Here is a 72,089-nt window from a genome sequence, read left to right on the forward strand (position 1 = left end):
CACCCTCCTTCAGCCCATCCCCTTGCCACTGATATATATTGCCTGAACCATTACTGGTACAGGTTTCTTTAAACAATAAAAATTTGAATAAAATATGATTTATATTTTGTTATTTTGGGTTGATTGTTATTAATTTAGGTATTTGGGCTACTGGTTTTGATTAAGGTTGAATGATGAAGAAAGAAAGAGCACTATCAAAGACATTTGAAATCCATTTAGCTTAGGGTTGACAGCCATTAAAGGTATTGCCAAGAAACAAGTAATTTTCTTTTGCTTAAACATTGTTTGATTGTCATCCTATGTGATGTTGTTCTTTTCTCCTTCTTATTTCAATTTCATTCTTTGAATTGTAGTTGGTTTTTTTTAGGCGTAAATGCACTTTTAGTCCCTACATTTTTGGCGTTTTTCTATTTTAGTCCCTACAATTTATTTTTACCATTTTTAGTCCCTAAACCAATTAGTGCGTCTCATTTTTGTCCTTTCCGTCAGCCAACTAACGGAAAAGGCTGACGTGGTTGATGGAGCGAATAAAAAATAATATAAAATGCCACGTCAGCATCTAATTTTCTTTTTAAAATAATTTATCAATTTTAACTAAATAAAAAAAGAAAAAACAGAATTAAAAACAATAAATTCATCCATTTAGATCTAATTCATCCTGACAAGAACACATTAAACATCAACGTAAGAACATAAGCCCAGAACCAAACACAAACTCAAAACACTGAAAATGAGAAAAAATAGAGAAGTCAAATCCAGAAAATCATATACAAACCCATCAAGAACGCACAAGAGCACAAACCCAAAAATATCATACAAACCCAAAAATCAAACACAGAAAAATCAAATCCACATTGTATTAAACATGAACACATTAAACATTTGAACAAAAAGACAAACCCAGAAAATTTAAAACCCAAAAAATTAGCATTGGATCCACATCAACACAAAATTAAACAAGAAAAAATCCAAAAAATCAAACCTCCACATCACCAAAGCATCAAACACAAAACTCAAACCCAGAATTGTTGACCCCCAAACACAAAAACACTAAACTCTAAACCCAAAATTTCAGGCATCGATCTGAAACTCAACTCAAACCACCAATTCAAAACCTCCAAACCCATCGATCCGAAACCTCCAAACCCACCGATTCGAAACCTCCAAACCCATCGATTTGAAACCTCCAAACCCTCCAAACTCACCGATTCGAAAAGCTTGCACCGATCCAGAAAATCAGAATCTCCTCCTTAGAAAAGCTTGCACCGATCTAGCCATTGGTGAAGTGAAGAATGTGCCACAGGCAACGAATCGAGCGAGAGCGACGAATCGAGCTTGGGAGTCACCGATGACGACGACCCACGAGCTGTTGAGCAAATAGGAGGTTTCCGACGGAGAGAGTCGTCAAAAGTCGCAAGACACAACATTTCTCGACGAGGACCATTGCCAAGACCCATTTGAAGAAGAAGAAGAGTTGATGGGGTCGGGAGCCAGACAACTTCGTGGAGGAGAGAGAGGCAGGAGTGTTTTGAGGAAGAGTTTAGACTGGAAGCAAGAAAGGAAGTTCAAGAGCAAACTCTTGTGGGCCAAAAAGTAATTATGTTGTTGGCTTTGTAAGTGTTTTGAGAGTAAATAGTTAATGTTTGTTGATGTGTTCTTTGTGTTTTTAAATTTGAGTTTGTGTTTGGTTCTGGGATTGTGTTCTTAAGTTCTTATGTTGATGTTTATGTGTTGATGTTCAGATGAATTAGATCTAAATTAATGAATTTATTGTTTTTAATTCTGTTTTTTTTTATTTAGTTAAAATTGATAAATTATTTAAAAAAGAAAATTTGATGCTGACGTGGCATTTTATATTATTTTTTTATTCGCTCCGTCAGCCACGTCAACTTTTTCCGCTAGTTGGCTGACGGAAGGACTAAAATGAGACGCGCTAATTGGTTTAGGGACTAAAAGTGGTAAAAATATAATGTAGGGACTAAAATGTAAAAATGCCAAAATGTAGGAACTAAAAGTGTATTTACGTCTTTTTTTATCATTTTTTTTTATAATTCCTTTTGATTTTGGTATCATTTTTTTTTTCAAAATTTCGTATCTACTGGTTTGGGTGTCAATGTTAACTTTATAGGTTGATGAATATTCCAAATTGGGTTGAGTGTTGCATGCCAATTGTTTGATTTGTATTGCCTTTTTCTATTTTGATTGTTGTTTGGGATGTACAATTGTATTCTTTTGTTTTTCTATTTGTCTCCAGTGGACAAGAACGAGGCACCCCATAACTCAATCAAAAGTCTATTTCTACCTTCCTTTATATTTGTCTTTCTACATGCAAAAATCGTGACGTGTTCTAGGTTATTGTTTAACTATTCGGAAATCTATGTCCCATTCAATGTTCATATAAACAAAAGCGAAAGCATGAATGCCCAATGAGTATTACCAAAAATAAGATGGAATCCAAAATTTCTCTCTGATGTTTTCTTTTGGAATTTATGGAATTATTATGCTGTACATTGAGGTTATTTTTATTGAATTATGAAGTAACCATTTAATTTATTTTTTTTTATTTTCTGCAAAAAAAATTGTCTTAAAGTATATGGAGTTATGGTATTTTTTGTGGTGTTAAAGGAATAGAATGACTTCGTATATATGAGAGTAGAGACTTCGTCCTGGCATAGTCTAAAATTTTTCCAATAGGTGCATTCCTTGCAATATTCTTTTGTTTTTAATTAATTTTTTAAAGTTTATTTTCAATACCCATATCTCCATGTCTTCCATATTTTGCCCTGCTGTTACAACTCCCCATACACTTTCAATAATGCAATGAATCTATGTAAAAAAAAATCAATTGGTGTACTGTTTACTGTTGATTAACATTGTGTCTTATGTATTTGTTAAGAAATATTAGATTGAAGATCAAGTTATTCTCTTATTTGTAGATAGTTATAATTAAAAAAAGAAGACGAAGTTGTATGCAGTTTTGCACACAACTTTCATTTCCTTGACTTTGGTCTATGGTACTATAAACCTTAGTAACTTTTCCACTATATTTTTGTTTCTTTTGTTTAAGTTTGTATGAGAAGGTTCTTTTTTGAAATTAAATTTAAATTATATATATATATGTATATATATATGTATCTCATATATCATATCTAATCTAATACTATATATAAAAGCAGAAGCTTTGCGTTGCAATTAAGGTTGTACTGCCACATAGGAAAAAAAACTTATCTAACTTTCGGCCACATTTATGACTAAAAAGTGAAACATTGTATTGTTTCTTCAGTTGTACCATTTGAAGGATAAAGTTTCGTCAAATGTTAAATAAAAACTCAGATGGAGAGATGAATCAATTGGGCAGAAAGAATTTGAAAGACATCTGAGGGTAATTTTTTTTAATTTTTTTTAAAATTTAGTTGTCAAACATGATTTAGGTTTTAGTACTGTTTCAAACATGATTTACATATGTTGAGGACATTTTATGTAATTGGCTAATCCTTTGACAAAACGCACTTTACTTGTAATTGGGTAGATCTAGGATGGGTTTAGTACTTCAAGAAACATGTTGTTCAAGCAAAGTATTAAAGCCATGAAGATTGAACCAAGAAACAAGTGAAGAAAAACTGTTCATTAAAGCTGGACAGATTCTCAACAGCTGCCGACAGATAATATCTATCGTGGATTAATGAATCTCGATAGATAGCTCGACAGATATATCTATCGAGGTCTCGACAAATATCTCAACAGCTGTATATATTGAGATCTACGAAATCAAAATTTTCAGATTTGATTTTTGGCCCATGTTGACATGTATGTGTAGGGTTTCTTTTCACACAACCCTAGACATATATAAGATTTATTTTAAAGGCTGTCACACAAGAGAAATACAAGGAGAACACATGCAAAAAGTGACCAAGTGTCTTATTCTCTCTGAAAGAAACTACTGCGTCTTTGCGTCTTAGAGTTTTGTAACCAAGTGTTTTTTGATCTTCATTGTTGATGAAGTGAAGAACATTGTAGCTAACATCTTCTTCTCAAGTTGGTGTGTTAATCACGTATTGGGAGCCATGCATCATTGGTAAGTCACGTATTAGGATTCGTGCAAAAGGGTGGCATTCATATATTGAAGAGTTCAGAGGTTCTGAAGCGGTAAAAGGTTTCTGCTGTAAGTTCATCTATAAGATTGTAGAGTTTAGGGACAAAGATTTTGTATTAGATCTGAAAATTCTCTTTACTATAGTGGATTGCTTTTCGGGAAGGTTTCCCCCTAAGTTTTTTACTATGATTCTAGTTTGTTTCATTGGTTTTCTTGGGTTATCATATCTTGTCTTATTTACTTTCCACTGTGCATGATATTAACATGATATTAATGTTAGTTTGTTTTATCAAGGTCTATTTATAATAAATCTAATTAACAACTTGGGTTAAAAATTTGTTAATCCTATCAACTGGTGTCTAAATTTCCCAACAACATATGATCTATTAAAGACTGTTTGGCCTTCCACTATAACATAAATTTTTGCTCCCAAAAACACCATTTGAAATGGGTATTTTTGTTGGATTGTTTTTGAACTTATGGTCTTACAAAAATGGTGTTAAATATAATTAGTGTTGGGTATTTTGGTCAGATTGATTTTAAAACTTTGATTTTTGTTTCTAGGTTAGATTTTGTTTTGATAAAGGTATTTGGTTAGAATCTGCTTTCCTTAGGATATTTGTGTCACATTTGGTTTGCTTTTGTTTAGAGTATTTGGGTTAATTGGTTTTGTGTATTTGTCAATGATGTTTTTAAAATAGATAAAAACAAATGCAATCATGCCTTTCTTTTCATTTTTCTTAAGAGATGGGAATGGTGACAATCTTAAGTTTGGAAGACTGTATATTTTTTTCCACGGTAATGGTTACCAATTCCTATAGATAACCATAAGTCCAAAAGGCCCATATAAAATCCCCTGGGTTTGAGTTTAATGGCAGAGTGAATTACATCCATGGAAATAATAGTGATTTTAATGATTTAATGTGAGTGTGTGTGTATATGTATATATTTTATCCTTACTGTGTGTTTGTTTAATCCATATAATCATTGTTAAAATTAAGGATATGCACATGTTTTGATCTTAGCCACTTTGAGATGTACATATATATTCTTGATTACTGTCTTGATTTCTAGCTGATATTTCTGCTATAATTGTTAAAATTATGCTTTAAACTTGATTTGGTGTACTTTGCGGAGTTTGATGTTGAAATAAGCTTTATTCTGAATTAATATATTATAGGTATATATAAACAAGCATATAAGAATATTTGGGTTTAGGCTTACTGCTTATGCCCTTCATATAACAGTATCATGAAATAATGTTTGTAGATATTGATTTAAAGGTGATTGCTTTTGCTTTCTCTTGATAACAATTTCAGTGCATTGGGAGATATCTTGAACCTACTTATTCATTTCTTATTTAGTTTCTTTACTTTTTTTTCTCAATGGATTTTCTTGCTTCATATTTTTTTTTTTAAGTTCATCAATTGATGTATTATATGATTATACCATTTAGTTGAGTGTGATGCTAGCAATTTATTCTGTTTATATTCTATTATTGTATTTATGAGCTATATGAGTTATGATGCTAGTAATTTGCTGCTATGGAACTCATTTGACTAAAGCAAAAAAAATTTGAGCTGAAAACAATTTTTTCTTTTCTTGTTTCCCTTTTTAGGTGTATCTCTTGAACCTATTTGGCTGCATATTAATTGGAAATGTTCATAGTTTGTATAATATTGCATTCATAAATCCAACATATCGGCTGAGGCTTTAGAAAAATTGGAGTCATCACTATAATGGATGGGCAAATTCATGAAATGTGCCCACTTTAATTTTTTTGATGTAAGTTTTTTTGTTTTTTATTTATTTTATGTAAGTTGTGTAAACTTTTTGTTGGTGCAAACATAATGATAATGGAAATAATACGAACAGAAACTGAATAATATTTCTTAATTTTTATTAGTTTAAAGAAAGAGATTACACAACACTATTTGGACTGAGGCGCGACACTCGTTCTCTTTAAGGAGATTCAAGCCCTTGGTTGGCTAAACTTTGTAATCGGTGAAGACCGTCTCTGACTTGTCTTTCTCAGGATACAATAGCCCAACAAGTGTTGTATGGCTAGAACAACCTTTGCACAAAGTGTTCAAGCCCAAAGCTCCACCAGAAAGAACACCCTTCCTTGCCAAGAATCTCTCTATTTTTTGTGTGTGCATATTGCAGCAACTTGGATTTTGTCTGAATGGGTCTATTTATAGGCTCAATGGGCCTCAGAAATTACTACCCAAATTAATCTGATTAATTAGGTCAATTATTCTAATATAGTGGGTGTTACAAGATTAATTGTTGGATATTATTCTGATGGGCTAGAGTTACACAATGAATGGTGAGATAAGGAGTTTTCTGAATAATGAAAAGGCCCAAACGGATAGTCCATTAAGTGGGTTAATGGCTCATTATTTTCCATAATAAATATGGAATATTAATTCGGGCCATTTACTCACCAACGGATATGGTAATTACTCTGAATGGGCTGTCAAGTAGGAGGATCCAAGGTGCTGATCCATTTCCAAATATGACACCTCCCCCTTGCACACGTATCTGGCCCAATATTTGAGATAATTCATGTTAGCCCATTAATTACCATAATTAAAAAGAATAAGATACTCTCTCTCATTTTCGATATGGGATTAAATATTTTCACTAACTCCTCATCTTCCACATTCACTCCCACATCTTTACATTTATGTTATAAAATTTATTCATTTTAATTATTTACTATTAAAATACTCCAACACTTTTTGTTGTAAAATTGGTAATACCTTTAACATTTTCCATATGTTCTTATGTTTCGATGCTTTGATTGGGGAGTTTGGTTTTGTGTGATAATATTTTGCATGGGAAATTACAGGTGAGACATCATTAATACTTCAAAGCATAATAGAAATGATTATACATGGGGGAATATTACTATAAAACTGGTAGAAGCATATGGTAGATTAATGTTATGCTTTTATTTTGAAGCAAATAGAAAGAAGATGTGCTTAATAGGTTGGGTTTGAGGATAACAATTTCTTTTTTATTTACATTTTGCTAGAAGGGTAAAGATTGTTGAGGGATTGAGATAGTATCAAAAACTACATGTGTGTTCCAAGATTACTTCTGAATTATAAGAAAAAATGATTTTATTTGCGTCTACATAATTTCAAAATTAGATAATTATGATATAATTTTGTCTCTGTTTTGATGAAATAACTTAAATTGATGTATCTCACTATAGGTGCTAGAAAACCATCTTCACATGGATTTGAAGTTGGTATTGTCATTGCAGTACTATCATGTTTGACACTTTGTAGTTGTTGGATGAACACTTTGTGAGCTTGGATGGTTGTTTATGTTGTAATCTAACGTTAAAAAATTTAGAGGAATTACCCTATATTAGATTTTTATCTTAGCATTAAAATTCGATTTTCAAATTCTATTTCAGATCTCTAGCTTTAGAGACTATATCTGAAATAATTCTATCTTAACACCAAATTTCATGAATCTTCAAGGATGAAGTTCAAAATTCTTCCATTTAAATGAAATCAAATTACTTTTTTAGATAAGCAAAATGAAAGCTAATGCCTGAATAGCACCGTGTAGAAGTTAGTTTCATACTACAAAGTATGTTTAAAGTGGTGAGCATAGTCGCAGAACATTTTAAAATACATAAAATAATATTTAAGCATTTTTAATGTATTTAGCACACCCACTCCTATTCTTGCCTTTATTTGACTATTTGCTCATGTCCGTGATTACATGGCATTAAAGGCTAATATAATGTTTCTGTAATTAAATTCTAATATTAGTTTATTTCAGCAATTAGTTAAATTAAACTTCATGCCTAGGACGAATTATAGTACATTGTTTGCTATATTAAGCTGATTTTTTTCTAATATGTAAAATAACCCCACGCATTGCATGTGTTAAATGCTAGTTATGATAGGAGGATTATAATTTATATGTTTACATTGTGAAATGTTTAAAGACTGAATGGGTAAATTTTTTAAAACACTTGTATCATCTAGCATCAGATATTTTCAAAGGTCAAATTTTAGTTACAAAATTGGTTGTAGTATAAAACTACAAAATTGGTTGTAACCAACCTTAATATATTTTTATTGAAATTGAAATTTGACAAATTTATAATTGGATTATATTTTCTTTTTATATCCTCCATACTTGCAAAATTTCTAGAAAATTAAAAATTAATAGTTATGTCATCAAGAAATTGTTTACATTATAAATTTTTGTAATTTAAAATTATACGTAAAATATAAATTTATTGATCATATATTAAATAATATCTTATTGAAACAAAATTTGACATGTGTATTAAGAGCGTAAAGAACATGCAATAATATTAATTTTTTCAAAGGAAGTTATAATCTTAGACTATAACCAGTTTTGTAGCTATATTTTATTCATTCTCAAATCTAGTCAACATTTTTGGATATGTTAACCCAATCTTGCAACTAAAAAACCCCAAATTTTAGATACTTATAAATATGCAATCATAATATATTTTAGATATAATATCTTGTAACTCAACCCAATCCAACCCAACCCAATCCAACCCAACCCGGTAGGTTAGGTTTGTTTTTAGGGGTTGATGAGCTGGGTTGGGTTACCAATTTTTTCTTTTTTTGTTACCGGTCAGGCCAAGTTTGGGTCTAGAGATTTATAAATCCACCTAATCTAACTTGACTCACCTATATTTAACATACGTTAAAAATGTATATTATATATTTTTGTTAATTAGTTTTTGCCTTTCTCCTTGATATAAAATATAACCATATTTGATCTCTTATAATGAAGTTAGGAAAGAACTATTTAATATCTTACAAACTAAATGTAAAGAACTATTTAATATCTTACTAAATGTTATTTGGTTTGATAATTCGTATATGGTGGTGCTAATATTTACAATTTTCATAAAATGGCAGAGAGCAACAAATATTTATAATATTGCTGCTATATATATTCAATTTTGTTTCTAAACTGTAGACCATATGATTATCACTATCTGCTCCACCATCACAACAACTCTTATTTATTTGCTTAGCGTAAATTGAAGATCCAACCCTGAATACAAACCACACGAAGGCGGCAATTTGATAACGGGCCATTTGTACGCAACCGCCTATTATTTTTATACACATATTGCGTACACTTCCATGTGAGAATTTTGCGTACCTATTTGCTGGTTACTACCTTGCCAAGGGAGTTTGTCCAGTATGCACAAAGTTCATTCCACTGATTTGGTTTAAATCTATCTCAAAGCCCTCATGCTTCCGAGCCAATTCCATTGCCAAACATTGCTTTAATTCCATCACTACATAAGTCATGGTTGGCCTTTGGATGGAAGTGGGAGACACACAAGCCATTGCCACTTCTATTGCTTTCCAAACAGAATTAATGTCGAGGTCTCCTTCTAACCTTGGATCCACAATATTCTTAACATCCCCTCTTTCAAGCATGGAACTAACCCATTTAATTATATGTACTTTCTCTGGAGCTTTAGTGATTGCAAGTTGCCCTGTGATTATTTCCAATAAAACAACCCCGAAGCTAAAAACATCACTCTTCTCATTCAACCAGTTTGTTGCATAGTACCTGTAAGCCAAAGATGTAACGTAATCTATATCCAAGCAAAAAGAGAACCAGGTAATTAAATGATCTACTATTCCAAGTTATTTTATGGTTAGTTTTGTGATAGGTGAACTTAAAAATATTGTGTCTGAAAATTCCACCTTCTCTAGTTACTTTGGTCAAACTGTCAGTATCTTGTTAAAAAACTATATACTTGGATCAAAGGAAAGGGAAAAGAAAAGAAATTAAAGGCTTTAATAACAATGAGTTTTTGGAAAACTTCCGGAATGATCATATATCAGCAAAAATTTCTTACAATAGCCATGCATTATGGGAATCTGAGCAATTGAATTGATATATGATTGATTTTAGGTTAAGTATGGAGAATTCAACAAAAGTTTCATAGATTTTTTTTAATTTAAAAAAAAAAAAAAATTTAAATTTTTTTTATGAAAAGAGTTGTAACTTTATTTTAGTTTTTTGAGAGAGTTATAACCTATGGCATTTGCCAAATCAAGACACTAATCGATTTTTGATGTAGGCAGGAATTGAACTTCAAATCTCTTATTCAACCATTAGAAACTTTACCCGTTGAGCTAATTAGAACCTACTGTAACATTATTTGATTATACATTGTATGAGATATTTGAACTTTTCTATAATTTTCACAAAAAAAAAAAAAACTTTTCTGTAATTATTATAAAGTTGTTAGAAATAAATATTTATTTATGAAAATTATAGACTTTTTTGGGAAAAATTGATTTAATAATTTCAATTTCTTAATTATACTTAAACAATTGCTATTTATTCCATACTAAAATATTTTCCAAAAATATATTTCTTTCATCAAATCAGCTTATTCAGAATTTCCGACATTTTCAAAATAGGATCAAGCATCTTGGAGATTGTGAAAAGTTGAATAAAATCTTTTATGGAGCTTTAACTTTCCGAATGTAATATTCAATACGTTTTAGAGTCTATTATATATGGATTCAGATCCTCTAGAGTTCTTAGGGTACTCTACCAAGTAGAGTTCATTAAATCCTAACTACTCTTTAATGATTTAATGATCTAGATTTTGCCATGTCAGCATTTCATTAATAATCATCTTAATTGTTTTGTTTACAACATTATTTTATTATTTCAAGAATATTATTAATGAAATGCTGACATGGCAGAATCTAAACCATTAAATCGTTAAAGAGTGGTTAGGATTTAATGAATTCTACTGGTAGAGTACCCTAAGAACTCTAAAAGATCTGAATCCATTATATATATATATATATATATATATATATATATATATATACACACACACACACAATGTAATAATGCGGTGGACTGGAAATTTCCAATAGAGGTAAACGTTGGCTTAGAAACTAGTTCATTCTAGGCCTTATAATGTGTAACTCAGTATTTTGAGCCTAATTAGGAATATATAGTGTGACCATAGTCGTATAGATAGATAGTATATGAACTTAGTATTATAGGTATGAACTTTTTAATAAAATAAAAAAGAATTGTTATTTATTGCTTCATTGAAACTATTGATTTTGTGGGTTCCAGTTAACTCAGCTGGTAAAATCTCTGATGGTTGTATAAGAGATCTGGGGTTCAATCCCCGCCTACACCAAAAATTGATTGGTGTCTTGGTTTGATAATAAGGAGCAATTATCAAGAGCGGACGTCATAGGTTGAAATTCTCTACAAAAAAAACTATTGATTTTAGGGGGCATTTAATTTGCCATGATATTATATATACACTGTAATATGGATACCATTTATTTTGCTAAAACTGAAATAAAATAAAATAAACAAAAAATTTTAATGTCACATCATGTTAAGGTGCATCACATTTATGCCCACATCATAGCAAGCCAAACACCCCTTTATTGAGATGATATCGAATAGTCTATGATGTTTACATTAGGGGTAGCAAAATTGGACACGATCCGCGAACTTGACACGACCCGACACGAAATTAGCAGGTTATGGGTTGAGTTTTAATGAGTTTGTGTCATATTTGAGCTAACACGACAGACCCATTTAATGAACGAGTCGGGTTAGTGTTCAACACATAAAACCCATTTGATACGCCCGACCCATTTAGTTAAATGACATTTTACTAATATACCTTTCAAACTCTAAGTCTATAAACTTATTAGTTGTTTGGTTTTTTTTTTTTTGACATATTGTGATTGATTATTAGTGATATTGAGATATGCTTTAGTTTTGAATGATTATTTGTGATGCAGTTACTTGTTAGTTTTGAATTTTATATTAAAAATATTTATTTGTTTGTCTTTTCATAATATTTTTTTCATTTTAATAAAATCTGATAAACAGGTCGGTACAACTGACTAGTTTAATAAATGAGTCGTCTTAGGGTTGAGAAATTTTGATCCGTTTAATAAACATATCTGGTTAGTGTTGAGTTATGTAGTCGGATACTCACGAGTAAATACAACACAACCCCGATACGCAAACACAAATTGCCACCACTAGTTTACATTGCTTTGGAAAATTGTTTACTGGTACTTTTATACTTAATCGGGCTTGTTAGGAAGTTGGTTACTTGCTGAGTAGTCAAGCTCACTCTATTTCCTCCACTTTTATTTTCAAATTGTATTGATAACAATTAGTTTTGAAGCTTTCATTGAGTTTTTCGCATTAAAAGAAATTATGAATATTGGAATAATATCAGACTTTTAGTGTTTAGTATTTTTGTCGTTTAGTATTTTATGCACTTGAAGTTTTGGGTTTTTATTTTCTCTAATATCTGAAAATTCTTTTGCCATACGAATTATTTTAGTTAGTTTTCATTTTTATTTGTTGAATAATATTTGAGGTTAAATATTAGTTTTTGAGAAAGGCTTTACATATATACTTGTAAAAGTAAGAACTTATAACGTGTGTGATGCTTTTTGTATGCCTAGCTCATTCGCTTGACAAACACGTACATATCAAAAAAATTAAAAATTAAAAATTTAATGACCGCCAAAATTATGTAATTCGTCGAGAGCCTTATAACATAATTTGTTGGAGTCTTTTAGATTTTCCAACAAATAAATCTTGGGTTCAAAACTCTCACCATTTTTGTAATTATTGATTTATCAAAACAAAAACAAAAGTATGCAATGCAAATACTCACTCAGGGTCAAGGTATCCTGGGGTGCCAACAACTTTTGTTGAGACATGAGTGCCACCTTCGTTGGGGATAACTTTAGACAACCCTAAATCAGTTAGTTTAGCATGAAAATTTACATCTAATAAGATGTTTGTAGACTTCATGTCGCGATGGATAATGGGTGGCTTGCAACCATTGTGCAAATACTCTAATCCTTCAAAATTGAAAGTTTAATTTCAGGCACAGTAGTTCAATTACACCAGAGAGAGAGAAAGAGAGAGAGAAATATGTACTTGCTGACCTTGTGCTGAATCCATCGCTATTTTGAGTCTAGTTTCCCAATTCAGTAAACATGCATTTTTATCTGTAAAGAAAAACAGATCAAACTAAATAATTACAGTCTAATGAACTCACAAATTGAAAGAAATTTAATATTTTTATAGTGAAAGATTCTTAGTATGATCAATACCTGACAGATGCATTGCCAAGTTTCCATTTTCCATATACTCATAGATGAGCCCAATATTGGTGTTTTCATGGCAATATCCAACAAAAGAAGTCAAGTTTTTGTGATGAACTTTTGTAAGAAAATTGGCCTGTAGATTAAGGTAACACTTTAGTTCATATATCATGTGAACTCAAAAAATTTCATATATGATTTTCTTATACAAATATATAGATACACACACATATATAAGTGGGTTCGAAGGTTTTTCTTTTTATATATAAAAAAATTGTTATTTTAAATATTAATATATAATCATAAATATTTAAGTCAAGATTTTATAAAATATCGTAAACTATTATGGCTTACCTTGGCCTACTGTTGTTTTAAGGTTACTGTGATCAGTTTAATATGGAATTAGGCAAGGGTAGAACTAGAATTTTATGAATAGGGGCCAAAATAATAATAAATATAAAATTGAACCAATTTAATTGTGTCATACAAGAAATATGAAGAATTTGGGGGAGGGGGGGGGGGCGCTAATCATATTTCTTTTGAAAATTTTAGGTAAATTTTGGGGTAAAAATCTAATATTTATGAAGTTTGGGGGAGTCAAATATATATATATATATATATTTGGTAAAGTTTAGGAGACTTTAGGGGTAATTTTATAAAATTAGAAAAGTTTGGGGGGCCACCCTTTTAAGTAGGTCCACCCCTCGAAATAGGTTTTCATGCCAAACTACATCAATTCTCTTGCTTTTGCTCTCTCTAGCTTTCTTTCCCCTACATTTTATTTATTTATTTTTTCTTTCTTTATTAACTTAATTGGTACTAAAATGACACTGAATGAACATACAATAAAGGCTAATTCTCTTTCTAGCCTAATGGAACCTTTAAATCCATAAGGAATTCCTTGAATCCACAAGGAGAACTTAAAATACACCAAGATAAAAAATTAAAGGAGAAGAAGAAGAAGAAGAAGAAGAAGAAGAAACCTCTCTTGAAAATATTATTATAAATATGAGTTCAAAATTTTGTTTTACGTTGTACAAGCCTATCTAAAGGCTCCAAAAAACTTATTTTGCAAGTCAAAATATTCCTAAGCTGATCTTATTTAAAACCCTAATAGGACTCTAATTTGACCAAAAAACCCTTAGAAACCCTTAAAAACACTTAAAATCAAGCACATAAAATCTTAAATACTAAAATTCTGAAAATTAACTAAAAAAAAAAAAATAAATAATAAACGATACAAATTATCCCCCATATTTTGTCATACATTGTAGACACCTCATTTTGTACCCAATTAATTAACGTTAGTCCCCAGTCCCAATGATGAGCTTGACATGTTTACAAAAGGTAATTAAGGTTATTTTGATAGTTTGGAAATAATCCTAACTCAAAAGTACTCAAATCGCTTTGAAAACGATGCTGAAAAATGACCTTTCTCACTGTTTGACCATAACTTTTTTATTCACAAAGAATTTTTGAGTGAGGCCTGTTTCATTGGAAAGTAGACATCTTGGTCTTCAATTTGAACACAAATTTATGCCTAATTTGGACTAAAAGTTTGTGAGTTATGACTGTTTAAAGTCAGGCCATCAAGGCTGTCATAATTAGGGTTTCTAGGTTCGCATGCGTGCGTGAGGAGCATGCATGCACGCGCAGCCCCAAACCCACGTACAAAGGACGAGTTCCAAAGGCCTAGAACTTCATTTTTTAGGGCCCAAAGCCTCCCTTTTTGATGGAGCCCGACCCTTAGACCCTGTGGAACAGCCAAAACCTTCTATATGAGCCTAAAAACCCTAGTTTAAACATATAAATACAACCTTATGCCTCAAAACTAAATCCCTAGCAAGGGAGAGTTGATTTTTCCCCTAAAATTTTCCAAAAATCTTTTCTAACTTTGAACTTTTAGCACACACATCATTGAGCACGTTTTTGGTTTTTCAAAATCTCCCTCTATTAATCATTAGGGCAAAAACTATTTTATAATCTCCTTTAAAACCTTTCTCAAATAGTCTTTTCAAGAACATCTTTTTATTTTGAGTTATGATTAATTATGAACTATTGAATACTTTGATCCTCTTTATTATCATTCAATCTTGTTGTGTTGGCACTGAGGGGTTGGTTAAAATATCAACCAAGTTGTGTTCCATAAGTAAGGTGAGATGATTTTTGTATGAAATCTCTTGAATGTTCTACAAAAGTAAAAGCTAACTTTAAAAAGGTTAAACTTGAAAGAGATGATTTGATTGAAAAATTGGATGAAGCTAATAATTTGAATGAAAATTTTAAAAATTAAATTTCATCTCAAGTAGACAAAATTAAGAGTTTGGAAGAGCAATTAGTTGAATTTAAAACTGAAGTTGAAAAATTAACTTGTACCAAACTTGTTGTTGAGCCTAACTCAAAAGAAAAAGATTTTTGTATTCCTCCATTTAAAGGAATAATGAAGAGTTGAAGGCTAATATTGCTAGGATAGACAAAGGTAAATAATTTGATGTTAACACTGAAGATTCTAAGCCTATGTCTAAAATTCCTCCTAGGTTGAATAAAAATTCTGAATTTGTCCCCACTTGTCATTATTATCATATTGTTGGTCATATTAAGCCAAATTGTCTTAAGTTGAGGTCTCTGTTAACCTTTAAGGTTAGACTTCCTTCTAGGAAGCCGAGTGGCTCTAAAACTGCTCATGTTTGACACCATTGTGGTGTTTCTGGACACATTCGTTCTAATTGCTTTAAGTTGTATCCTCAAAAGTAAGTGTCCAAACAGGCACAGGTTTCCTCTCAAGGATCTACACATTTGTTTGGAGAGTAATTAAAAGCTTTGAGTTTTTTAACTCAATTTCAGGAGAATTTTAATTCTTCTATGTCCTTTAGTAGACATACTAGGACATATGCCTTTTCATCTTCACGGCTAAAGACTCGTGCTGTGTGGGTGAAAATGGAGCCTAAGACTTAATTGTTTTTTCTGTTTGTCCTCTATTTTAATTCTTTCTATCTAAAGTAGAACTCTCTTTGCTTGATTTCTTATTTGCTTTTGGAATCATGCTTTCATGCATCTGCATATTTTTTTCATGCTTTCATATTGTTTTTCTGTTTTTGTTTGGTTGTTAAGTTTTTTTTGTTTGATTTTCAAAATAAAAAGAGAAAAATCATAAACATACAAAAATAGTGTGTGTTTGTGTACATTGGTACTTATGTAACTTGGGTGGCCATTGAAACAAAGTTTTCTAAACTTTTTATCTCTTGTAGCTTAGATGAACATCTCTATGCACAACTAAGCAAGTGAGCTTTGTGGCTCATGTTTGTGATGAGTAAGATTAAGTAATCTTTTGTACATAACATTCGTATCACTTTTTTTGATGGGCAGGACTAGAAAATCTTAAGAGAAAGGTATAAATAACCATCTCACCATTGTTGCCCACCAATTATGAAATGACATCTGTATGCTTTGGCCTAGCAAAAGTGCAATGTCAAAAGCTTAACATCATTGGATATTTCTTTTCTCTCTCTTATGTGCCCATGCATGATATGCTTAAAAGAAAATATGCAAAGAAAAATAAAAGTAAAAAGAATCAATATGCTTTACATATAATTGCTAGCGTGTTTTCTAGGAGATGTGGGAGTTATAGGATGTACCTCGAATATGATAGTCTCCATCAAGTACTTATGATTGTGTGTGAGTTATACTTGTGTTAATGTATGCTCACTAAACTGTCTTAACTTGTTTTGAAATATAAAATTGGTTAGACTTGTTTAATGTGTGTATTTTGGATCTTTTTGCTTGACATTTTTCTTGTTGAGAGATGTTTTAAAGAGATTAAAATGTTGTTTGGATCTTTCGTTGAGTAGCTTGCTTAATTGCATTCATTTAAGTGTTTTTCTCTTCTTTGAAAAACTGTATTTAAGCAATCTTGACAGTTTCTCGATACCTCTCGATAGCTAGCTATCCATCGAGACCCTCTTTCTTCTTGTCACGATAGAAATTAACGCAATCTCGATCCATCGAGATTTTTGGACTTTGTCCCGATAGCTTTTCGACAGATTCTTGATCCATAGAGAAAGTTTCAGTCTGCTTGATAGATGCTCAATAGCTGTTCGATTCATTGAGGTTGGCTTCTGCTCGATAGCTGCTCAACAGCTTCTCGATGTGTCAAGATCCTCTTGCATGCATTTTTTTCCACATGTTTTTTATCTTTCTATTATCTTGTCATCCACAGCATTTTGTTTCATTACATTCATGCATTTATATGGATTTCTTTTGCCTCCTTAATCATCTTTATGTTTCATGGGTGAAGCGTTCTAGCTTCTTGTACCCTTTGTTAATCATGACAAAAAGGGGGAGAATTTGTGGTTTCTTTTTTAAGATTCTACAAGTTAGGGGGAGAAATACATGCCCTTGTAAGAGAGAGTTGCATTTCATCTTGTTAGGGGGAGTGTTTACCTCCTTATTGTTATAGGAGCTTCTTTTAGCTTCTTCTTCTTGTACACTGGTCTTGTGACCATGTTTACATACATTGTGCTTATCTTTTATATATATATGATGTATGTCTTTCTCACCTATTTATACATGTGTTGTTTCTTTTCTATCTTTATACACGTGTTTCTTCATGTATGCAATCTTTTAATTTCTACTAAGATGTCTTGATGAGTTTTGTTTAAAGTGTTTCAGAAATGCAGGTTGTCAAAATCTTTCTTGCCATGAACTCTTTTCTTGTAAAGTTTTTCAAGAGTTTGTGTTAGGATAGATTTTATTGTTTTCAAAAAGTGAGTATGAGTTGAGTGGTTTATGACTTCTCTCATATTTCATTTGTTGTTGTAGTTTTGTCACGGATTGCCAAAGGGAGAGATTGTTAGGAAATATGTGATTAATGTTAGGAACATATGTCATTTAAGATTGGCTAATCCTTTGACAAAACGCACTTTACTTGTATTTGGATAGATCTAGGATGTGTTTAATACTGCAAAGAACAATAGTTCAAGTCTAGTATTGAAGCCATGCAAATCTATCCAAGAAAAAAAAATGAAGAAGTGTTGATTCATTAAAGCTCAATAGCTGCTCAACAGATACTATCTATTGAGGCTCGACAGCTGCTCGACATATACTATCTATTGAGAATTACAAAATCAAAATTTTTCAGATATGATTTTAGGCCCATGCTGACATGTATGTGTAGGGTTTCTTTTCTCACAACCCTAGATATATATAAGGCTTATTTTAAAGGCCGCCACACAAGAGAATACAGGGAGAACATATGCAAAAGTGATCGAGTGATTATTCTCTCTGAAAGAAGCTACTACATCTTTGCGCTTTAGGGTTTTGTAACTAAGTGCTTCTTGATCTTCATTGTTGATGAAGTGAAGAACTTTGCAACCAACATTTTCTTCAAGTTGGTGAGTTAGTCACTTACTAGGAGCCTTGCATCATTGGTTAGTCACGTACTGAGATTCGTGTATCAAAAGAGTGGGGTTCATATGTTGATGAGTTCAGAGGTTTTGAAGTGGTAGAAGGTTTTTGCTGTAAGTTCATCTATGGATTTGTAGAGTCTAGGGACAAATGTTTTGTACTAGATTTGAAACTTCTCTTTACTGTAGTGAATTACTTTTCGGGAAGGTTTCCCCCCAGGTTTTTTACTGTAAGACTAGTTTGTTTCATTAGTTTTCCTAGGTCATCATATCTTGTCTTATTTAATTTTCCTCTATGCATGATATTGACATGATATTGATGTTTGTTTGTTTTAACATGTTTTACAAAATAGATCTAATTAATATCTTGGGTTTAAAACTTGTTAATTCTATCAACCGGGGTCTAAATTTTTTAATAACTTCAAAACTCTTTGGCCCTTCTTGGGGAACTTTTGAAGACCATGGTTTTCTTGACAAATTTTAATTGGTTTAATCCTCATTCTTATCTACCTAAGCAGACGTCTTAGAAAGGAACGCCGCTTCTCCCACTAAATCTCCTTCTTGGTAGGAAAAAGACTCCTTTAAGTGATTCATTCACTTATCTTGCATCTCTTGTGTGTTTATGTTGCTTTGAGTCTATCTAGTTTTATTTCTTTTTAGATATGCTTGTTTGTTTGTTTTGTTTATTGCAATCTATAATTAAAAAAAAAATTCTAAAAAATACAAAAACAATGTGTGCTTGAGTATACTAGTACTTTTGTACCTTTGGATGGCCAAAGAATCAAGATTTCTTAACTTTGTATCTCTTGTAACTTAGATGAGCATCTTCATGCAGAACTAAGCATTGTGAGCTTTGTGGCTTGTTATGTGATTTGTATGATTTAGTTAATCTTTTATCATTCACATCTTTATCACTCCTTTTGATGGAAAGAACCAAAAAAATCCTAAGAGAAAGGCATAAATAACCACCTCACCACTAAAATTCATCAATCATAAACATTTGTGTGCAACTCATAAAAACTGTGCTCGGTAAGGTGTAACACTTGTATAGTAAGAACAAGATATTTGGCTAACATAATTGGGTATTTTCTCATCTCACTTATATGCCCATGCATGATATGCCTTTTTACTTAAAAAGAAAAATATACAAAGAACATGTAAAGCAAAAAGAATCAAAATCCTTTTAAATATGGTTGCAAGCGTGTTTCTAGGAGATGTGCGAGTTATATGATGCATCTCAAAGGTGATGGTCTCCATCAAATGGTTATGATTGTGTGTGAAAGTTATTGATTCTCCTATATCATTATTCTCATATGATGGAAAACTTGTGCTTTCTTGCAAAAGTTTCACACACAACACACAATTCTTTACTACTATTGATACTATTGTACGGGCACAATGTGATTTGGCCATTTCAAGGAATACACGTGGTAGTATAAGCCTACTAAACTGTCTTAACTTTAAAAATAAAAAATAAAAATAAAACTAGTTATACTTGTTTAGTGTGTGTTTAGATCTAGGAATGCTTTGCATCTATAGTTTTTGATATGTTTGAATGCTTAACATGCTTCTTTGATGCTTGATTTGGTGGCTTTCATCTCATGTGTTTTTCCTCCTATAAAAACCATGTTTCTATTTACTCAATAGCTTCTTGATACCTTTCGATACAAGCTTCTTCTATTGAGGTTTTATGGGTTTTTCTCGATACCTCTCGATATATAGCCCGATCCATCAAGCCATATTTTGATCTCTCTGGTTGCTCGATAGAAGCTTAACACCTTCCTCGATCCATCGAAGTTTTTAGCCGTTGATAGATCCTCATTACCTCTTGATTTATTGAGAATTTGCTCTCAACACCTCTTGATACATCCTCGATCAATCGAGATTCCTGATTCTATATATACTTGAGGTTCAACCCGGTTCATTTCTCACTCAAATATTTCGATCTCTCTCTCTTCTTTCTTGATCCAAACCCTCTCTTTTCACCAAAAACCTTCTTTTCTTCAAGATTTCAGTCTCTTCCAAGCTTGAAATTCTTAGGTTGGGTTTCGTTGCTATGTGATCATATGATCATGCATTGCATTCTCTAACATTTTATTCACATGTTCATGAGTTCTAGGATAGTGTGATTGATTATATATTGCGAGTGTTGTAGTTTGGATTGGGTTCTTGTCCATGATGCAATTGTTTTTGCACGGTACATGCTCATGGATTCCCTGCATTGTTCTTTTCTTCTTTATCTTTCCTATGCATCGTTTCCATTGTGTTTTTCTGTTTGCTCCTTCCTTAGTTTCCGACTATGGCACCCAAGAAATTTGCTTCTTCGAAGAACCTGATATCTCGTCATGGTTCTTCATCTTCTTCTTCTCTTTCTACTAAAGATAGGTTCCATGATTTAAAATCCCAAAATGATTTTGAGAACTTTTGTGACAAGGTGATTCATTCGGAATGCCAAGTCATTTTGTTTGATTTTTTAGACACTCCTCTACCCGTTGCATTTAGCACTTGGGGTTGGGAATCTCTCTGTGAGAAACCCTCGAGGTATCCCAGCATGTTTATATAGGAATTTTACTCTAACATACATGCTATCGATACCTCTATTCCTTAGTTTACTACGGTATTCTGAGGAACATGTATCGTACTTATCCCGGAGCTCATTTTTGAGGTACTACATGTTCCTAGGGTTGCTCATCTTGATTATCCTAGTCATCCTCATTTCTGCTCCATCTCTCGAGGCGAGTTAGTCCCACGATTTTGTGAGATGGCCATGGTGTGGGATGATCTTCTTAATTTCACCACACATGACTTTGCTAAAGGTCCAAGGATTCTTAATATGGCGATGGCCTTTGTTCTCACACCATGGTCTCATTATAACACTATCACTGAGCCTCGGGCTCATTTTCTTTTCTCTCTCTTAAAAGGTCTCTTTACAGACTTTCCTTCACACGTGATAGTATCTATGATAGATATCTATCAAGACATTTCTACACATGATAAACTAATCTTTCCTTCAGCTATCACATGCATTTTCACACACATGTACATCCCTATTCCTTTTACCTCTCTCTTCTCCATCATAGGTGCTATTAGTTAGGGATCTATATGAAGGAGTGATGCACAGCTGGCCACTAAGGCCAAGCGGCCTTGTGAGAAGTTCACTCCCGCCTAGTAGGACGAGGCTGATTTTCGAGCTGCTAAGGAAGCTGCATATGCCTCTTGACCCTCTTCCTTCTTTGCTCCATCTTCTTCTTCTGAAGTAGAGGCATCTCTCGCTGCCATCATGGATCGGCTCCAGCACATGTGTTCTGATTTTAGTAGTCATCTTAATCTTCTTTCTAATGAGATGTGTTAGATGAATACTAAAATTGGTCGTATCACTCGCCGACAGTCCCGTCTTCGTGGCTTTGCTCCTTCTCTCTCGTCTAATTCTTTTGAAGAGTTGTCTGATGGTGGAGATGATGAGAGTGATGATGCTTTTGGCTGTGCTTATGATGGTGAGATGACTATTTTTCAGTGATTCAACCTTTGTCACTTGTGACAAAAAAGGGGGAGTAGTTTTGGTTATGAGAGAGTAGTCACATTGTTAGGAGGAGGGCTAGACTAGTGATAGGGGGAGAGTGTTTTTGAGATATGTAGTGAGGTTTTGTTGTATAGTTTTCTCATTACATGTACCTTGGTTTTGTGACCTTTTACATACATTGTACTTCTTATATATATATATGATGATGATGATGATGATGATGATGTATGTTTCTCACCTTTATCTCACATGTGCTATTTCTTTTCTATTTTTATTCACTTGTTTCTTAATTTTTATAACTTGTCTATATTTCGCACTTGATGCCTTGATGGATCTTGTTTGAGTGTTTTAGCTAAGACAGGTTGCAAGTCTTTCATGACATGAGCTCTCTTCGTGGAAAGTTGTTCAAGAGTTCTTTGCATTAGTTAGACTTATGTACTTTTTGTGTAATAGTTATGGAGATTGTTGTTTTATACTTCTCTCGTAATTATGCTTGTGGTTTTGTCATGAATTGCTAAAAGGGGAGATTGTTATGGTCATATTTTTTTATGTAATTGGCTAATCCTTTGACAAAATTCATTTTACTTGTAATTTGGTAGATCTAAGTTGGGTTTGATATGTCAAGAAGTATGCTGTTCAAACATATTAAGTGATATCATTAAAAACATAAAGTTGATCCAAGAAACAAGTGAAGAAAAGCATTTTCATTAAGTCTCGACACAAGCTTAACAGATGCTTCTATCGAAGTTTAATGGAGAAGTTAGACACAAGCTCGATCTATCGAGATCTACGATTTCATAATTTTCATATTTGAACTTCGGCCCATGATGATTTGGATGATCAGGGGGCTGTTTGGATTTGTTGTTTTCATATAACTTTGTTTCCATCACCCATAACTCAAAATATGTGGGTCCCATGAAAAAAAAAAAAACTCAGTTTGGATTTTTTTTCAAGTTTAGTTTCCATCACTCAATTCTTTGATTTTTTAGTGATGAGTTATGGAAACTGAAAACACATTTTAGGTGTTTTCAAGTTATGGAAACAGAGTTATGATGGCATTTTGGTAATTAAACCCACTTCACAAGACCCACTAGTCTTGTCAAGTCAGGTTTCCCTTCTCTCTCCCACCGGTCACTCTCTCTTTTCTTTTCTTTTTTTTTTCTCCAATTTTCTTTCTTTATCTCTTCTTCTTTTTGTTCTTCTTCAGAGCAAAATCTCACCCACACCGTGTTTGTCCTTCACCCTTCCCACGTCAACCCATCTCTCTTTTTCCTTCACCGACCCACTCCAACCCATCTCTCTTTGTCCTTCATCATTCCCACGCCGACCCAGCCCTCTCCATCCACAGTCTTTTGTTGTTGTTGTTGTTGTTGTTGTTGTTGTTGTTGCTGTTGTTGTTGTTGTTGTTGTTGTTGCTGTTTTTGTTATTGTGGTTGAAGCTGAATCTTCAAACTTCAAAGGTTTGGAAAAGGAAAAGGAATTCCTGGTCTTTTTAATTTTGGGGAATCCAGGTTTTAATGGGTTTGTTTCCCTAACTAGGTATTGTGGGTTTTTGTTATTTGGGTTTGAGGAAGATGAGGTGAGATTGAGGTTTGGGTGTTTAAGGAGGCCTAGGAAAGGTTTGATTAGTTGGGTTCAGGTTTGTGTTTCGGGAGAGACACAGGGTTGAAGGGTGAAGGGGAAATGAGAAGTGAAGAAAAATGGTGGGGTTCTGCTAGTAGGCTAACAGAAGGCTCTGAGTGAGGAGTCAAGCATGGTTCCCACAAGTAGTAGACAAATTTGAGTGATGAGAAGCTAAAAATATGTGCCAAACGGGTGGGGCTTAGAAAATTGGGGTATTTTAAGTGATGAGTGGTGAGTGATGAAAATTAAGTGAGGAGTGATGAGTGATGAAAATTAAGTGAGGAGTGATGAGTGATGAAAAAACAAAAAAACCAAACAGCGCCTAGGGTTTCTTTTCTCACAACTCTAGTCATATATAAGACTTATTTTAAAAGTCATCATACATAGAAATAAAGAGCTAGAACCCATATTCTTTGTGTGAAGCTACTGCGTTTGTACGCCTTAGGGTTTTGTAATCAAGTGCTTCCTGATATTCATCATTTATGAAGTGAAAAACTTTGTAGTCAATGACAATCAATCAAGTTGCTGGAGTTAATCACGTACTGGGATCTTTGTAAAGGAGTTAGTCATAGATTGGAGATTTATGCAACGAAAGAAAGAAGATTACTACAATATCAAGTTCAATTAGGTATTAAAGTGAAGATTCAACTGTAGGTTGGTATTGTAAGTGCACAATTGTACCTGGACCCAAAAAATGAATGTTGGGCTCAGGCCCAATGAGCCTTATACAATAAAATTTGTAGAGTATGAGTTTGAAATCTAGGTTCGGGATGTTGGAAGTTCAACTAACAGGTTGGAATGTTACAATCCATGCAAATGATGAATGAATATAACAAATAGATCTCCTCAAACGTAAGCCGAGGATGGTTTGTATAAATATTCTCTTTCCAGGTCAAAGTTTACAATCCTTAGTTTCTATTTTTGTTTAGCAGAGAAAAATTGCCGATCCCCCTCTCTCTCCTCCTTGCCTCCTTATATGCTTCTTCTATACTGGCTCGTCCACGTGTCATACAAATCTTCCTCTTAGATACTTGTCCCATCCGCCACCTTCTTAAAGTCTTCAAACCATAGCCAAAAAGCTGAATTCTATTGTTCAGGGGTCATTTCCCCATTAATGTGGCCAGGAAGGTAGATGCAGGGTCTTTAATGTGGAGGTAGCAACCTTTTCCTTAGATATTTATCTCATGTCCTTGCATCTTAGAGGGTGCTTGGATCACCCTCTTACCCATCAGTTTTTCTAGGATTCTGCCCTTAACCTTCTTGGCAAATCCCAGGGTCTTCGGCGGACCTGTCTGAGGAGACATTCATCCTCGGACAACTCCTCGGACCTCTGCAGTATAGGTTGACTCGTGGGCTTAGGGGCCTAGTGACGAAAACAAACTAGTACCGATTGATCAAGCCCAAAGCCCATTTGTTTATTTAATTACTCTTACCCCCCATAATAACCCCTAAAAACTTTATTTTTCCCTCCTATCCGATGAGAAAGATAAAGTTTTGAACCAATTAGTACACATTCTGCATGTTCTGTAGACTGCCACATGTGTGGGGATCCTTTCGTTTCCCTGAAAATGCCGTCTGACGCTTCGAAGCCCGGAACATGCGCATTTATGATCGCAAATTATATCCTGTTCCCCACGTTCAACGGTGAGATGAACATCCAATGGTCCAGGTTCTCCCCTTGAAAATTTGAGCGGGACAAATCTAATTTCGAGGCCGCCTCCCGCACATCAAAACACTTGGAAACCCGCGCCTTCATTCATTTCTTCAGAATTCAATCATATCAAAGTATCAATCATCGCCTTTTTTCTCCGGAAACTCATGATGAACCGCATAACCAAATCCAGTAAGTTTTCGCTTTTCTTTACTCCTTCCTTCTCGAATTTTGTCCTCGGCTCCACTCTAAACTTCTTTTCTTCTTTAAACTCGTATTTTCGCTTCTCCTAGATGGGTAGATTCAAGTGCCTGGTTGATACCGACGCTGGTATAGAAGGGTTTAGGGCCAAGTACCATATTCCCAACGACGTAGGTCTAAAGTATTGCCCAGTAGCAGCCATGGGCAGCGCTAGGAAAACGGAAGAAGTCATCATTCCGATGATTGCCTTCATAGAAGGTGAAATGACTCTTCCTATGAGAAATGTGACTAGGGAATACCTTCGTAACCATAGGTTATGCCCCGACCAGTGCGCACCTAACGTGTTTAGGGTCTTAGGTAATGTCGACGCTCTAAATGAGCAAATGGGCCTAAACTTCACATGGCACAACGTTGCCTTTATGTACGAGTGCCACAAACTTAAAAACGTAGGATATTATATCAAATCACGGTCCAGCATAGCCAGGTTGTCCTCTTATCTGCCTAAATCCAACAAAGGCATGAAGGACGACTACCTCATCGTCTTAGGGAACTGGCATGACGGCCCTCACTACCCAGTCGTATGGGGAGATCCAGGTGTGACTCCTTAGGAGTTAGATTTACTAACCTGTAATTCAATCCTGCTACCTTCTACTACTTTAATCCTCATTTCTCACTATTGATTTGACTTTTTATGTTTACTACTAATCTGACCATGTTTGTCTTCTCGGATGTTTTTTCTCATAGATAAACAGCATGTACGCCCACGCCTGAGCTTCTACAACGTTGCCGACTTAAATCGCGTTCTCCGCTCAGAAGTTTTCGTGAGTGAAGATCTACAAGTGAGGGCAACACATTTGATATTAGGATACGATCCTATATCCTCGGACTTCCAAGAGATAGAAAATGCTATCATTGCGGGGGATAAGCGTCGTAGAAGGATAAACGTCGCAAGGCCAGGCTTCCTTTCCAACGACGATCTTCCTGACGACCCCACCATCATCCTATACACACGCACTATTGCGGCAGTTCCCTTCTCGGCGTACTCCCAGACAACCGCCTTCCAGGAAGAACAAGCGTCCTCGCCACACTCGTTAGACGAGGAGATAGACCAGTTTTAACTTGAGGACGTCGAAAGGCCTCAAGGAAACCCGTTTGTTATTCTCTTGGATGAGGAGCCTGAGCCCACCGAGACTTCAGGGATACAAGGCTTAGTAGTTGCCCGCCCTGACTCCAACTCCGAAGAAGAAGAGATGGACATCCTGAAGGGATTGATGCACAAGAGGGGCGAAAGAGTCTCCAAGAAGGGAGAAGGTGGGTCACAGGTCCCCCCGTCCTTGGCCCCACCCCCTCCTCCGTCCGATCCTAAGCCTCCGGTAGCGGAGCCTAAAAAGAAGAGGAAGGGTGCGGTCGAGGAGGCTGATGGGGAGAGGCAGAAGAAGTAGAAACAACAACAACAACAACCCTCGCAGCAAAGACTTGACAAGGGCAAGGGGCGTGCCTCGTCAGTGGAAAGCGGGGAGATCAGGGATCTCGCCGAAGTACGCCGTGCACCGGCTAACTGGTCTCCCAAGCTTATGCTAGACGGGGCACCAATCTCTTGCTAGTCCAACATTAGGATGTTCCAATAAGGCCATGCCCTCCACCTGGTCGATGCCTTGGAACGTCCTCTCCTGTTGCCCAGGGACATGGAATCCCTGGACAAGATGACTCAGTCTCAGCTGTTTCTTTCGCTAAAAAGGGACTTGGGCTTGGTAAGTATTTAAATCTTATCTCCATTTTATTTTTCCATCGTACCTCATTGTAGGAGACATTTTTATGTGTTTGATATTTTGATATCTTGTCACAGGCCGTCCAGGAAGTTTTTGCTGCCGAGAATTGGGTGGAGAATTCTCGGAAGAAGGCTAGGCTTGAACTTGAGCTTCGGTTGGAGACCAAGAAGTCCCTAGGTCAGGCCTTTGCGCAAAATGAGAAGCTCACCACACAGTTGGCGGAGCTAAAAAAGGAAAGGGATGGTGCTGAGGCTAGCTTGAAGACGATGAAGACCTAGGTGGAGGGGCAAGGCAAGCTTCTTCGTCAGAAGGATGAAGAGTTATCCAAAGCTCAGCAGGAGCACTCTGACTTGAAGAAGGAGCTTGCCAAAATGAAGGACGAGGCCCGCACCTTCAAGGACTCGTTGGAGGCCGCGAAGAAGGCTGCTTATAAGGAAGGGGTAGCGGCGACAAAAGACCAGCTGATAAAGGAGTTCGCCGCGCTGTGCTGGGAATACTGCCAGCAAGTTTGGGGTGAAGCCTTAAATGTAGCAGGGGTTCCTCCAGCTTCCGAGCTGAGGAAGCTCGAGAACATTTGGCTTCCCATAGACATACAAGAGATAGAAGAGCTTCCCCTTGTCGCCCCTGCCCCTCCCATGCCCCCGAGACAACTCCTCCAATGCCCCCTCCTGTGATCCCAGAGCCCATTCCTGCTCATATAGAACCTACAAGTTCCAATAAAGAGAAGGAACAGGGAGAAGGTGCCGAGAAGGCGACAAGCCAAAGTGCCGAGACTAATGTTCCTCCACCAGTAACGGCAAACAAGGGAAAACAGGTCCAATCCTCCTTTGAGATGGAGCTAAAAGGCACCAAAGCTGGCAGCACTTTTAAGTAAGACCCTCCTTCCAAAGTTTAGGGCCGAGCCTAGGACTCCTTTTTTGTAATTAAGAATTTCTTTGTAATATATATTAAAAGCAGTTAATGAAAGTCTGTCTTGTTTGATCTTCATTTGACTTGTATTTATCTTATTTTTATTTTTACTATAAGAGTTCTCATTAACGCACAAAAAGAATGAGTGGAACAACCAATTCCACTTTCAATAGTTGAACTATCATAACTTTAAACAACAGTACACATGCTTAGCTTGTACTTTACAAATTACGTCTTAAGAGTATCACATGTGTAACACAATGATGAACGCCTAACAAGCTAACTTAGAATTCAATTTGAGGCATAAAGTGATCAAAAATACTTCATCAAAAGCTCAACGTTAATATGACATGGATTTTTGCTAGTAATCCTAAAGTAAAGTATTTAAGGACCTGACATGAAGAAACTTTGCGTTAATGATAAGTACGATATCAAATTATACAAGGTACATGGGCCGAGAACCATGCATACCTAAGGTTCTGTTTAACAAATGATAAGACATCAATTTCCACGAGGCATGTGATCCGAGGACCATGCACGTCCAAGTTTCTGTTTGATACTTAGTAATAGTAACTCAAGATGTTAATTTCCCCAAAGTAGAAGGTCTGTGGACCTGGCATGACTAAGGTTCTGTTTAACAAATGATAAGACATCAATTTCCACAAGGCATGTGGTCCGAGGACCATGCATGTCCAAGTTTCTGTTTGATACTTAGTAATAGTAACTCAAGATGTTAATTTCCCCAAAGTAGAAGGTTCGTAGACCCGGCATAACTAAGGTTCTGTTTAACAAATGATAAGACATCAATTTCCACAAGGCATGTGGTCCAAGGACCATGCACGTCCAAGTTTCTGTTTGATACTTAGTAATAGTAACTCAAGATGTTAATTTTTCCAAAGTAGAAGGTCTGTGGACCCGGCATAACTAAGGTTCTATTTAACAAATGATAAGACATCAATTTCCACAAGGCATGTGGCCCGAGGACTATGCACGTCCAAGTTTCTGTTTGATACTTAGTAATAGTAACTCAAGATGTTAATTTCCCCAAAGTAGAAGGTCTGTGGACCTGGCATGACTAAGGTTCTGTTTAACAAATGATAAGACATCAATTTCCACAAGGCATGTGGTCCGAGGACCATGCACGTCCAAGTTTATGTTTGATACTTAGTAATAGTAACTCAAGATGTTAATTTCCCCAAAGTAGAAGGTCCGTGGACTCGGCATAACTAAAGTTCTGTTTAACAAATGATAAGACATCAATTTCCACAAGGCATGTGGTCTGAAGACCATGCATGTCCAAGTTTCTGTTTGATACTTAGTAATTGTAAGAGATAAACCCAAATAGATATTCACAATTTGAAACACGAACGATAAGAGTGCTTTTTATTAGTAATGATACATTCGAAGGTTGTTTACATTCCATGGGCATTGTACAATTTTTTCATCTGGATTAGATAGTCGATATGACCTTATGCCTGCTACAGAAATGATCTGATATGGTCCTTCCCAATTTGGTCCCAGCTTTCCCCAGGCTGGGTTTTTGGCAGTACCCACAACTTTTCTTAACACTAGATCCCCAAGCGCTAATGGCCTTAGCTTCACATGTGCATCATACCCTCGTTTAAGCTTCTACTAATAATAAGCCATTTGGACCATAACAGCCTCTCGCCGTTCCTCAACCAAATCTAGGCTTTTCTTTAGGAGGTCGTCATTATTTTCTGGACTAAAAGAGCTCGTCCTTAGCGTGGGAAAACCGGATTCTAAAGGTATCACTGCCTCGACCTCATAAGTCATAGAGAACGGTGTTTCTCCAGTGGATCTGCGCAGCGTAGTTCGATACATCCATAAAACATATGGTAGCTCCTCTACCCATCTACCCTTTGCGTCATCCAGCCTCTTCTTGAGTCCACTGACTATGACTTTGTTAACGGCCTCGACCTTGCCATTTCCTTGAGGATAGGCTGGGGTGGAGTACCTGTTTATGATGCCCATGTCACTGCAATACTTCCTGAAAGCTCTGCTGTTAAATTGAACGCCATTATCTAAAATAAGCGTGTGGGGCACCCTAAATCTAGTGATAATATTCTTCCAAATAAACTTCTTGGAGTCGATATCCCTAATATTTGCTAAGGGCTCAGCTTCGACCCACTTGGTGAAGTAGTCGGTCCCCAAAGGCAGCCGCCTTTTGTTTCCCACAGCCCTCAGAAAAGACCCTACTATGTCCAACCCCCATTGAACGAAAGGCCAAGGGTTAGACAAAGGATTAAGGACTCCCCTAGGCTGATGAATGTTGGGAGCAAACCTTTGGCATTGGTCACACTTTTTTGCGTAGTCCTGAGCTTCCCTCTGCATGTTGGGCCACTAATATCCCTGAGTTAAAACCCTATGGGCCAAGGACCTCCCCCCAGTATGGCTTCCTCAGATTCCCTCATGCAATTCTTCTAAAATTGCCTCTGTTGACTCAGGGTGTACACATAACAAGTATGGTCCAAAGAAGGAGCATTTATACAATTTCTGATCTTCGGACAGCCAGAAATGAGGCGCCTTTCAACGAATCTTATCTGCCTCAGACTTGTCCTCAAGAAGAATGTCGCTCTTCAGAAAAGATACCACAGGGTCAATCCAACTGGGTCCAGGCCTTATCAGGTGGATACGGGCGGCACTTGCAGTGGTCAGAGTTGGCTCTAGCAAGTCTTCGACGAGGATAATCCTAGGCCAACACTGAGCCAAGGACGTCGCCAAGGTGGCCAACGAGTCTGCATGTGTGTTTCCACTTCTAGAAACATGAGAAAGGATAAAGGAATCAAATTCAGATTGTAAACGTTTGACCTAGGTCAGGTACTCTTGCATTCGTGGATCCCTAGCCTCCATAGTCCCCGTCACTTGTCCGACCACTAACTGAGAATCCGAGAACATATGAACTTCTCTTCCTCCCATCCTACGCACCATGTTCATACCAACTAAGACTGCTTCGTACTCGGTCTCGTTATTAGTTGCCGAGAATGCTAATCTCAAAGAATTTTCGAAGACAATTCCCTCAGGGGATACCAAAACAAGTTCGACACTAGACCCCCTCTGGTTGGCTGCCCCATCAACGGACACTTTCCAAATCGGGGGTCCTTTGTCCATGACCATGCCAACTGATTTTTCATCCATATGTGATTCTTTCACTGTTTCTTCCAACAATGGTTTAGTAAACTCCGCCACCAAATCTACGAGAATATGGCCCTTCACCGAGGTGCGCGGCATGTATTTGATATCAAAAGCTCCCAAAATAGTTCCCCACTTAGCTACCCTTCCGGAGTAGTCAGAACTGTGTAACACTGACTTGAGAGGTAGTTGGGTGAGGACCACGATGGTGTGGGATTGGAAATAGTGAGGGAGCTTTCGCGTAGCATGGACTACGGCCTGAAGCGCCTTCTCCAAGGGTAAATAACGCACCTCAGCTTCATTCAAAGACTTGCTAACATAATAGACCGGTCTTTGTACCCCACCGTCGTCCCTTATGAGGACCAGGTTGACTGCATGGACGGCGACAGCCAGGTACGTAAACAGGATTTCATCAACCTTCGGCCAAGACATAATGGGTGGCCGGGAAAGATATTCCTTAAGTTGCTGGAAAGCTAAAACTCACTCCTCGGACCATTGGAATCCTTTCCATTTATTCAACAGTTGGAAGAAAGGCTTGCACCTATCAGCTGACCGAGAGATAAATCTGCTGAGAGCAGCAATCATTCCGGTCAACTTCTGAACTTCCTTTGGATTCCAAGGTGACTGTAAACCTTGGATGCCTCTGAACTGCGCCAGATTCACTTCTATTCCTCTATGAGTCACCATGTAGCGTAGAAACTTTCCGGCACCTACCCCAAACGAACACTTTGTGGCGTTAAGGCGCAACTTGTACTTTCTAAGTATTTGAAAGGTGTCGTCCAGATCTTTCACGTGCGTGGGTATTGTCTTACTCTTCACTACCATATCGTCCACATATACCTTAATGGTTTTTCCAAGTTGTGACTCAAACATTTTGGTTATCATCTTTTGATAAGTAGCCCCTGTATTCTTTAACCCGAACGACGTTACTTTATAGTGACAGTTCCCTATTGGAGTAATGAAGGTAGTCTTTTCCTGATCATCCGTTGCCAAAGAAATTTAGTGATAGCCTTGGAAGGCATCTAAAAAGCTCATCCGAGGATGTCCGACCGTGGCATCCACAAGCTGATCGATGCTTGGCATCGGGAATGAATCCTTTGGGCAGGCTTTGTTCAAATCTGTGAAGTCCACACATACTCTCCACTTTTCGTTCTTCTTTTTCACCACAACTGTATGCACCAACTACTCCGGGTAAAAAACTTCTTTAATAAACACAGCCCTCTTGAGCTTGAGCATTTCTTCTTTAACAGCCTCGGAGTGCTCTTTGGAGGAACACCGAGGTGGTTGCCTTCTAGGAACAATAGCAGGGTTGACATTCAAATGATGACAAATGAAGCTTGGGTCAACCCCTAGAGCCTCATAGGGATCCCAGGCAAAAACATCGATGCTATCCTTTAAAAACTCCACCAATTCCATCTTCTCTTGGTGTGGTAAACGTACCCCAACTTGAAAGAACCTTTTAGGATCATCAGCTATCAAAAACTTCTCCAAATCTTCACACATGGTCTCCTCCGACGTCACCACTTTGGGCGCATCCGGAGTCGTTAATTGCTATAAGTCCTTTCCGGCCGAGGACTGATGCAGTACTGCAGCAGATATGCATTGCCTTGCCACTGATTGGCTACCAAGAATTTCTTCAATGAATTCCCCCGAAGGGAACTTTACTTTAACATGCAAGGTGGAGGAAACAGCACCCAAAGCGTGCAACCAAGGCCTGGCGAGGATGGCCGTGTATGGGAAATATGCATCAACCACGATAAAATCCACCTCGACCATTTCCGGGACAGATTGTACAGGCAATCGAATCTGTCCCTTTGGTATGATAGCTTTACCTTCAAAGCTTATTAGTGGCGAGTCATAAGGAGTGAGATCCTCCAGTTTCAACCTCAGCCCCTTGAATAAGTCAAGGTACATGATATCTGTGCCGCTGCCTTGATCAATCATCACCCTTTTTACATCGTAATTCCCTATCCTTAAAGTGACCACCAGGGCATCATCATGGGGTTGGATGGTCCCCACCTTATCCTCTTCCGAGAACCCTAGGACTGGCACATTCCTTTTAATCCTTTTCAGCTTCGAGCCTGACTCCTCGGCCTAGGAGTGTGAAACTGCCATCACCCTGGTAGGACAAGAACCGGTCCTGCCAGGTGCGGTGAAGATAACGTTAATCGTTCCCAAGGACGGCCGAGATAAGTTGTTCTTCTGATTATTTGAGCCAGACTGACTGCCTTGCCCGTTAGGCTGGTATAGATGCTGTTTCAATTTCCCCTCGCCAACAAGTTGTTCCAGAGGGTCCGGCAGTTCTCCGTAGTATGACCCACATCCTGATGATATTGACAAAAAAGCTTCTGATTCCGCTTTATAGGGTCCCCCGCCATCTTTCTAGGCCATCTAAAGTAGGGTTCCTTACGGACTTTCTCCAGTAGTTGGTGCACTAGCTCTTGGAATACCGTATTAACTGTTTGAGGAGTGGATGAGCTAGACTGCCTATAGTAATCTCTCCTCAGCTTATTGTTGTGATACCTGTCCGACCTGAAATCCCTTTTTTCCTAAGGGATAACCTTCGCCTTACCCTTACCTTGCTGTTGATCTTTTTTAACCCTTTTGTACTCGTCTATACGGTCCATGAGGCGACGTACACTCCGTACGGGCTTTTTGGTCAAGAATTTACTCAAGTCATGATCAGTGGGAAGGCCCACCTTAAAAGTATTGATCGCCACCTCGTCAAAATCTCCATCTATCTCGTTGAACATCCCCCAATATTTGTCAGAGTATGCTTTCAGCGTCTCCCCCTCCCTCATAGCCATAGATAATAACGAGTCCAATGGTCGAGGAACTCTGCTGCATGTAATGAACCGAGACATGAATGCCCTAGTAAGTTCCCCAAATGAACTGACAGACCCCGACTTTAGCCCATTGAACCATCTCATAGCGACAGGTCCCAAGCTAAAAGGAAAGACTTTGCACATCAAAGTTTCATTGTGAGAATGCACCGCCATCCTTTGATTAAAGTGGCTTACATGCTCCACCGGGTCTGTCCGGCCATTATAAATGGTGAAGGTGGGCTAGGTGAACTGCTTGGGGAGCCTTCCATTCTCAATCTTACGTGAGACTGGCGACTTGGAGAGTTGGTGTAGGGCTCGGCTCATAGCGTCATTCCCTAAGCCCCTGGAGGGGAGCTTCTTAGGCCTGCGATTCGGTAGGTCATCCTCTTCACAAGAGGAGGTTTTGCTGGGGGACGTCCAGGACCTTGAACTGTAACTGCTTCCCCGAGATTCTTCTGAAGAAGGATTGGATGGAGGTGAAGTCCGCCTTCATCTGACACAGCGCAGCTTCTTTTTGAGGTGGTTAATCTCCCTCTTCATGGCCTTGGCATCATCTTCATGGGTGGCACTACCTCCACCGCGCGTATGACTCGCGCCAGGATATATGGTATGAACACTTCCCTCTTGATCCCTCCGGCGCTTAAGACGCTTAAAAAGATCTTCGGGCTGTGATCCTTGAGATTCTGCATGGTGTGAACCTAAACCTGCCATGATATTCCAATTCCTTTCAACGCTAGATTCCCACAGACGGCGTCAATTGTAAGTGCACAATTGTACCCGGACCCAAAACACGAATGTTGGGCTCAGGCCTAATGAGCCTTATACAATAAAATTTGTAGAGTATAGGTTTGAAATCTAGGTTCGGGATGTTGGAAGTTCAACTAACAGGTTGGAATGTTACAATCCGTGCAAATGATGAATGAATATAACAAATAGATCTCCTCGGACGTAAGTCGAGGATGGTTTGTATAGATATTCTCTTTCCAGGTCAAAGTTTACAATCCTTAGTTCCTATTTTTGTTTAGCAGAGAAAAATTGCCGATCCCCCTCTCTCTCCTCCTGGCCTCCTTATATGCTTCTTCTATACTGGCTCCTTCACGTGTCATACAAATCTTCCCTTTAGATACTTGTCCCATCTGCCACCTTTTTAAAGTCTTCAATCCATAGCCAGAAAGCTGAATTCTACTGTTCAGGTGTCATTTCCCCATTGATGCAGCCAAGAAGGTAGATGCAGGGTTTTTAATGTGGAGGTAGTAGTCTTTTCCATAGATATTTATCTCATGTCCTTGCATCTTAGAGGGTGCTTGGATCACCCTCTTACCCATCAGTTTTTCCAAGATTCTGCCCTTAACCTTCTTGGCAAATCTCAGGGTCTTCGGCGGACCTGTCCAAGGAGACATCCATCCTTGGACAACTCCTCGGACCTCTGCAGTATAGGTTGACTCGTGGGCTTAGGGTCCCAGTGACTAAAACAAACTGGTACCGATTGATTAAGCCCAAAGCCCATTTGTTTATTTAATAACTCTTACCCCCCACAGGTATTTTAGGATAGGCTAGGGTAGTGGTAAGATTCCTCATACTTGTAGCCATATGATTATTGATTAGTGGATTCTTGGGAATAATGATCTTAAACTCATCTGGTGGGGTATTTGACTTGCGAGAAGTTTTTCCCATTTGTCAATAAATTACCGTTTTAATTTATTTTCCGTTGTGCATTTAATTTATTTAGTGATTTGTTGGTACCTCTACCATTTACATGTAATTTGACCTATTTAATCAACTTGGGTAATTAAATTAATTAATAAGGTCAATATATCTTAACCCAACACTTGGAATGTTGCTTCCATACAATACACATGTTAAAGACACGTCTATTTATGCTCACACACCTTAGATGTCTTTCCACATCTTTCACATGCATGCATCGCATGCTTCACCGGGTTACTTCATCTTTGATATATTTTTTGTCATTTCTTGGTGGGACTTGATTCATTCAATTGGCTATAAAGACTTTCTTTCCAAGTTAGAGTTTGAGTGGGATGCCAGAATATATTTAGATATTGCTATAAATATTTAAACCATAGCTTTATAGAACACTATCGGTGCCAAATATAATTCTATATATACTCTACATTGGATACATTATAAGTTATAACATATAGTTCAAAATAATAAATATATAGCCATAAAGGACTTTTTGCTTTAAATCGTAAGACGTAGGCCATTGTGATTATCTTTCATTAATATCAAGTTATTTATCACTCTCACAGTTGAGAATATTGTTACCTACCTCTGCCTGAAATTCCTTATACCCTTGATCTGATGAAGGTGAAAGCATCTTCACAGCAACTTGAAAGCCATCTAAGTACCCATGGTAAACTGTTCCAAAGCCTCCTTTCCCGATAACACTTTCAAAATTGTTGGTAATGCTCTGGACCTCTGAGTATGTGAACTGCTGTTTCTTAGACTCCAACACCCTAACTTGTTCATTGTATACAGAGTTCATCTCCCCTGCCGGCACATCTGCTAAGATCATGACAATTTAATGAAGCATATGATATCTTTGTCCCTTTTGCTTCCACACAAAATTGACATTTTTGTGATCTAAAATTGGGATACCCCAAAACATCCAAGCTTTTGGAATATACAAACATAAATTGTAATTCTACCTTTTTTCCTCCTTTTTAGGTGCCATAAGAGAGCAATTCCACATAATAAGAGGATGGCAACTCCAAAAACTGCTGCTACTACTGGAACAACAATATTCTTTTTCTTTTTGCATAGACTGGACACACAAGGATTTGGATTCACTCCATCACTAGCAAGATTTGGATTTCCTCCAACACTAGTATCAACGATGAAAGTAAAACATTAAACTGCAGCTGATACCAAGAACCTCTTGATCTTCTATCTTATACTAACGGTGGCTATAGAACTCTTAAAAGTTTGGATATATGCTAGCACTACTTTATAGAAAGAAATTTGGTGTCAAAGGAAAAATGATTTAAAATAACGATAATCCTCATGAGTAAAAGACAGACCTGAGCAAAAGTAATCCCTTATTTGATCTTTCAATGAGTTCCATAGGAATTGACCCTGAGAGGCTGTTATTTTGAAGGTTTCTGTAAAGATAGATAAAGTATGATTTCTACATTCATACTAACATAAACTGACAATGTAACTTGAATCCTGAGTAACTTACAGAACATGCAAGAGAGGTAGCTGTGACAGAAAAATGGGAACAGTTCCATTTAAGCTATTGTTTGATAGATCCCTGAAATAAGCAAGCCAGCATGTTAATTTAATATCAGTCACCATAAAAGGGGGGAAAAAAAAGAGCTATTTCGATTTAATTAGCAAAATATTGAGTATATCTGGTTTTTGTGAAATGCTTACAAATATTGTATCATTGTGAGATTTGATATGAAAGGAGCTATTTCCCCAGTCAATCCACTTGATGATAAGTTCCTAATATGGAGATCAACAAATTGAGTATTTGTAATTAATTAAAATGTTAAAATATATACTTTACATAGAAGGTATAAACTTACAAGGAAATGATGCTCGGTGAATCGAAAGCATTGTAGCTGCAACTAAGACCGTCCCACGAGTAATCTTTAGGGGCACAAGGATCTCCTTGCCAGTTTCTCTTTATTCCATACATTGACTTGATATTCTTGATAGCGTCAACTAATTATTTCATAGAACGAAAAATATATATCAAAGAGGTTAAAAAAAAAAAAAAACATTAAGGGATAATGATCTTAGACAAATTAAGCATGTTGTGGTGCATTTTTAATGCCGTAAGAACGTACCATCTGTTTGGTCTGTTTGTGCTTGTAAAAGCTGTTTCAACGTGTAGATCTCAAAGGCGTTGAGAATGGGCGGAAGGGTGGAAGTGTCAGTTTTATTTACCCAAAAATTAAAATATTCTCCAGTCTCTCCATCTCCTACGCTAAACATTGTCCACGTTGATAAGTAGTAAGGAACTAAAGGCCCACGCCACCATATCCCATTCAAATAGACGTTTAGTTCTCTAGACTGGTTCGGATGAAGCTTTTCTACTTCAGCAAAGTGCATGTAGATGTATTGGGTCACTGTGTTACCATCATCAGGAGTCCACTCATAGCCTAAGGAAGCATTTATATCAAATTTTGTCGCTGCAGTATTCATGACAACCGATGGTACTTGGAAATAGTTGTGGTCTGTGGCGTCAATCGTTTGATTGGTACTAATGCTTTTCCATACATCTGTGACCAAGGGTGACCATATGCGATCAAAAACATCATCTTTGTACCTAAGTAGAAAAGAATATCATATATATCAGGCTATTTATTTGAAAATGACTTTACTGAGTCTTACCGAAACGATGAGATTGAAAATGGCTTACCGGTAAGTTCTATTGGTTGTTGAACCACAATCCAACCGCAAGTAGAGATCCAGTGATCCTGTGTTAGGTATGTAAGTATTGTTGTTCAAAGGTCTTAACTCTAACACTGATATGAAAGGTGTCCCGTTGCCTGTGTTTACAAGACAAATATAGATGTCTTCTGATAAGGATAGATGCATAATTTCCTTGGTTTTTGTACTTAATGCATCTGACACCGCCACAGTGTCCCACCTGTTTACTCCAAGATACAAATCAAATGTTGGTATTTTGCCTTTGCCATCATAGTTCCCATACATGAAACTCGCTCGGATCAAATAGTTCCTGTTTTTGCCTGGTGAAGGTCTTAAAGTGTAACAGTTTTTGGTTCCTTCAGGAAAGCTGCGGACAGTCCAAAACTGTTGTTCAAGAGAATTGCTCCTGTATTCGACTGAAATATTCCCATTTACCCCAGTTTCTGTGAAAGTTGTGTCGGAAGTGTAATTGATTTCTGTTATTCCATCTTTATAGCTTGAGCCATCTGGTATCCCACAGTCTATGCTGATGAAGCCTGAAATACAAGAGGATTAGCTCTATGTTTAAAGTGCAACAATTGATATACAGTGGTGCTCAAAAGATTTAGATTGTCAAACCTAATTGATCCTGGGAATGAACAAGGACTGTGAGAGCAAAAGCACCATGAATTATTATTGCAAATAGAAAATGCTTTGCCATTTCCAACACCGTTTAGATTCCTTGGCATGCCTGTTCACTTTTCAGATTTCAATCCAATAAATAGTGCTTTGCAATAAGTTGTATGTTGTGCAAGTTGTACATTGATGAGATTAAAGTATTTGAGCAGCCGAGTCAATTACTTATAGAAAAATTCTAGGACCACAAAACTATTCACAACTTCTTGCCACAACTATGATGTGACAGATTATAATTAGTAAAGAAAAAAAAGTATTTTCACGTATAAGTGATGATTAACCACTCACAGTCTGCCACGTCAAAATTGTAATAAAAAAAATTGTGAAATAATTTGTGATTCTAGAACTACTCTTACTTATACGTAGTGAAAAATGATATACCACAACCAAATCCCGTCTTTGTCAAAAGATACACTAACATTATTTCTTTTTTTTCTCCAAAAAAAAAAATTTTCCTTTCAAATCCATCTGTTGGCATTGTCTTTAAAGCTCTGTTTGTTTCGATGTAAAATATTTGCGGAGGTAAAATATTTTACATGTAAAATATTTGTAGGAAAATATTTTCATTTTACAGTGTTTGGCAGTGTACATGAAAATGTTGTGTAAAATATTTTCTAATGTTTGGCACAACGTTAAATGAAAAAAAAAAAAAAAAAACTGGTAAAAATTTAAAACAATCTTTTATTAACTTCCAAAAAATACATAGTGATAGGCCAAAAATGTATTGACCCATTGTGATGAATTTATTAATTAATTACCCAAATTTATTAATTAATCAAATTAACATGTAATATACGTGGTAGCACAAACAAATCACCAACTAAACAAAATGCAGTGAAAAATAAATTTGACAAGGTGATTTGTTTTCGAATGGGGAAAAGCTCCAAGTCAAAAACTCCACCGGGTGATTTTAAGGTCACTACTCCCGAGAATTCACTATTATCACAACAAGCGGTTACAAGTAAAGGAATCCCAGTACTTTATACCAACCTACGATTGAACCCTTACCCCAATACCCAATTGGACTTGTTCTGTAGTGACAATCTCTCCTTTTAATGCATGACTCCTAGTACGTGACTAACCAATAGATTCGCGGATCCGACTTGATCACCAACTTGAGAAGAATGTTGGCTGAAAAGTTCTTTAGTTCATCACATGATGAAGATCACAAAGTTGCTTGGTCACAAAACCCTATGGTATACAAACACAACAGCCTCTTCAAGATGAACTAAGGCAAACTAGGTTTCAGGTCACAATTTGCATGAACAACTCTTTGCTTCACACTTGTGCAACTGTACTTTTTATGACGGCCCTTAAAATAATTCTTATATATGTTTAAGGTTGTGAGAAAACAAAGCTCAAACACATACTCACGGATTAACGTGAAATCAGAACTAAAAATCTGATTTTCATAATTCTCGATAGATACCCTATCTATCGAGCAGTTGTCGAGCTTCGTGCTTAGACAGCTTTTTAAATCTGGATAGATACTGGCTGTCGAGTTTTAAAAACTAACACTTCATCACTTTATTCTTGGACAGACTTGCATAGCTTTAACACTTGAACTTGAAACTTTGTTCTTTGAAGTATTAAACACATCCTAGTTCTACCCAAATACAAGTAAAGTGCGTTTTGTCAAAAAATTAACCAATACGTGATGATATATGTTCCTAACATGAATCACATATGTCCTAACACATAGAGACAGGTGAATGGCTAAAATTGTTGAATCTACTTATACAAGTTCAAAATAATGAATATACATTGATCTTGATCGTTTAAGGGATACTATGATAAATTGTACTAAGATATCACCAATGGTTAAAAAGGTTAATCTACTTATAGTACCACCTCTTTAGGCTTTAGCTGAAGCTTGTAAATCATCTTGTAAACTTCTTTTTCTATAGAAAGCTGTGCAAAGAAAATGAAGTAAAAATTATGGTTTAAAAAGTATTGTAAAACCACATAAAGTACTCATAATGCAAAAAAAAAAAAAATTATTATTGGCCATGTCTAATTCTAATAACATTTATAAAATAAAAAAATAAAAAACTGAAAAGCATAATAATGTATTTGGTATGAATGTGTTTTTAAGAAAAAAATGGTACTTATTCTAACAGGAACAATGAAAGAAAACTGACATGCGAACCAAAAACTCTACCTTTCTTCTTCTTTGTTCCAATTTGTCCCATTGCCACTCTGCTATTCCAAACCCCAATTTTCAATTACCATTCAGCTACCAAACCCACGGCCACAACCAGTGGCTCCTTACCAACTCTAATATACAGAAGGTGTTGTTCCAATTAAAAAAATGAACCCCATTTGAAATCAACCCCAAACACTAAATCAAATCTCACTCGATAGTGGCAAAAAAATCCCACAAATCCATTTGAGATCAACCCCAAAACCTAAATTAAAAGCCACACAATAGAAAAAACAAAATCCCAATTTTCCAAACCCACAGAAACCCATTTGAAATCAACCCCAAACCCTAAATCAAATTTTGCAATCCCGAGAGAAATCAACCCCTAATCCTAAATTTGCAATTGAAGGCTCCTCAAGGTATTCTCTCTCTAACATTATGGTATATGTTGGGTTAAGATAGATTGACCCCAGTTAATTAATTCAAATACCCAAGTTGATTAATTAGGCTAAATTGCATGCAAATAGTGGAGGCATCAACAAATCACCAAAAATACTAAATGCAGCAGAAAATAAATTTGACACGGTAATTTGTTGACAAATGAGAAAAACCTCTCACAAGTCAAAAACCCCACTGGGTGGCCACCACTCCCAAGAATCCACTAATCAACAATCAATTGGTTACAAGTATAAGAAATCTTACTACTACTTAGGCCTATCTCGAAATACCAACCTACAGTTGAACCCTTGCTCTAATACTCAATTGGACTTGATCTTCTTGTAGCCTTCTTTCCTTTGATGCACAAATCTCCAATTTGTGACTAACCCTTTTGCACAGATCTCAGTATGTGACTAACTCTTGCAACTTGAATGGATGTTGTTGGCTGCAAAGTTCTTCACTTCATCAACAATGAAGATCAAGAAGCACATGATTACAAAACCCTATGGTGTAAAAATGTAGTAGCTTCTCACCAAAAAAAAAAAAAACTCTTTGGTCTCTGTATCCGTATATGACGGTTCTTAAAATAAGTCTTATATATGTATAAAGTTGTGAAAAAATAAACCCTAAACAAATACATAAGCTTGGGCCAAATTTCAGATCTAGAAATCTAAAAATCATAATTCACGATTGATTGAGCTTCTATCGAGCTATCTGTCGAGCTTCTCATTTAGTCTCAAAAACAGTATCTATCGAGCTATCTATCGAGACTTAATGAAATAGCTTTTCTTCACTTGTTTCTTGGATCAATTTTCATGTCTTTAATACGAAAACTTGATATACTTGAACGACATATTTCTTGATGTATTAAACCCAAGTTAGATCTACTCAGTTACAAGTAAAATGCATTTTGTCAAAGGATTAACCAATTACATAAAATATGACCCTAACAATCTCCCCCATTAGCAATCTATGACAAAAACATAAGCATAATTATTGGAGGAGTATAAAGCAACAATCTCCATAGCTATTACAAAAAGAATTACATAAGCCTAACTATTACAATGAGCTCTTCAAAAATTTTGCAAGAAAAGAGATCATGGCATGAAAGACTTGCAACCTGTCTTTTCTAAAACACTTAAACAAGATCCATCAAGACAACAAGTGTGAAATAGAGACAAGTTATATAAAAGAGAAGACATGTGTATAGAGAGAGAAAAGAAACAACACATGTAAGATAGAGGTGAAGAAATATACATCATCATATATATAGAGAGAAGGACAACAATGTATGTAAAGGTCACAAGACCATGGTATATGAAGTGAGAAAGATACATCAAAACCTCACTACATCACTCAACGAACTCTCCCCCTAACTAGTCTATCCCTATGCTGGCTCTCCCCCTAACATCGTGACTACTTTCATATACAAAACTACTCTCTCTTTTTGTCACAAGTGGCAAAGGGTGAATCACTGAGAAGTAGCCATCTCATCATCAGACTCAAACCTAGAAGCATTATCATCATCATCATCTCCACCATCCAAAGAAGACTCCTCAATAGGCTCGGGTATGGGAGAAGGAATAAAACCACCAAGGTGAGATAGGCGGCGAGCGATGCGACCAATCCTAGTGTTTATCTGATGCATCTCATCAAAAAGATGGTCAAGACGACTACCAAAATCAACACGCATGAGCTAAAGCTAATCCAAGATGGTAGCGAGGGAGACCTTTGCTCTAGACGAAGAAGGTGGAGCAGATGAAGAAGAAGGTCGAGAAGCGGGGGCAACATCCATCGTAGTAGACTTCACATGAGGCCGCTCAACGGCCAACTGTTCATCACTCTGAATATATTCCTTGCTGATGGCACCCATGGAGTAAAAGAGAGGGGAAGGAGGAATGGTGACAGGCAAGTGTGTGAGGATGCATGTGATAGCAGAAGGAAAGATAAACTTATGACGTGTTGCAGTGTCTCGATAGATATTTGTCATAGATTTTATCATATGTGAAGGAAAATCTATAGAAAGATCCTCCATAAGAGGGAGAAGAAAATGAGCACGAGGCTCAATGATTGTGTTATAGAGTGACTGTGATGTGAGAAAAAAGGTCATCACCATATTAAAGATCCTTGGACCCTTAGAAAACTCGGTTGTGGAGAAATTTAGAGTTTCTCCCTACACCACGAAATTCTCACAAAATAGTGAGGTCATCTCATCTCAAGAGATAGAACGAAGATGAGTGTGACTAGGGTAGTCCGAATGTTCTACCTTAGGGATGCGTAGCACATTGAAAATGAGCTCCGGAGTGACTACGATACGTGTGCCTTGGAATACCATAGTAAACTTAGGCACAGAGGTGTCGATGGAGTGCATATTGGAGTAGAACTCCTATATGAAAACACCGAGACACCTCTTTGGTATCTCACATAGAGAAGCCCAACCCTGAGAGCTAAACACACGGGGAAGAGGAGTGTAAAATCAGACAGAGTGACCGGGTGTTCCGAATGAATCGTCTGGTCAGTGAAGTTCTCATAGAAGTCTTTGTGGGAATTCTCATCACGGAACCTAACGGAATCGGGAACATAGAGAGAAGAAGAAGAACCATGACGTGAGATTGGGTTCTTGAAAGGAGCAGATTTCTTGGGTGCCATAGTTAGGAAACTAAAAAAAGAAGAAAGGAAAAAAAGAAAAAAGAAAAAAGAAAAAAACACAACAGAAGAAAAATGCTTAGGAAGGAATGAAGAAAGAGGTGCAATGCATGATAATGCATGAACATTTTACATGCAAAAAAAATTGCATCATGGGCAAAAACCCAATCCAAACTATAACACTCATAAGAGATAATCAAACACACAATCCTAGAATGCATGAAACATTGTTATAAAGACAAAGAATGCAATGCATGAGCGTGTGAAATCATATTAACAACACCTAACCCAAAACTTTCATCAAAACCACAAAACCCCAAAATTTTCAACAAAAACAAAAACTTAGGTCCAAAATGCATGAAGAATGAGAAGAAGAAGAGATTTAGAACACTTACTAAGAGATTGAGGCTTGGATTAGGCCGAAATCTTAAAGGGAAGAAGGTTTTTGGTGAAAAAGTGAGGTTTGGATCGAGAGAGAAAAGAGCGAGATCGAGATATTTGAGTTTGAAATGAACATGCTCGAACCTCAACTATATATAGAAAAACTCAGCTTGATAGATCGAGAAGGTATCGAGAACAAAAACGTGATAGATCGAGAGGTATCAATGGCAAAAGATTCTCGATAGATAGAGGAGGTACTGAGCACCTATCGAGCAGACAAAGGCTCTAAAGAATTGGCTCGATGGATCGAGCTATCTATCGAGAGGTATCAAGAGCAAACCTAGAAATCTCAATAGAAGAGACTTGTATCAAGAGGCTATCGAGCTTTCATTGAGGAGGTATCGAGCATCTATCGAGAAGCCTGAAATAAGGTTTTTCAAGGAGGAAAAACAACACAAGATGAATGCAATCAAGATAGACACCAAAACAAGAAATCAAGAATCATGTTAAGCACTGAAACACATCATCACCTCTAGATGCAAAGCATTCTTAGATCAAAACGTACTAAACAAGTCAAACCAATTTTATTTTCAAAAACAAGTTTAGACAATTTAGTAAGCATATACTACCACATGTATTCCTTGTGATGACGAAATCACATTGTACTTGTACAATAGTATCAGGAGTAGAAAAGAGTTCACATCTTGTGTGTGAAACTTTAGTAAGATCACTTTATATGCTTGAACAACATATTTCTTGATGTATCAAACCTAACTTAGATTTATCTAATTACAAGTAAAGTATATTTTGTCAAAGAATTAGCCAATTACATAAAATATGATCCTAATAGTATAGACAGCCAAACAATTCCTAGGAGCTGACAGATGGCTAAGTAAGATAATTTGTACACTTTGTTTTTCAGAGACGGTTAGCCTTAAAGTCGATTGTTAAGCCATTGTATATATTATCTAAAGTCATAATATATTACAAGTCCATCCGGATAAATGGACTAATAGATTTATATATAAGCATGCCATTACCTTCTGAATATCTTTAAATAATAATAACAAATTAAAAAGTTTGATTTCTTCAACTAGTCCTATATGCTTGGAGACTCATTCAGTTCTAATAGATTGTACAGCAATCGAAGACTCAAAGTGATCCAAAGTCAGCGTTTTGGTTTCTAATTGTTAGGGCAAGATCAAGTGATATCTTTGATGTCACGCCATCATTCATGATGTGGTACCTCAATTATCAAAATGCCCAATGGACTACAACTAATTATTCAAACATATAAACCGCCTGGGGGGGGGGGGGGGGGGGGGGATCATATTTTGCATCATGTGAATGTGGTATACGTATATTCTGTATTAGTGCAAAAAATATCTTAAAGTGTGAAAAATATAAGCTGTAACTAGAACCCCATCCCCATGTTTAGGCATATAAACCAGCCATTTATATTACGAAAAAAAAAAAGGGCAAAAATGCAAAACTAACCCTCTAAGTTTCACATTTTGTCATTGCAGTCATCTAACTTTAGTTTCAATCAATTAGTCCTTTAAGTTTCAAAAGTGTTTCAATTTAGGCCTTCCACTAACTTCTGTTAATGCTCTACCATTTAGTGCAATTTTTTTTTTCTTCTTCAGTTTTTTTTAAATTAAAAAATGCAAAAAACTGATTTAAATTTTAAAAAAAAATGGTGAAAGAAAGATGTAATTAAATTGTTTTCTCTTTCTGTTAAAACTAATAATCACCCTGCAAAGGAATCCTCTCACAACAGTAAGTTGGAGGCGCTCTAGGATGGGGAAAACATCTCGTTCTTCATCATCTTCCCTTCCTGGGGCTATCAGCTGAAGATCACCCTCTACATTCACGATATTGCCCCTCTGATCTTCTCTTTGGGATTGTATTTTATCGACCAAATCCTCTCTAATAACTAAAGAGTCAACCAAAGACCTCCTGTCAAAGCCACCAAAGACATTGTTGCCACTGCTCCTCACCGGTCACTGCCGACTATCCTTGCTTGGCGGTGGTTGTCTTTCTCTTAACTCGGTTCGACTAGGCCAGTCTTCCTCTCTCTACGTTTTCTTATCAAACCCTCATTAGAGTTTCAACCCACGGCTGGGCTATTGTGTTTGGTTGGTTTCAAAGTCTTTTGGATTTGGTGAACAACCCGGTTAAGCTCCCTCTCCGATCTGGTCTGTGTTGTTGGATTCTTTCTCTCCAATCCAATATGGGTGTCCTTGGATTCTTTCTCTCTCTGATCTGATTTGGGTTTTCAAGTTTAGTTTTTAGTCAAATCTATTCTTGTTTCTGATTTTGTTTGTAAAAACCAAATGAACCACAAAAAAAGAAAAACCTAGAAACATTGTGGGTAGGGAATTTGTAAATTGTATATGTTACTGATGGTGGATGTTAGATAATTGTTTGCTGTGCTTTGTTCTGAATATGTATATTAAAATTTTGGGTCCATTTGGATGCCATTTTTAGTTGTGAATCTCGTGATCAATGTAAAGAATTTTTTTGTTGTTTGTGTGCTGGGTTTGTGGTGTGTTATGGGGATTTCTTCATTTTTTTTTTCAATTAAAATTAGTTTTTTGCATATTTAATATAAAAAACTGAAGAAGAAAAAAAAAAAAAAAAAAAGCACTTAACGGTAGAGCATTAACAGAAGTTAGTGGAAGGCTTAGATTGAAACACTTTTGAAACTTAAAAGACTGAATTGACCGAAACTAAAGTTAGAGGACTGAAATGACAAAAGATGAAACTTAGAGGGTCATTTTTGCCAAAAAAGAAAAAGAAGAAGTCCATTATGAGTAACAAAGCTACAAGTTTAACTCATAATAATTTGGCTACCACTTGCAAAACCAAAAGATAAGTAAGAAAATAACAGGTTTCTCATTAATATATATATATATATATATATATATATATATATATATATATTTGGGATTGGACCTTATCCAAAAAGTTTTTGCTTACAGTTATTTTAATAGCAACGTGAGCTGTGGGCATGGTTGTTAAAATTCTGATCTAGATCTTACGATTTTACAATCCCACCCGCCCAAAACGATCTGAATCTTTCAAGGATCTTTCGATCGTTCAAGATTGATAGGATTGTACGATTCTGACGATCCCAAACGACCTTGGTTTCTTGTAATTTTCTTTAACTTGATAGAACGCTCAGTTGGACCTAAATGAAAAATAAAATCCTAATAAACCAAGTTTTTCAACTCTAATATAGAGAGGTGTCAGTTGGACCCAAATAAAAAATATCCCTATGGAGTGTCACATTTTGAGGTTTTTTGTCTCTTTAAATGATGCTTACAAATAAATGTAGTGAAGTATAATAATTATATCAATGAATGTATAATTTATGTGATTATTTAACAAACCAATGTATATTTTTTGTTTTTTTCTCAAATAATGTAAGATCTTACGATCCACGATTCGATCCTACAATCTACGATCCCAACTGCCTTTCATAATCCTACGTAGGATCCCAATTTTGACAACCTTGGTTGTGGGTTCTAGTTAGCTCAACTAGTGAAGTCTGTAATAGTTGAATAAGAGATCTGGGGTTCAATCCCGCCTATACCAAAAATCAATTGGTGTCTTGGTCTGATGATAAAGAATATCATCAGGAGCGGACGCCATAGGTTGAAACATTCTTAAAAAAAAAAAAAAATAGCCACCTATGTTTTAAATATGCCAACTATGTACACAGTGGCACAAGCAGCCAATCTTAAAAAACTAAATGGTAGCACAACAATCATGCAAGTTATATATGTTTCCATAACAGTAAACAAATTATAATAAAATATTAACAACTTTCTTTTCTTTTGGAGAAAGACAATATTAACAACTTAGTCAATAGGTTGTTGTGGATTTTTTATTTACTTTTTATTTTTCTCTAGTTCAAATTGCCTAGGGATAGAAGGATGAAATTGTCGCCTTATGAGAGATACTTCCTACATGAATCTAAAAAATAGAGATGCTTCTTACTTTTGGTTAAAAATACATGGCACCTTAGGGTGTAGGAAAAAGAATTTTTTTTTTGCTAAATAGGAAAAAGACATCTCAAGAAAAGTTTCAAACATGTAGTTCAATTGCTATATGGCTAGATCGTCATACTATTTTTTTGACACACAAAATAATTATATATTTACACACACAAACGCACACATGCATAGCTACTTTTTTTTTTTTTTTTATAGATATTCTGTAACTTTTGTTTTTTAGGAACCAGATATTCTGTAACTAGTTTGCGATTCTATCAATAAATTTTGATTTCTTAATGGGCTACATGTTCACATTGGAACACTAAGGATTATGTGATAATGACTCAATTTGTGTTTACATATGATAAGACAATAGCTCTGCATTAATTCTCTGGGATTGAGATCATGTGGGTATTGCACCTGATGCAATACCTCACTTCTCTCTTACAATTTTTTTTTTTTTTCTCATTAACTTTTACTTTTGATTTTTCTTAACTTTTTTTCTTCGACGGTTGAGATTGATAGTTTTTTTTTTTTTTTTAGCTCTCAGTCTCAGCTGTTGGGAGGTATTGTATTAGGTGCAATACCACCTTAACTCAATCCAATTCTCTGCAATAAAGGGTAAGGACAATTGTACTGCCAGGAATCTCAACCTAAATAGGCTAAATTACGTGCTCTCGTGCTTAGGCGCGTGGTAGCAAGAGGAAGTCTTGCACTTTCTTGCCAGAGGTGGAGTGTCCTCCCCTGTGTGAGGTAGTGTTAGTTTTTGGTTATTAGAGTGTTCGTAGTGCGGGTTCGCCTAAAAAGTACTACATAGTAAGACTTATAACGGACTTGCTAACCATGGTAGAGGAGTAAGAGGAGTAGTGGAAGATACTAACGTTTACGGAGTAAGAAGACACGGGAATAGAGCTTGATAGTGGAAGCAAAAGAGTTACAAGGAAGGTGGGGAAGTATTGTGTTGTGATGAAGATCCTTTCTCAAAGGAGCATTAATGTGGACGTTTTGAGAAAGAATTTAAGAATGTTGTGGAAGCCTAATTAAGGGGTCTAGATTTCAGAAATAGAGGAGAAACTGTTCTTGGTGGAGTTCGGAGATGAAAAGGATAAAAAGAAAGTTCTAGATATGTGCCCTTGGAGTTATGAGAAGCAACTAATCCTCATCCAAGAATACGTAGGGGAGCTGACACCGAAGGAGATTGAAGTTAAATGGGCTCCTTTTTGGGTTCAGATCTACAATTTACCCTTGAATAGCAAGACAAAAGAGACAGGATGGGTTATTGGGTCGTGTTTAGGGTCGGTGCTAGATGTGGATGTTATAGAGGCCGGAGTGCAATGGGGCAAGCGTCTCCAATTTACAGTGCGAATTGATGTAACCAAGAGACTGGTGCGAGGGAAGAAAATCTCAATAGAAAGAGGTGAGCCTAAATGGGTTAACTTTAAATACGAGAGATTACCCAATTTTTGTTACAGGTGTGGATTCCTTGATCATTCCCTAAAAGAGTGCAGTGAGGGGCAGACAGAAGGTGGTAAGGAAGGAACAAGCCAGCTTCAGTATGGCGCCTAGTTAAGGGGGGAGCCAATGCGAAGGGGAGGGAAGGAAGTATTAGCACAAGGAGTAAGAAGAGACACAGGGGAGCGTGGGATAGTTGAAGGAAGTCCGTCAATCTCACTAGAGCAGCGGCACACAGCAAAGGAAGGGGTGGAGGGAGGAAGCAGTCACATGATTGACACGACAATTCAGGCAGTCAGCTGTCCTACACTAGACGTGGGGGCAGTAATCACTCCTAAGCCTGTGTCAGAAATGTTAACTAAGAAGGGTAGGGTCAAAGAGATGGAAGGAAAGATAGAGGAGAAGGTAGCTGATTTGGGGGGAATTGGTGAGGAAAGGTCAGTTGTCAAACCCGGTTTGGTGGAAGGAATGCAAAGGGAGATAGCTGTGTGCTAAGTGCCTGAGCTAATGCCTGAAGTAATTTTGGCACCACGAATAGACTTAAAGATGAAGGAAGTTGGGCCAGATGCAGAAAATTCAATCTTAGGCCCATTAGCATTGAGTTTCAATGATAAAAAAGGTAGGATAGCTGAAGTTTTGGGCCTAACAAGTAGGCACTGGAAGAGGTTGGCTAGGGAAAATAATAAGCAGACAGCCCAAGCTAGTGAAAGCCCAACCAAAGGTAAGAGGGACGGTCCAACACCTCTTCAAGAGCTTGACCCAAACTCAGGAAATTTAAAACGTAGGAAAGGGAATAAAGGAGGAAATCTAGATCTAAATGGTAAGGAGGAAAAGGTTGGTGATGTGGCGGTGGCTGCAGTGCAGCATCACTAAGCCAATTGAGTTTGCTAGCCTAGAATTGCCGAGGAATAGGGTCATCCTTGGTAGTTCGGACGCTCGCCAACGAGGTGAGAGCGAAAGATCCTCTTCTGGTTTTTCTATTGGATATGAAAGCTGGAATAAATCGGATTAAAGGTATTCAAAACAAGTTGGAGTATACGCAGTGTATTACAGTTCCAAGCGATGGTCGAAGTGGGGGCTTAGCGTTGCTGTGGAGAGAAGGCACTGATGTTCGTTTCAAGAGTTTTTCTAATTCGCACATTAATGTCAATATTCACGATGGTTCTATTCCAACCCCGTGGCGTGCAACTAGGTTTTATGGGCAGCCCGACGCCGCTAAAAGGTATATTTCGTGGGAACTAATGGAAGTCTTGAAGGTACAAAGTTCATTACCATTGATAGTGTTTGGGGATTTCAACAAAATTTCCCACTCCGACAAAAAGCTAGGGGGTCCGAAGAGAGATGCTAGGCAAATGAAGGATTTCAGGGAGTGCCTAAGTCGATGTGGGCTATTTGATTTGGGCTTTGTCGGGCAAAGGTACACTTGGTGCAATGGAAGAGCAGGGAAGCGGCAAACTAAGCTTAGATTGGATCAGGTAGTGGCAAGTGAGAGCTGGATTGACAATTTCTCGGAAGCGAGTGTACATCATGTTTCTATGTCAATTTCTGACCACTGTTTGCTTTCACTTTTCCTTTATCGAAGACAGTCTCGCAAGCCAGCTAGGAAGAGGTTTTTTTTTTTAGGCCATGTGGACGAGGGAAGCAAGTTGCAAAGGGGTTATCGAGGAAGCTTGGGATCCATTGAGTACTACCGGGTTTACAATTATGGAGCATCTAAAGAGTTGCCAAGAGCATCTTCGGGAGTGGAATTGGAGCGTGTTTGGAAATGTTAACAACACCCTAAGGCAGAAAAAAAATCATCTTTAACAACTTGAAGCCGTAGATGGTATGATTGATAAAACGAGGGAAATTCAGGAGCTGAAAAAGGAAATCAATGAGATTCAAATAAGGGAAGAGATTATGTGGAAATAGAGGTCTAGGGCGTTGTGGCTTAAGTGGGGCAATCAAAATACGAAGTTTTTACATGCCACAGCTAGCCAACGAAGAAGGAAAAATAGAATAGACAAGTTGCAAAATCATCAGGGGGAATGGACAGATGACCAGGAGGGTATTGAAAGCATAATCTTAGAATATTTTACGAAGATCTTCAAGTCAGATAACCCCTCAAATTTTGATGCTAGCCTGTGTGCTATCTCCAAGCGGGTTTCCCAGGAAATGAATAAGGAGCTGGTGGTAGAGTTTAAGGCAGAGGAGGTATGGCAAGCTCTACAATAGATGCACCCCACAAAGGCTTCAGGCCCTGACGGTATGTCTCCCATATTTTTTCAACAATATTGGGATATAGTAGGAGCTGATGTGGTAAACTATGTCTTAGAAGCTCTAAATTCTGGTATTTTGCCCTACACCCTCAATAAAACATTTATATGTCTTATTCTAAAGGTAGCATCACCACAGAAAATTACCGAGTTCAAACCGATTAGTTTATGCAATGTAGTGTATAAAATTATCTCTAAAGTGCTTGCAAACAGGTTGAAAATTTTTTTGAAGGAGGTAATTGATGAATCTCAAAGTGCATTCGTACTAGGTAGATCAATAATAGACAATGTGCTAGTCGCCTTTGAGACTATGCACTGCATTGATCAGAAAAGAAAGGGTAAGGAAGCTCTTGTGGCGGTGAAGCTTGATATGAGCAAGGTATACGATCAAGTTGAATGGCCCTACTTGGAAGCTATAATGAGGAAAATAGGGTTTCATGAGAAGTGGATTGCTCTTATGATAATGTGCATAAGCATGGTCTCCTACTCAGTCCTGATAAATGGGGAGCCAAAAGGGAAGATAGTTCCCTCAAGGGGCCTTCGGTAAGGGGACCCAATCTCCCCATATTTATTCCTATTATGCACGGAAGGGTTGTCGGCTATGTTGAAGAAGGAAGAGAATGAAGGACATATTAAAGGAGTGGCAGTAAGTAGAGGAGCTCCGATTGTCTCTCATTTACTAATCGCTGATGATAGCATTATTTTTTGTAGGGCCCCAATTGTGGAGTGTGAAAGGGTTTTGAAGGTGTTGGAGGATTATGAATGGGTTTCGGGTCAGAAAATCATTAAGGAGAAAACATTCTTATATTTTAGTAAGACAACGAGCATGGAAATGCAAGACCAGGTCAAGCAAAGGCTAGGTGCCAAGATAGTTAGAAACCACGAGAAATACTTGGGGCTTCCACCTTTAGTTGGAAGAGGAAAAAGGAAAGCTTTCCATCAGATAAAGGATCAGGTGGGAAGAAGAATTGCATGGTGGAAGGGTAAGCTCTTATCCAATGCAAGTAGAGAAATCCTTATAAAAGCTGTCGCACAAGCCACACCTACATACACTATGAGTGTTTTCAAGCTCCCGAGCTCTCTGTGTAAGGATTTGAACTCAATGATGGGAAATTTCTGGTGGGGCCAAAAAGGAAGGGACAGGAGATTGGCATGGGTTTCATGGGAGAAATTATGCAAACCAAAGTCCGAGGGCGGTATGAGGTTTAGAAACCTTAAGGCTTTCAATTTGGCACTCTTAGTGAAGCAAGGCTGGAGAATTATGGAGCAACCAAACTCTCTAGTCCATAGAGTTTACAAAGCTAAGTACTTTGAAAAGGAGTCGTTCTTAAATGCTTATGTGGGTAGGAAACCTTCCTACATGTGGTGAAGTATTATGGCAGAAAGAGATATAATTAAGAAGGGCTCTTGGTGGTGCATTGGAAATGGGCAAAAAGTTCACATTTGGAATGATAGGTGGATTCCAAGGCCAAATTCATCCAAAGTAGTCAGCCCTCGGAGAGCTCAATATAAGGAAGTGATGGTTTCAGACCTCATTGATATAGATAGGGAGAGCTGGGATGTAGCCAAGGTCAAAAGCATTTTAATGTCGTACGAAGCAGAGATAGTCTTGGGCATCCCAATCAATTATAGACTACCTGATGATTCGGTCATTTGGGCTAGGACCTCAACTGGAAATTTTACAGTGAAAAGTGATTACGGGGTAGCGCAAAATTGCCTAAAGGAAGGGTCTTCAAGGTCAGACATGGGCAGCAGCTCTAACAATACGAAGATGAAAGCTATTTGGGAAATGGTCTGATAATTGGAATGCCCAAGAAAAATTAAGTGTTTCATGTGTAGGGTGTGTAAGAACATCCTTCCTACTAGAAATGGGCTAAATTTGAGGGGTGTTGGCTGTGAGGACTGCTGTGCTCTGTATGGTAACAGTAAGACATCGGGGCATATACTTTGGGATTGCACATTTGCAAAGGAAGCATGGAGTGGAACGAAAATTAAACTCCCTGCTCTGCCTGAACCCGTGAATGAGTTCTTGAATTTAGTGTGGGTGGTAGTGGATTCTTGTCCAAATGTTAATTGTGTGCGGTTTTCTATGACTGCGTGGAGCTTATGGAATAATTGGAATACAGTGACGCATGGTGGTCATAGCAAAGGAAAGGAGGGGCTTATTAAGTTAGTGGCTGGTTCTATTGAAGAGATCAAAAGTGAGAAGCCGACGCAGAGGAGGGCTCACTCAGTTGCTGCACAAATGTGGACTCCACCGAAGCAAGGATGGTATAAGGTTAATACGAATGGAGCAGTATTCAAGGAGTCTAGAAGTTGCGGCATAGGAGTAGTGGTTAGGAATGAAAAGGGTCAGATCATGGGGGCATTGTGCAGAAGACTGGAGCTGCCTCTGGAAGCGTTGGAGGTAGAGGCAAAGGCTGTGGAAGAAGGGGTCCAATTTGCAAGGGATCTCAGCTTGGGTCAGATAGTAATTGAGAGTGACTCTCAAGTGTTGGTCAGCTTATTACACGATCCAGGCCTAACTCAAAGCTGTGTCCATAAAGTTATTGAAGGCACTAGATTGGGTTTACGTTGGTTTAATGCGTGGGAGGTGTCTCACACTCGTAGAGGCTGCAACACCACGGCTTATATTTTAGCAAGACATGCCAAGTCTATTTACGATTGTGTCATCTGGGTGGAAGATACTCCACCTATGATTGTAGATCAAGTGCTAAATGATGTAAACTGTATGGCTTCCATTTTGGTTTAATGAAATTTATATGTTGAGAATAAAAATAAAAAAAATTCTCTGCATTCCTCTTTCCTTGTGAACTTAATCATCCTATAGAGTTGACTTGCCTAAACTACTCCCCTCCCATAAGAAGAAGAAGAAAAAAAAAAAAAAACCTTTACCCTCATATACACAGTCCATTATTAGGCCACCCAATCCTACCAAAACCCTCTATCCTTAAATCTTAATCCTCCACTTGAAAATCCTTCTTCTTTGTTCCATCGGAAATGAGAGAGCCCAATATTTCATTGTTCAGGTTGAATATTACATATCTAAAGATGTATATGTTAGGTTCTAAAGATTTAGGATTAAATGTTTAGAGTTTAAATTTGCATGTGTTGGCAAACCGAGAACAAAAACATGTCTATGATAAGTGTTAGACATTGCTCAAAGTTGTTTACGTCATCACTCAAAAATGTACAAGCTACAGGAAAAAGAATTAAGTATTTGTGAAGCTCGACTGATCGAATGATGAAGCTCGACTGATTGAAAATCGTAGAAAAAGAATTTTTGTAGATTTTTAAACAGGCCCAAGCCCACGAAAACGTTTGGTGTTTCAGTCCAACACTTCTATGTATAAAAGGAAAACCCTAGCTACATTTTGAAGACTCTTGAAGGACTTGTGATTTACTCCTGTGAGATCTGAGAGGTTATGTACCATATAACTCTACAAGCATCTACCAAAACAAGATCTACAATCAAGTGCTGGTGGAATCTAGTTGCTACAAAGATCAACAAGCTTTTATCTGAAACCTTGGAGTGGGACCTCAAAGTCATAAGCATGGGTGCTTGTGTGGTGCGAATCCAAGAGAGAATGAGTCCGTGGATTCGGAGCTTACATTGTGATCGTGTCAGTAAGCTACTGTTGGAGGTAGCAATAGATTTAGGGTTAAATCTTATTGTAAATTTCAATTCTCTATAGTGCATTTGTATTAATTTGAGGATAGCTAAGTCAAATCCTCCCCAGATTTCTATCTTAAAACTGTTGGTTCTATTGGTTTTCCTTGGTCATCATATTGTTGTCTTCTTTATTTGTCCTCTACTGTGCATCATATGATCTATCGTTGTTTAACTTAGATCAAAATATACTAAACAAGTCTAACCAATTTTATTTTCAAAGACAAGTTTTGACAGTTTAGTAAGCATATACTACCACATGTATTCCTTGTGATGGCCAAATCACATTTTACTTGTACAATAGTATCAAGAATAGCAAAGAGTTCGCATTTTGTGTGTGAAACTTTAGCAAGAAAGCATAAGAAATCAATGCAAAACCCTACAGCGTACAAACACAGTAACTTTTCACAGAGAAAAATAAATACTTTGGTTTTTGTATTTGTGTGTGACAACTCTTAAATAAGCCTTATGTATATTTAAGGTTGTGGGAAAAGAAACCTTAAACAAATACATAAGCTTGGGCCAAATTTCAATTTGGAAATTTGAAAATCGTAATTCTTAATAGATTGAGCTTCTATCGAGCCATCTGTCGAGCTTCTCAATTAGTCTAGATAGCAGTATCTATTCTGCTATCTGTCGAAACTTAATGAAACAGCTTTTTCTTTACTTGTTTCTTGGATCAATTTTCATGTCTTTAATATGAACACTTGATATGCTTGAACAACATATTTCTTGATGTATCCAACCCAACTTAGATTTATCTAATTACAAGTAAAGTGCATTTTATCAAAGAATTAGCCAATTACATAAAATATGACCCTAATAGTATAGACAGCCAAACAATTCCTAGGAGCTGACAGATGGCTAAGTAAGATAATTTGTACACTTCGTTTTCAAAGACTGTTAGCCTTAAAGTCGATTGTTAAGCCATTGTATATATTATCTAAAGTCATAATATATTACAAGTCCATCAGGATAAATGGACTAATAGATTTATATATAAGCATGCCATTACCTTCTGAATATCTTTAAATAATAATAACAAATAAAAAAGTTTGATTTCTTCAACTAGTCCTATATGCTTAGAGACTTATTCAGTTCTAATAGATGGTACAGCAATCGAAGACTCAAAGTGGTCCAAAGTCAGCGTTTTGTTTTCTAATTGTTAGGGCAAGATCAAGTAATATCTTTGATTTCACGCCATCATTCATGATGTTGTACCTCAATTATCAAAATGTCCAATGTACTACAACTTAATGTATTTTGGTCGCAAAACGGCTACTAGCAAAATTTTGAATTCATATATTGCACATTCAAGTAACTAATGAAAACTACCGTTGATGATTTAAGCATCCAAACCGCCTGGGGGAGGGGGGGGGGGGGGAATCATATTATGCATCATGTGAATGTGGTATACGTATATTCTGTTTTAGTGCAAAAAATATCTTAAATTGCGAAAAATATATATAAGCTGTAACTAGAACCCCATCCCCATGTTTAGGCATTTAAACCAGCCATTTATATTACCAAAAAAAAAAAAAAGTCCATTATGAGTAACAAAGCTACAAGTTTAACTCATAATAATTTAGCTACTTGCAAAACCAAATGATAAGTAAGAAAATAATAGGTTTCTCATTAATATATATATATATTTGGGATTGGACCTTATCCAAAATTTTTTTGCTTATAGTTATTTTAATAGCCACCTATGTTGTGGGTTCCAGTTAATTAGCTCAACTGGTAAAGTCTTTGATGGTTGAATAAGAGATCTGGGGTTCAATTCCTGCCTACACCAAAAACCAATTGGTGTCTTGATCTGATGATAAAGAGTATCATCAAGAGCAGACGTCATATGTTGAAACTCTCTTTAAAAAAAAAATAGCCACCTGTGTTTTAAATATGCCAACTATGGGAAAAGATAAGAATTTCTCTCCCTTTTGTGGAACTATCCCTCTCGTGTTAGCATGAGCGATCTTTCCCTTGGTTGTGTGCGAAGGGTAATTTTTCAGTTTTTATGAGACAAAATGGAGGATGATGTGGCAGATAGTTTGGAGAAGATGAAGTTAACAATTGAAGAGGAAGAAACTATTCCCATTTCAGATGATGGAAGATTGGAAGCTATTGAGAGTTTCAATATGAGTTTGATTGAGAAATTCCTTACATGTAAGTCTTTTAAAAAAATGGCGGTGAAGAATACTATAAGCCGAGCATGGAGATAGAATGAGTCAATGTAGATTTTAGAAGTTGGGCCGAATCTCTTCCAATTCAAATTCCAATTAGTGTTTGATATGGATTGGATTTTGAGAGGAGGTCCCTAGTCCTTTGAGAATCAGCTATTATTATTGCAATGGTGGAAGAAGGGCATGACTGTGGGAAATATTCAAATGGAATCTGCCTCCCTTTGGGTCCAAATACGGGGTGCACCATTTGATATAATCTCCCCTCAGGTTGCGAAGGAAGTTGGGAGTAGACTAGGTGAGGTTGAGGAGGTGGAATGGAAGAAAAGGAAGGATGATATTAATATGTTTATGAAAGTGTGAGTGGCTTTACCAATCTCAAAACCTCTCCGACGAGGAGGGTTTATTGCTAGATTAGATGGTGAAAGGTTGTGGGTATCTTTCAAATATGAGAAATTGCCCATGTTTTGTCATTTTTGTGGAATTTTAGGTCATGATTTAAAGCATTGTGCAGCCCATTATGCAGTGGAGAAAAAAGAAGAATGAGTTGAATATCAGTATGGTGACTTTCTTAAGGCAGCTGGGGGTCATCTAAGGGCTTCAACAAGTAAAGATACAAGTCCTATGTCCAACACAAAGGAGGGTAATGGAAGTGAGGCAAAGCAGATTTCAGGCAAGGCAGAGCAAGGTGTGTTGGCAGAGATGACGACAGCAAGGAAGACCTATTCAGGAAACCTTAGTAGCATTGATAAGGGTGATTCCGTGATTCGAGGAATGGATGCTAAAAACATGCACAATAATAGCGTGGGTCATGATTGCCATGCTAACATGAAGGAGACAAATACTGATAGAGGGGGATTCGATCCGGAAATTCAGCATACTAGATAGCTTAATATGGAATTGAATGCAGATATTGACAAGGGATTATCTCTTTTCAAAGCAGATGAGGATCAAACAGATACTACTTCCTTTGAACTCCAAAGTGACGTACACTCTACTACTATTATAACACTGGACATGATTGGGCCAAGCACTTCTAAGCCTAAAGGAACTTGGACTCGCATCAATAGAATGGACTTTGGTTTGAGTGGTTTAACTAGGGCTATCACATTACCTGGCCTGGGCAAGAGAGACCCGCGTGAATTATAGGAATGGCAGAATGAAGAACAAGCCACCAAAAAAGAAAAAGTGAGTAGTGATAAGGGAAGCAATGACCATGTATCAGTGGGGTGGAGAGCCAACCTTGCCGAAAGTAATAAGGCTGTTAAGCTGGAACTATCAAGGGCTTGGGAACCCTTGGACAGGTTAAAGCCTTCGTAAGATTGTGAGGGAGCAAGTTCCCATGGTCTGTTTTCTTATGGAGACAAGACTGGATAAGGAAGGGTTTTAAAAGTTGTATAGGAATTTACCGTTTCAGAATAAGATTATTGTCAAACACCCTGATTCTGGTGGAGGGTTAGCACTTTTGTGGAAAAATAATATACTCCTGGAGGTTATCAATTTCATTGTCAACCATGTTTTTTCTAAAGTCGCGGAGGAAGATGGTTTTGTTTGGTACTTGACTGGTTTCTATGGTTGGCCGAAAGCACAGCAGAAGAAAAAATTGTGGAGATTATTGAAATATTTGCAGATCTTTGTGGTGGGACCATGGGTGGTAATAGGGGGATTTTAGTGCATATCTACATGCATCGGAAAAGAAGAGTAAAAGTCAGCCACAAAATTCAAAGATTGAAGCTTTTAGGGAGGCTTTGGACTCTTGTCATCTTCATGACCTTGGGTTTAAGGGGTATCCATACACTTGGAGCAATAAGAGACCCCAGAAAGCAAACACCAAGATTCGACTGGATAGAGGAGTGGCTAATAAAGAATGGGCAGAGAAGTTTCAGATGAGTAAAATTGTACACCTGTCAACACATGAGTTGGACCTCCTACCCATTATGCTACATGTTCAGTCATATTCCCATCCCAGGCAGAGACATGAGAGGAGTTTCAAGTTTGAGGAGTCTTGGCAGCCTTGGATGGGGTTCACCAACAACTGATCCGGATACTATTGCAATCAAAGAACTTCAAAAGAAGCTGGATGTATTGAATGAAGCCGAACCTACATAAGCTACCAAAGCCGAGTTCTTGAAATTGAGTAAAATGATGGATTAGCTCTTACAAAAGCAAGAAATTTTTTGGGCTCAACAATATAGAATAAATTGGTTAAAACATGGGGATAAGTATACAAAGTTTTTTCATGCCAAAGTAGCACAAAGGAGAAGGAACAATCATATAAGGGGTATCCAAAATGCACAAGGGCAATGGGTGGAGAATTTGGAGGAGGTGGTTGAAGTAGCTTCAGCCTACTTTGATTATCTTTTTCATGCAGGAGTGGGGGATCAGACGGAGGAGTGTTTGAATGCAATGTAGAGTAAGGTGACTGATGGCATGAGGGAGGTTCTGTCCAGCGTGTTTACTGTTGAAGAAGTGAAGGTGGCTCTATTTCAAATGGGACCAACAAAGGCTCCAGGACCTGATGGTATGAATGCCCTTTTCTATAAAAAATTTTGGCATGTAGTGGGTGATAATGTAGTCTTAGCTGTTTTGAATTTTTTAAATAATGGTAATATGTTACCTGAAATAAATCATACAAACATTGTGCTTATCCCAAAAGTAAAAACCAGGAGAAAATGTCTGATTTTAGACCAATAAGTTTGTGTAATGTGATTTACAAAATTATTTCCAAGGTGTTGGTAAACAGATTGAAACAGGTACTCCCTCAAATTATTTCACCCACTCAAAGTTCTTTTTGTACCAGGGCGATTCATCACAGATAATGTATTGGTGGCCTATGAGAAACTTTATACCATGCATTCCAAAAACAAAGGGGAATAAGGGATCCTTGGCATTGACGTTAGACATCAGCAAGGCTTATGACGGGGTTAAGTAGCAATTTCTTCAAAATATTATGGAAAAGATGGGATTCCAATTGTTTGGATAGAAAGGGTGATGAGTTGTGTGACAACACCATCCTTTTCTATTCTGGTGAATCAAAAATCTTATGGCATGATCCATTTATCTAGAGGAATACACCCAGGAGATCCTTTGTCACTGTATTTATTCCTCTTGTGTGCAGAAGGCTTCACTGCTCTGTTGGCAAAAGCAAAATTAGAAGGGAGGATTATGGGAGTATCCAATTGTAGAGGAGCACCAAAAGTCACTAACCTTATGTTTGCAGATGATTCATTGTTGTTTTGTTAGGCAACTTTGGCTGAAGGAGAGATTATAGTAGAGATCCTCCAAACCTATGCAAGAGCTTCAGGGCAACGTATAAGTTTGGAAAAGTCTTTAGCTTATTTCAATTGTAATACGTCAAATAGCCATAAATAACAGATCTTGGAGATTTTGGGAGTCAAGGAGGTGGATAGATTTGAAACTTATCTTGGCTTACCAAATTTGATTGGAAGAGCTAAGTATCACACTTTCTCATACTTGAAGGAGAGAATATGGAAAAAGCTCCAAGGATTGAAGGGCATGTTGTTATCAAGAGCTGGCAAAGGAATTCTCATCAAGGCTATGGCACAGTCCATACCTACATACACTATGAGTGCATTTCAACTCCATTTGAAATTTTGTGATGAACTGGATGCATTGTGTGCAAAATTTTGGTGGAGTCAAGTTGGCAATGAACGAAAAATTCATTGGAAGAGTTAGGATAAATTGACAGCTTCAAAAAAAGAGGGAGGTATAGGATTTTGAGACTTAAGAGCTTTTAATCTAGCTATGTTGGCGAAGCAAGGTTGGAGAATGGTTCAATGCAAGGACTCTCTGCTCTATCAATGTTTCAAAGCAAGGTATTTTCCGCGGTCATCGTTCCTTAATTCACGAAATTGTTCATATGTGTGGAGAAGCTTGATGGCAGCACAACCCATTCTCAAATCCGGTCATTGTTGGAGGGTTGGAAATGGTAATTCAATCAATGCCTTAAAAGATAGGTGGATTCCCAAATACCCAACAAACAAAATTCTACATCCAGTTTATGAGAATTTGGATGAAAAGTTGGTGTTAGATCTGATCAATCCGGAGTTGCATATATGGAGGAATGAGGAAATCATGGCTTCATTTCACAAGGAGGAGGCCGAAGCTATATGCCAAATTCCATTGAGCCGAAGAAATGTTAATGATGCTATAATTTGGCTGCATAATTGAAAGGGTATCTTTACAGTTAAATCCGCTTATCATGTTGCTAGAAAACTCCAGACTGATGGCAATCAGGAAGGAACATCAAAGGTCTGTGCTGAAAAAAATATTTGGGCTGTAATATGGAAGCTTCGACTCCCAAACAAACTTAAAGTATTCAGATGGAGGGCTTGTCATGACATATTACCAACTTCAAAGAATCTGACCAGGAGGAAAATACTTTTGGGATTGTGCATTGTAGGATTGTGCTATGGCTCAAGACATTTGGGTAGAAAGCATTCGAAAATTGCAGAAAAGCCAGCATGGCCAGTCAAATATGATGCAACTGATGGAGGACTTGTTGAAGCGCCTGACTTTGGATGAGATGGACTTGTTCAAGACTCAAGCATGGTTAATATGGAATCAGCGAAACTGTGTGGTGCATGGAGGTAAATTGAAGGATTCAAATAGCTCAAATAAAATAGCAAAGGAGTATGTTGAAGAGTTCAAATGTGCCCAAACTCACTTAACTATTCAGATGTGGCAGCCACTCAGTGGGGATGTTTGGCAACCACCACCACAATTGGAATATAAGCTTAATTTTGATGCAGCAGTATTCTCGGGTTTAGATAGATCAGGTGTTAGGATGTGTGCCCTTAAATCCTATTGTATGATGTTATGTATGGTATTATGTATGACTTAATGTTTTGATTAACAAAGTTGTTTTATTATTATCTAAAATAATGGTAACATAAACATTTGGATATTATCATATAGTCCATGAGATGCATAGTATGTGATTTATGTGAAAAGTCACAGAAGATATAAATCACAAGTTTTTTATAAACTCAGAATTATAGCTCGTAGTCGGTGATGAAATTGGGCATTTCATCTGCGAAGACTATAACATATTAACTAAGATGATTTGTCTTGATCTTGGACGTGGAAATTTCTAGTTGATATTTTGATATGTTTTAAGAGATAAGACATATTGAACTAGACTGCTGTAAGATTTATTATTCTCCTAATGACAGTCAAATGAATAATAAATCTCATGACTTCTATTTGCATGAACTTTTAATCATGAGAGAATAATGGACCTGATCATGAGGTGTAGATTGCTTTGATATATCAGGAGTGAAATCTAAAGTCACAATCAAAACCTCAGTATGTTGGGCAGCCACATTTAGTGTTGATGGAATATATATTCTCAAGATGGAATTTATAATCTTTTAACGGAGACATAAAATATTCTCTTGAGATAAGTTTAATGGGTTTGGTTATTTAGAGTGTTAGCCTTAACCACTTTAGTAAGGAGATACTAAAGTATATATTTATGAAATTGGATTTCATAAATATATGATGAATAACTTAAAGGATTAAACTCGGTACTCAAGGATTAAGATGTAGTAATTTTCAAAGTAACAGTCTACATTCATGACTTTGTATTACTACGAATATTTTATGAAGGGGCTGCATGTATAATAAAATCTTGGGATATAATTTATTAATAAGGCCTAGAGTGTAGTTATATTTATATAGTGGTATTAAATATAATTAATGGTAACTTTGGACTTGTCAAGAGTTGACAGAAAAGCCCAAGGCCCATTGGAGCTAATGTCTTATTAGTCCCTTTCGATCCCACTCCAAGCCACACACTAAAGCCCAATTGGAAAGGCCAAATAGGCCAGTCCGATTAGATAATCCATTAGTTATAAAGGGAAAAACATACAAAAATTTATATAAGAGATAGACATCTTTGTGAAATGGTGTGTATGTATGGTTAGAAGCCACTCGATTATTCTCCCTTGAAAACTGATTGAGAGACCACACTTCTTGGGCATAAAGTAGAATTGGAGTGAAGATTAAAAGTGTTCTTAAGTACTTCTAATTTTTTGTTTTGAATTTCACCACACCAAGGTATGCTACCTTGTTCTTAAATTCTGAAATTTACATAGTGCATGTTATCAATCATGAATGAAATAGATCCATGTTTGTTGCTTCCACTGTGTGTTTTGTATGAGATACAAAACTTGATTTTTCAACAATTGGTATCAGAGCCAGGTTTTCAATATCATGATTGTATAACATGTGATTGGTTTTTAGAATTTAAGAAAATTGTTATCTTGGTGTTTTAATTTTCTGCATTATTGAGTTCTTGAACGTGTTCTTTTGTGTAGAGATGTTTTGATAATCATGGTTTTATGAATTTAAGTTATTAGCATTGGAATTCATATGCCATGATTCATTTATGTGATAAATAAATTGAAGTTCCATAAACTCCTAGATGATTAATATGTATATATATATATATATATATATATATATATATATATACACACCAAGCCACAATCGTTGTTGAATTGTGCCATGTCTAATGGTAATTGCAAGGATATATAGTTATTGAATGATATTGTTGTATAACCATCAAGATTGTCATGTGCGTGAACCAAGTCATTGCACCGCTTGGCTTGGAGTGCAAATTCTTGATGGCCATCTTGCATATACAAAGTCAAATGTAATGCACCGCTTGGATATATATATATATACACACACACACACACCTTGGCATGGTTTATTGTTTATTATAAAGCTTTTGTTTTTTGCATGTTTTCATGGACCAATGTGGCATTATCAATCTGCCATTAACATGCTTTCATTAATATAAAGCTTTATAATTAATATTGCCAATTGTTTTTGATTTTTGCTAGATGTATGTATATGAATGAATAGTTTTGATTCTTGAATGATGAACATGTAGATGTTAGTCTAGTGATATATATTTATGATCAAACAGTATATTAATATTAGGATTATGAAATTAATTCTTAATGAGACTGGGATTATGTTATTAAGGTGTCTAGCATTATTATGCTTCTTGATCTTAAAAACCATTAATTTAAAATATCTAGTGGGAGAGAAATGCAAGAGTTGCATCTCACAGCCTTCATTTTCTGTTCATAGTAGTATGAAATTTTTTTTTCTTTGCTTCGAGCTTAGCATTCCATGCGGAGAGTATTTATTTCATGGTGCTACAAGATTGAACTACCTGGTTTATAGTGGTTTGATCAAACACCTTGTCTTAGCCTTGAGCTTTGCATTCCATGTGGAGGGTGTTTTGTATCATGGTACTACAAAATAAACCTGATAAGGGAGATGAAATGTAGCTACACATGATTCTAGACAATGGTATACACTAGACTAAGTATTATAGTATCCTCTATGCTAAGTTCTTACTATTATTACTTAGAGCTTAAATGTACAAACAACATATTATTAGTGTTTGATAAGAGTTATCATGATAGCACTAATAATAAGAATAATTCTTAATCAATCACAGTATATAATATTCACTCTATGCTGAGGGATATTGAATATCGGATTGGGTTGTCGTTGCATATTTTATATTATGGTTTTATTAAGGTTCCATACTATATGTTTATATGTTAAATTGATAATGTCTAATTTACTAATTATATTCATGTTTGTTATTTTCAGGCTGCCAAGAATAATGTTCGTAGAAAAACCAATATTCATGTGTTGGCTTTATTTCGTACCAAATTTGCTTGTAATTCAGCAATTAGATACCCTGTATTTAGGTGGGAATCATATAAGGGTTGTGTGTGAGAGAGTGTGAAGAATTCGAGAGTGTGAAGAATGCAAATAAATGTGCATTCAAGAGCATTCTCGTAACTGGAATTCGCAAGTGACTCGTGATTGATGACTCGCCAAAATGCCACATGTGTGAAGCATGCAGGAAACTGAAGGGTCACAATAGCTAGAGCACTATAGGACAAAAAAGGATAGTCTAGCCAGTCATTTATTTCGCGATTAGAACTTGCGACTCATCCTAGTCGCGAGTGAGTCGCCAGAAATCCCTGTTTTGTAGAAAAATAACTTTTCACATTCCTCACATATCCTACTATAAATTCCCTTATACCCACGAAATGTAGAGAGCTTCTAGAGAGAATTTTGAGAGAGAAACCCTAGAGAAAAACAAGATTGACTCATCCACAATCTTAGACATTAGATTTTCAAAATTCCTCTACTCTCACCCTCTCTATTGACATACCCATGAAAGGATACCTAGCCAAATCCTTACCTCACCATACCCATATCAATGAGAATGTTATTTGCTGTTTGGGAAGCTGTTCAGAGAGGACCAATTCATTTGGTAGATGCAATGGGCTTATTACGGGATCTAAAAAGCTAAAGAAGACACGGTTAGGCTTAACCTTGTTGGAGGAAGAAGCTTGAAGGGTTTAGGTGTATCTGGTAGATTAGGCTTGGAGGGTCTATTGCTATTCATGTATCCCAACTTTATTCTCTAGTGGATCATTTTATCGCTTAGAGGGCGGCGAAGAGGTTTTTCACCGAATTTTTCGGTTTCCTCTTCAATAACACATGTCAGTAATATCTTTGTGTTTGCATCTCTCTAACCCTTACTCTTGCCTTTTAACTGCTGCTGTGTTGTGATTAATTATGGTTTAAAGTAGTTTGTTTATTTGGGTATTACTTGTACTTATCATTCCGCACATATATTGTTTGAGTATAAGTTTGTATTGGTAATTTTGAAATTAGGGGTCTAAACATTCACTAGTGTTTTATACACTAAGTGAACTTTCAATTGGTATCAGAGTGAGCACACTTGTTTTGGTTTAAAAAACTAAGTGTGATCATTGACCCCTTGTGTTATTTGCCATGGATAGTGCTTTGTATGCTTCTATGCATGTTTTGGATGTTGATGAATGTAACATGCCATGTGTTTGTGAAAATGCCTCTATGAGTGATAATCCTCATGATTGTGATGCTATGTAACATGAATCTTTGGGTGTTGTTGATATTCCTAATATCAGACTCTTAAAGAAAAAGTGTAAGAAGTTTCATAAGAGCTTGAGCAAGTTATTTTGTGAAAAAGATGATTTGATTTCTAAGCTCAATGAATCCAACAAATTAGTTGAGAAATATAAGAAATTTGCTAAAAATTCTCTTGAAAAGCTGAAAGAGTTTGAATGTTTGAATATGGACTTGGATGCTAAACTTGTTTTGTCTAACAAACTTGTTGATGAACTAAAGTGTGAAAATGAGTCTCTTAAGATGCATGCCAAGTGTTTGATTGCTAAACCTATTGCTAAAAAGGATGAAAATATTTATTGCAATCATGTTGTGGTACCCAATTTTGTGCCTATTGTGTGTTCTATCTCAAAGGACAAATCGGTATAGATTCCTCCATATGAAAAAAATAAAAAGGTGGAGAGAAAAGCTCTTAAGCCAAAGCCTCCGTTTAGGTCTCAGCCTAAGGTTTTGGATGGATCTAAGTTTGTTCCAACTTGTCACCATTGTGGTGTGATTGGTCATATAAGACCTCAATGTCCTAAGTTGAAGAGAGAACATGATCATGTTGCTAGATACCTTCCCAAAAAGTCTAGTGGACCTAAACACATTTTATGTCACCATTGTGGTGCTTTTGGTCATATAAGACCTCATTGCTCTAAGTTCCATGCCCTTAAAAGAATCAAAAGAAAAGAGAAACTTGAGCTTCTTGGAAGTTATGCTATGAAAGCAAAACCAGTTTTGAGGGAAAATGGTAAGTTGTTGAAAAAAGTTTTTGATGTTCTTACCTTCTTGTTTATGTGCATCTCCGGTTCTCATTCTTCCAATCCTCATCTCACTTCTCATGAGACACTCATTCCAAACAATCGTTTCATTTTAATGAGGAAGAGTTTCTATGGTTGAGCTTTTGCTCTTTTGGTCCTTGATCTAATTTTTTTGATCTTTGTAGGACCCTTCATGCATTGAATGTCATATCTTCATGCATTTTGTGCATCTTGCATTTCTTTATATGCACAATTTTTATTTTTGATCAATATTTACTTATTTTGTGTCAAAAATCCAAAAACACATAAAAAGTAGAAAATCCAAAAAGTTTGATCGGCATTATTGTGTTTTGTCACACACATGTTTAGCCTTGTACCTCTGTACAAATGGCTTTATGCATTCACAAGCTTAGCTTGTTCTTTATGCACTTGTATCTTTGTGGAAAAAAAAATCTTGACATTTATATGATTGTTGTAAATAGATCTTCAAATTTGTCATGAATGATTAGCCAATAGTTTTGTTGATCTTAAGGCATGTATAGACTTGTGTCTATATATCTTCCCACTCTTTCATGTTTTTGCTTTATAGCTTAACCAATGTCAAATCTCGAAAAGAGATAATGAGTTGCAAAAGTCGTCTCACATACTAGTATTTGACTAGGAAAAAGGGAAAGCAACTTGTTTTGAAAATGTATGGTGCCCATAAAGCCAAAGGCTTACTCTTAAACTGAAATATCAAAACTTTCAGGCATTGATCTCAAAATGAGATGTATTGTTCTAAAATGATCAAATGTTATGAATTGTGTGAAGCCAAATGAAAAGCTTCAAAGTTATGTAATCAAGTTTTGTGGGAGGTCATATATGCTCATTTCTAAAATTGAGATTGGTCACCCTTCTTAGTGCTAATTGTGTATGTCTTGGTTGAATTGATCATTGAAACTTCATATTAGACTAAGGACTATCTCACATTTGATACCCACACACATCACGCATGTCTATGTTCAATGATTGTCTTATTCATTTGCGTGATTGTACTTAATTAAATGAGTTGTACATACTCAATCAAATGTTGATCAAACACAAAAAGAGTTTTGAGTATTTTAGTTGTTTTTGGAAAGTGTTTTTTGTTTTGAAAAATTTCAGAAAATCGAAAAATTTCAACTCTGTTTTTTGCCACTCGCGAGTCATGCTAATCGCGAGCTTACTCAGAAGGTTTTATGACTCCCTAGCGAGTGAGACCTCCAATTGCGAAAAAAAACTTAGAAAATTTTTTAAAATTTCTGGGTTTTGGACATTTTCGCAACTCATTATCGTGACTAAGTCGCGAGTTTACACGGAAGCTTTCATGATTCACTGGCGAATGGATGTCCTAGTTGTGCAAAGGACAAGGGTTTTTGGCGACTCATTTTGGAGACTTGCTCGCGGGTCATATGAGTCGCGAAAATCGCATGTTTTGCACAAATAGGGTTAAATTTCAAACATTTTTCAAAAACTTTTTAGTTTTCCCTCGCATCACGTGCATACCCTTTGTCTTCTCCGCTTCTCCCTCTCCCAAAACCTCCATTGTTACTCTCAAAACCTTCATTTTCTTCTTCAATCCTTCATCAATCTTCAAGAAAATGTATAGGTTTTCTCTTATTTTCACTTTATTTCAAGTTTCTGGCCCTAGTTTTCTTGGATTTGTGTTTATGTGGAGATATGGAAATATGGTTGTTGAATATCATTTTTAATGAGTTTGATCTATGGGTTTTGTTGGTTTTGATAGTATAATGCTTGTCTTACATGTTCTACATGTTTGTACTTCATATTTATGCATTGTACTATGATTTGTGTTGTGTTGTGTTGTGCATACCATGTTCATGATAAAATGTCCCTTAGATATTTTTGTGTGTCTCTTTGGACTCCATTGAGTACCAAGATTGTGGGGATAATCATTTTTCCTTGATTTTGAAACATCAAATGATTTTGTATTTTCACACATTGCCCCTTGCATGTTTTCATGCCCTAGATGCACACTTCTGCATATGATGCTCACACACACACACCCTTTGACATGTTGAGTGGATAATGTCAATGATTCTATCATGTTGTGATGTTTAGCATCTTCACATGTCATTTTCTTTTGAATTACTCTTTAAATTTTAGTTTTTAGGGTTTTAATTCAAAGTTTATGTTTTAATACTAACTTGTTGCTAATCAAGTGTGTTGCCTTTTGTTGTTAATCTTGCTTTTTGTTATTACATGATCTTTGCTTGAAGATGTCTCCCTTCAAGAAATCAGCTGTGAAAGGAGGTAGTAGCAAGGGAAAGGAACCAGTGATTAATCTTGACAGCTTCTCCCTTAAGTCGAAGAAGACTTGATCTTCGGCTGGAGTTTATGACATCACACGGTTCAAATCATAGGTCGCATATGCCGCATATCTAAATCATTTCAAGGGTGCCCCCATGTTGATTGAAAGAGGTTGGGAAAATCTTCTTAGTGATCTCCCCAGGGTTTGTGAACCACTCATTAGAGAATTCTATGCCAATGCCATCCTTAGAAATGATTACTTAGACTATTGGGTTAGAGGCCATGAATTCACTCTTGAAGTGGGGGACATTGATGGTGTTCTTGGTCATGGAGACCTAGATCATGATGACTTCACTCCTTACAAGGACAGAATGATCTCTATAGAAACGGTACAATCCCGTATTGGTGGTGCAAGGGAAGGAAAATGCCTCAACACAACCACCTTTCCTCCGGATTTGAGCTGCCTTACATACATCATGTTGTTCAACCTTTATTCGGTAAGGAAGTTGACCACCATTAACAATGCTAGAGCCATCTTCCTCGCAGAGTTTCATGAGAAAACCTACATCGACATCGGTGCTCATGAATTCACCATCATTGTCGAAGCAACAAGGACCACCTCAAGGGAAAAGCTTGTTCTCCCTAGTTTGATCATAAGGATCCTTCATGAAAAAGGTCTGGAGACTCCACAAGACATAAGCCTCATGAGTGTACCTCCTTCCATCAACACTCAAACAATCTTAAGGAGCAAAGTTCGTCTTCCAGGTGATGAGAAAGTGGATGAACCTGAATAAGAACCTATTGCGGACACAGAAACTGAAGCGGAAGGACAATCATCTTCTTTAAGAAAAGGTGGTGTTCGAATAAAGAGTAGAGCTTCATCATCAATGCCTCTAGACGCCTTTCAGATCATTCTTGAGAGGATTGATGGTCTACAAGAAGTCCAAACTAAGCACTTCGATAGGCTTACAACCATTCAAGACCAAATCAACTTGCTCACAGCCAAGTTGGATAGCTTCACGAACTAGCCATAGCCCTTTGGCCATTCTGGTCAAAAAAGGAGGAATAGTATGGAGTAGCTCTTGAGGAGGAGAACAATTTAAAGTTTTTATAGCTATTGTGTTTCTTTTATGGTTTTATGGTTTTTCATAGCACTTAGCACTTATTCTAGTACTCTATGGTTTTAGTACTTTGGTTTTTAAGTACTCTATGACTTAGATACTTTGGTTTTAAAATACTTGGATATTATGTGTTATGGATGCTTGAATGTTTTAGCTATTTAAACTATGCTTTATTTTGTACCTTTGATTTTGTAGCTATTTAATACTTTTAGATTATGTTTTGCATTCTCTTTAGTACTCTTATGCCCTTGTTGGATCTTGTATCCTTGATGCAATTACCTTAGTGTTATCGCATCGGTTGAGTGTTGGACATGCAAATGATATTTTGCATTAAGCTTATTAGCTTGCATGTCCGGATGTTCATTCATTGTGTGA

The 72,089-nt window shown here is 36.7% G+C and overlaps 3 protein-coding genes across 3 annotated transcripts; 2 read left to right on the top strand and 1 right to left on the bottom strand.

Moving 5' to 3' along the window:
* Positions 1–9,288: 9,288 nt before the first annotated feature.
* On the bottom strand, positions 9,289–39,408 carry LOC142634777 (putative LRR receptor-like serine/threonine-protein kinase At1g05700). The gene is made up of 13 exons (XM_075809042.1): positions 39,327–39,408; positions 38,698–39,244; positions 38,123–38,604; positions 37,859–37,997; positions 37,704–37,775; positions 37,510–37,581; positions 37,349–37,429; positions 36,977–37,152; positions 36,598–36,830; positions 13,267–13,393; positions 13,099–13,161; positions 12,822–13,011; positions 9,289–9,694 (listed from the first exon to the last, which is right to left on the bottom strand). Exons 1-13 carry the CDS (start codon positions 39,406–39,408, stop codon positions 9,289–9,291), a joined length of 2,670 nt encoding a protein of 889 aa, XP_075665157.1.
* A 10,709-nt stretch (positions 39,409–50,117) lies between these two features.
* On the top strand, positions 50,118–50,558 carry LOC142634778 (uncharacterized). The gene has a single exon (XM_075809043.1). The coding sequence runs from the start codon at positions 50,118–50,120 to the stop codon at positions 50,556–50,558; it is 441 nt and encodes a 146-aa protein (XP_075665158.1).
* Positions 50,559–51,430: 872 nt separating this feature from the next.
* Positions 51,431–53,246, top strand: LOC142634779 (uncharacterized). Its single transcript, XM_075809044.1, has 3 exons — positions 51,431–52,211; positions 52,417–52,637; positions 52,824–53,246. Exons 1-3 carry the CDS (start codon positions 51,431–51,433, stop codon positions 53,244–53,246), a joined length of 1,425 nt encoding a protein of 474 aa, XP_075665159.1.
* Positions 53,247–72,089: the final 18,843 nt, after the last annotated feature.

Source organism: Castanea sativa, chromosome 5, assembly GCF_040712315.1.
Source record: "Castanea sativa cultivar Marrone di Chiusa Pesio chromosome 5, ASM4071231v1".
In the NCBI taxonomy this organism is placed as follows: Eukaryota; Viridiplantae; Streptophyta; class Magnoliopsida; order Fagales; family Fagaceae; genus Castanea; species Castanea sativa.

What these genes read in the sequence shown, in the direction of transcription:
- LOC142634777 (XM_075809042.1), bottom strand. Translation starts at nt 39,408, where the DNA reads ATGGCAAAGCATTTTCTATTTGCAATAATAATTCATGGTGCTTTTGCT. An exon ending in ACAACCAATAGAACTTACCG is followed by an intron (nt 38,605 to 38,697) that starts GTAAGCCATTTT and finishes TTTTCTACTTAG; the next exon opens with GTACAAAGATGATGTTTTTG. An exon ending in CCAGGATACCTTGACCCTGA is followed by an intron (nt 9,695 to 12,821) that starts GTGAGTATTTGC and finishes TTTGGCTTACAG; the next exon opens with GTACTATGCAACAAACTGGT.
- LOC142634778 (XM_075809043.1), top strand. Translation starts at nt 50,118, where the DNA reads ATGTGCCCTTGGAGTTATGAGAAGCAACTAATCCTCATCCAAGAATAC.
- LOC142634779 (XM_075809044.1), top strand. Translation starts at nt 51,431, where the DNA reads ATGAAAGCTGGAATAAATCGGATTAAAGGTATTCAAAACAAGTTGGAG. An exon ending in ATTGGAGCGTGTTTGGAAAT is followed by an intron (nt 52,212 to 52,416) that starts GTTAACAACACC and finishes TACATGCCACAG; the next exon opens with CTAGCCAACGAAGAAGGAAA. An exon ending in TAGAGTTTAAGGCAGAGGAG is followed by an intron (nt 52,638 to 52,823) that starts GTATGGCAAGCT and finishes CTTATTCTAAAG; the next exon opens with GTAGCATCACCACAGAAAAT.